Source organism: Epargyreus clarus, unplaced genomic scaffold (genome assembly GCF_041222505.1).
Source record: "Epargyreus clarus isolate Ecla_fem2 unplaced genomic scaffold, WU_Ecla_fem_2.2 ptg000026l, whole genome shotgun sequence".
In the NCBI taxonomy this organism is placed as follows: Eukaryota; Metazoa; Arthropoda; class Insecta; order Lepidoptera; family Hesperiidae; genus Epargyreus; species Epargyreus clarus.
Window position 1 is genome coordinate 62,151 of NW_027332233.1, and position 64,613 is coordinate 126,763.

Sequence of the window (64,613 nt, forward strand, 5' to 3'; positions counted from 1 at the left end):
ACCATTATTTAGTCTTTAACTTTGATATCATTCATTTCAAATATTCACGATATATTATTATTTTGATACTGCTTCATCAGTTGATAAAAGACGTACATTGGAAAGGCAACTATTTGTATAAAATAACATTGTAATAATTAAAAGAAGTACTAAGTAGTAATAAAATAATTTTATAATAGTATTTTGAGTCGCACAGATTCATTTAGTGGCCAACTATAGATCTATCTATCTATCAGTATAACAGTTATTGAACAGGTTGTTGAGCATTCCGAAATGGACTAATAAGATAAACGTCGTTATTCTGATGCGTAACTTTATCGAATCAATAGTTGTTGGAGATTTAACTATTGGACTTAGAATCCAGACATAAGTAAAGTGGGCAGCTAGATGTTGTCATTACTGTAGGTGTAGGAAACTTTTTTTAGTTTGATTTTTATTTATCTGTAGTTAAGATGGATTAGTGCAGATGCCTCGAGCAGTGTAATGTTCGCGGGTGTCTCTTGGTGATGCATATGGTTGGGTGTATGTATGTATGTATGTTGGGTGGATGTATTACATTGAGTGAATATTGCATTTTTAGAGTAAATTTGAGTTGAGCACTGGCCGAATGTTATCGTAAACAAGGTATAAAAACTGCGGTGATACATGACTAGAGTGATCCTATATGAACATCACCTAGTTTAAACCGTGTGTTTTATTATTTAACAATGGTCTAATGCATTCGCTTCAATACCTGTCGCGCATATGACATTTATGTAAAGAGTCCTTATGAACTATGCCTGCAACAGAAATCCGTGGTGAACACTGTTGGGGCAGATTTATAACCTAGGTAATACACAACTAGTGTGATTCTATATGAACATCACCTAGTTTAAGCCTTGGTTCGGATCAACAGTTCGGGCTTTTTACATGCGAGTCGGTATTGCAAGAAAATGCGTAGAGTTTAAGCCATGTTTTTGATAAACAGTTCGGGCCTCTTACGTGCGAGTCGGTATTACAAGAAAATGTGTAACTCTTCTGGACTTAGGCATTAAACAACTGGTTTTCTTTTGCAGCTCTTGCATCAGACCATACACGATCGAGGACGAACGTGTGAGCAGGACGGCCGAATGTTATCGTCGTTAATAAGAAGCTTGGATATTAACGATATCACATTTTTATAACGTTACATTAAAGTAATAAGTGACTCATTTGATACTACAGTTTAAAAACAGATGCGGGTAGGTGAAGTGGGGACGACACCTTGGCGGCGCTCGAATTAACAGAGAGCGACATTCTGGTCGGAGACTTCAGCAAGAGCAGTCGAATAACGGAGATACTTGTGTAGTTATAATACTTCTAATCACTAGTGTGAACTTACTTACGTATAATTGTTATATCGTTACTCTGTACCGTTTATGTGACTATATTATTACATGACTTCAAGACCTACAAGATGAGTTTGATTTCATAACAATTTATGGAATAAATAACACTGCACTTATGTAGAAGTAAGAAATGAAAATATCGATAATCCTCGTTGACGTCTGCATCTAGTGTACCTACTACCTGTTAAGTGCGACTTCTCATTGTGTATGATTTTTTTATAATAAGGTGTGTTAAGGAATTTATTTAACACCTTGCGAAGTGGTGGTAGAATCTATAGATGTTTAAAAAGAATTCTGTAAAGAATCTGTTTGAATAAAGCATTTTGATTATGATTTTAATGAAGCGACAGTTGGGCATCCATTAATCAATGAAGTCCAGATAATACATAAGTATTTTTTTCCCCTTCTTGTTCCGTTCAATATAACTTTATTATAAAACGAGCCTTATATAATTAACATCGTTGACTATGCGTTATGGTTAACGTATTTTTCTTTTTTGCTCTGATAAGAAGTAGGTAAGTACCAATCTATTCCTCGAATAGAAGCAGGTATTAGATTTTTGTATAGGTATATTTGGATGAGTGCTCGTGACACTAATTCGATTATTTTAAAGCCATATCTACGTGTACAAGACAAGTATAATTAAGCATTAGGCAGTTTTGCATAATTATTTTATGATTAGATAGGTAAGTATTTAAAGCATTTTTTAAAAACCAATAGAAGCAATGAAATTCTCGGGCCACCAGATGTAATGTAATATAGTCACTGGTATCTAAGAACACGACACCTCGTACAGCGCAATCATAAAGGAGAGTTCTATTTGCTACTTTATAAAGCCAGAGTACTGCAACCTTTATTCAAAGTAACACAGGTAGTAGCTGTCAACTATAGGATATTAAAAGAGGCTTAGCCAAAAAGTAGAGCACAGATTTCAGTGAATTTTTATGCTTAAGGAAAGCAAACATAGTATTGAAACGGCTTCATCGATTTTAAAATACAAAAAGTTAGGTAAACATCGCCCTGACACTATTTTATAATAGCGTGAAGTTAATTATGTAATTATACATTGTACGTATTTAATGAAGCTTAAAATCTTCATCACCATTAATCAAGTAGTTTATGCAGGATTACTGCAGGTTTACCCACCTGTCACTGTGAGCCGCGTTATCAATTGATCCGCCGTGTTAAGTTTTTATCATAATATTGGTTGAGGGCCTTTCAGTGAGTATTTTTTTCAAAGCAAACAAAAAATACTACGACATCATTTATGTAAGATAATACTGAAAATGAATGTATTAAATTCGTTTCGGCACTATTGAATGTTATCATTGCGGAGGTACTGCTGGCAATCTCATTAATTAAGGTGGCAATTTTTGAGTATCTACACTGATTATTTGGGTTATCATTATGTTTCGATCTTATTACTACTTATTACTCAAACACATTTGATTACATAAATTGAAATAAATTGGACCATCGTATAGTCTTGATTTGTCAACTGAATATCATTACTTAGCTAGAATTATGCTGCAGATAAAATTTTAAATTTGAAGAATGGTTACAAAATAACTGGGTCGAACACTAGGAAAATTTATATATTATTGCCGGTCTAGTTCCCATAGGAGCAGGCACGCACATTCCGATCTGTCCGGGCCAGTTGTGAAAATTATTGTAAATATGTACGTATTAGTTTTATAAATAAAGTTTACTTTAGAATCTTTACCTAATATGTATAATTTAGAGAAAAAAGCACACGCTTCACATTAGCTTATATTTATCTTAACTTAGAATCGTCATTGTTTATATAAAATGGAAAATACATTATTATTACATTTTAATAAGTTCATATGATTATAATGCCAATATTTATATAAAGTCAAATTAATCAATTATATAAAATTAATATTAATGTATGTAAATTGTATTTAATTAAGTAAGTACATGAATGTCAACATGAGGATAATCATTATTTAGGTTAAAGGTGAGATTTTGTTTCACGTAGATTGTAGGTAAAGCCATTCAAAAAATTCTTGCAGTGAATAGTAGCATTTACGTATTAATAGTTTCCTTAGTTCATTTTTAAATGTAATCGAGTTTTCATCTTGGATGTCTTTTGGAATTTTATTATATATTTTGTCGCACATAGAATAGGGTCCGGAACCATACATTGCTAGTCTAGATTGTGGTATTGCGAGTTTGTTCGGATTTCGTGAACTATATTTCTTTGTTTCATTGGAGTAGACAAATAGATTATTATGTTTTTTACAAAGTTGCATATTTCTATAATGTACATGGACGTTAAAGTTAATATGTTAAGATCTGTGAAATATTTTCTGCAGATTTCCGATTGTTTAATGTTGGCTAATATCCGTACGCATTTCTTCTGTAATGTGAATAATTTGTTAGTGTCTGTACTATTTCCCCAGAGTATCATCGACGGGTCCTACGTAAACTGGTGTAGGCAAGTGCATTTTCACAACTTTACAGTAGAGCGATTTGAATGTTCTAATGCGTGTAACTTTAACATTATTCACGTATAATGCCGTTTTTTTTTCAAAAGGATTCAATTATATCATTTTAAAATTTTAACTATGTACGTTGAATAATGTTTTTTATAAACGTTGTCGATAAACAAAAATAATTCAATCTACTTCGTAAGTACTCACTATTCATTACGACGGCGGTGGGTTCATCTTCACTGACCATGGTTCCAGTCCTGCAGCCTCGACACTTTCCGGGAGTCACACAAAATGTTTGCCGAATCGACACCTGTGCACCATTTGATAGATGTCTGGTGGTATGAGTTTATCTACAACGGCTTGGATAATCCTTGGCGCGTGTGTCGCGGCGCCGCAGTGCGCGGAGGCTCCGCGCTCGCCGATTTATAACGACGTTGTATTATCGTGAATTACAACCTGACGATGTTTGCGCGAGGTGCCGGAGGCTGCCGGCGGAGCGCTCTCTCCGCTTATCTGCATTGTATTTATTTACTCAATACAAGTCTAAAATTAGGAAGACCAGTGACGCTCGTTGAAACGCTAAAATTCCATTTGTTTAAACATGTCTACTAATTCTCACATCCATTCATATATGGTTTGTCGCCAATCAATAGGTAGGTACGCATGAGATCATCATATATAGGTACCTACATTACGAAATTTACGTGGTTTAAATGTATGATGTATGTAGTATGTACCTATCTACCCACAAAGTACAAGGAAAATAAAAATCTTCGAGCTCATAGTTTCAAGGTAAATCCTGGTTGATAACACGAGCACCACTGCACGGCACGCAGTAAAAAATATTAAGTAGTTACTAGCTACTGTGTCTAGAAGTTAAGCTCCTTTCAGACGATGTGAACAAATATCTTTAATCTTTAAGATAGCAGTAAAGTAGAACTAAGGTATCCCATGCTTGTCTTAAGAGGCTTCTGAAAAGGGAACTCACCGGGGTTGCTGGTAGCCAGCAGGGAACTCAAACCCCCTCGCCATCGACCCTGACAATAATGGTGATGGTAACCTGGTAATGGTGCATCTACACCTTGCTCCTCACGCTGTTGCCTCCTCGTGTTGCCGCTATTATTTCCGTCGTATCCACACGCTGCCCTAATCGCGTCGGTAGGGCTGCCACTATTTTTGAACAAATAGTATTTCTTACCAAAACGTTGCAAAAATGTAATAGGTACTTTAGGAATAAATATAGTAATAGGTTCACATTTAGTATTCAGTGCATAAGTTTAATGTAACTATGAGTACATACATTTTTCTGATAATTTTTAACAGAAATATCTACGCTAAGGTCGCTAAGAGGTACAGGTATACGATATTTCAGATGACTATATTTGGATTATCGATGATAGTAGTTTTTGGTATTTGATTAATTCTCTACAATATATGTATAGAAGAATTGACTAAAATATAATACAATATTATATTTTCGAAATTCCGGCAGGGCGAGAGCCCGACCACCCGACGTCCCTGCCCACTTTCCTCGCTTCACGATGAGTATGTGGACACGCGGTAAGTTTCCTTTTCCCTTGACACGAAAAATGGCATGTTCCTCCTTACATAACCGTTTTTTTGCAGTAATTATAAGTAGGTCGGTACATTATATACCTATAGGAAATTGATTGGCTAACGCTGTTTTGAAGTTTGACGTCCTAATTACACACCTTAATTATAAAGGTGTTAATATGACGTTCCTCAAATTACAGAGTTGAGGTCAAGGATTATTCAATTTTAATCAAGGGGTCTACTACCATGTCTTAAGACAATATTATTTTAATCATACATTGAAATTTTGTACCACGACCTCGTTAAAGTAAGATTGTTTTTATAATATTACATACGCAGTTTTGTATGATTTCGGTCGAAATTATTCATTCTTTTTTTGCAGGGAATTTATTTTTTAAGCAAAATATAACAATTTCAGATGTTGATGCAATATTGAAATAAAACTTTACTGAATTATGATGGTTTTTAAAAGATGGTGGTAGGCGCCGAGGTGGTGTGGAAATGTGTGTATATTATGTAGAACGTGATTCTTACAAGCGCAATGTCTATGAAATGGTTGGCCTTAGAGAAAAAATCAAAAGGACCGTTTTTATAGAGAAAATTGAGAACTGCAACTTTGGCTTAAAGTACTTTTTCGATAAAACTCATCGTTTTCTGGTAATATCCAAAAATTGTAAAATTTTGATCTTTAACCCCAAATAAGTGCATCGGCACACTTGAGGTCAATGGGTTCTGTTGGGATTTTATTTTTTAACTCCATCGGATTTTTTTTTTATTTCACTGGTCCAAATTAACCGGACTATTATGCGACACTACCTGATGACGATATAATGCAGGCCGACTTTTAAAAAATGAACTTGTTTGATTTCCGGCTAGATAAATATAATTGTAGTCGTATATAGTATTTTGACTAATATTTATACTTTTGGATTTCACCATTTTAAAATTTACTGATTCATTTGTTTCAAGTAAAATATAGTACAATATCCAATGACATTTTATACTAGACACGTTATACGCCCACTAACTTAAGAGAAAACTTGAGCGAAACTGCTTTGATAGCACACATGCACGTTTTTTAATTTACTTACCTTTAACTACATAGACAAATGTTCTATAAGGGACGGAGCTATTGTTTGACCAACTAGTGTTGGACCTTGCGTTTCAAGTGTACGCAAACGTAAATATTGACCATGGAATATAGTGACCAATGATTACTTCAGTCAAAACGGGACATCGATTTTTTTATGTCAAATACTTTTTACTTGAAAAAATTTAGTTAAAAATAATAAAAAACACGCTTTTATGATAAAATTAACTAAAAAGTAGAAAATAATTTTCAATCTAGGAATCATTTAAGGAACAGTAAATAGCATAATTGTGCAAAAAATGTGGGGCGCTTTATGAAAACTGATAAATGGAGCACCCCATGTTTTTTTTCACAATTATACTATTTACTGTTACTTAATTGACAATGGCAACGGTTCATTTCGGAGACAACGGCACGAAGTATCGAAAAAAGGGACTGTCCCGTAAAAACGGGACGTATGGTGGCTTTCCCATTGATCCGCATGCTTGTCAAAGACAAAGAAATAATGGAACAGAAGGTAAAAAATGTCCAAAACTGTCGATAATAGTTTTAGTATGTCGTTTACGTAGAAATGTTATAGTACAGTTTAACTAAATAAATTATTATTATATAAAAATATAATTTGAAAGAATGTATCTATACAGATGTATCGACTGGTTTAAAATATACGATTTAAAAATTGTTTATATTTATTATCATAGATTAGTAAATATTACTCATTCCTAACAAGAAAATGTACCCAGTTTTGAGAATTGAAATAGTTGCGTAAAAAAGTTTTGCCACGTCTCCGTGCTAAAATGTCTCTAAAATATTTGAAATAATTATTTATTTATTATGTAAATTACGCAGTATTAGTTATTTATTCGTAAATTTTCTCAAAAAATGTTTTTATTTGTCAAGAATTCAAAAAAGAACTTACTATTAAGCCGTTTGTGGCTTATTTCAATTTCAAGGCGGCGAAGTATCTTTACTAATCTATGTTTATTATTATCAGTTTTATTTCACACACGACCATTAATTGCAAAGTTGTGTAAATTTTATAAATGTACTAGCTGACCCAGCAAACATTGTGTTGCCATAAAAATAAAAAAAATGTTAAGGGTGAACAACCCTTATCACTTAAGAGATATGAAAAATAGATAGTAGCCAATTCTCAGACTTACTGAATATGCGTATAAATTTTGGTGAAAATCAGTAAAGCCGTTTCGCAGGAGTAGGTACAGAGTAACTAACATTGTGACATGATAATTTTATATATAAGATTCTAATTTTACCGTGTTTTTTTTGAGGATTAATTTCTAGCTATACAAAGATTGTTTATTAAATTATGTTTAGGTTAAGGAAGAAATACGACCTTAATGATTGAAATATTTATTCAATTAAAGAAATTTTAAAATACCGTATACTATCCTATATAAATTTTATGGTAATATTTTTTTATTATTTACCACAGGTATCGAAGGAAATTTAAAGATTAGGATACAGAATTTCCCATATCTCGATTTTATTTTATTAAAATAAACCATAAAATGTTATATTTTGACTAAAAACACACTAATATAAAAATTAAGCAGTGGGATCTTAAACTATAACATACGACATATGAACATCGTCAGATTCAATAAAATGTCACTTCTGTTCTGTTGATCTATGACCATGCATTTTGCGTCTTTATCACTTTCATTGACAAAAACATACTTTGTCTCTTTCTGGTTACTCACGTAATCATGGCGGATCGAACACGAAAAATAAACAAAATTTAATAATTTCTCTTCATTTACGTGTGATAGGTGATTCCATGAAGTTTGTTTCTTTTTCGAGCATAATTTTTGCATTTACGCATTGCACAAGAAGGCATTTTGAGGCTTTAAATTCAAAATAATGACGTTTAACGTGTTCAGTGACATTCGTGTGTATTACTACGCCGCGCGAGAGCGACTGGACTTGGCTGGAGTCGTTTTACACCACTTGCCGTATTTTGTATGTTTCAAGTTTTGCCCGCTTGTGGCGGATCTTTAGTTATAGATCAATGACAATATCCCTGTAATTTACAATGTAACTAGGCATAGTAATCTGGGATCGCTTAATCGAAGAATCGATTTTATGGTCCTAAATCGTCTATATTTTTACTCTTCTTTAAAGAATGAATAAATGTTACAGTGAATAGTACAGTGATTAAATTAGCATTAGATTTTTAGCGATAAATTGAAGGCCGATGTAATCAATTAGCGCAATTATTATAAAATTTTTATTCCATCGTCTCCATCTCGGACAGAGAAGTGAAGTTAATATTCGATCGACGACAGGTTACAGGATATCGGAAGCAGAAAGACACCGGACACGTTAAGAACAGATTTATTGGATTAAAAATACACGGAATCAATCAGAAATACACCAAAACGATAATATCGTTTCCGCTAGAGGCGCGGCAGGTGGTGCGCGGGCGCGGCGAGCGCGGCGTCGAGCGCGGCGCGGCGCGCGGCCAGGCGCGCGTGCAGGTAGCGCGCCACGCCCTCGCCCGCCCACGCCTGCGCGTAGAACGCCGCGCAGCGCTCCTCCTCGGGGTTGCCGCCCGCGCTGCCGCTGATCGTCTGCGGACACCGCGCCGGGTTACATGCGTGTGCGAGGAGAGACGGGACGGGCGGCTCCGAGCCGCCGGTCCGCTCGGAATATAGAAATGAGTCGCGTCGCAGCAGCCAGTTGTACACGTCGGTGGGACGAAGACGGCGCGGGACCCCCCGACCCCCGGCCGTTGCCCGCTCCCGCCCGCGGGTACATGGCTGCGTTTGTGTGCCCTTACTGTTGTTACGAGGTATATGTTTGTAATTGTGTTCGACCTCCCTGGCTCTCTAACTCCGCCTGCGCGCAACGATTTCAGAGCGGACTAGCAGTTTAGCGCGGAATATATGAGTGTGAAAGCGTATAACTCAGACGGCGGCAGAAAGAGGACTGGCGAAGTGACGCGGCGTGCGGGGAATGAGCGAACACAACTTGCAGCGCGGAAATTGAAGGTAAGGTCGCGAACGAACTGATCCATTAACAATAGTTTATTTTTATCTTGTATGTTCTATTTTACCTCCGTCAGCAAATTAACTGAATAATAACTTAAATCGTAATCATGCTAATAATCGCATTTGTAAACACGTATATAAGTGAATGTGCATATACGAGTAGATACGCAAATGAGTATGTACATACAACATTACATTCAACCGTAAATATCGACTTTTTTATTCGTCGTATTGTGTGTGTTACAATGTTCAGATTATATTATGTAATTGTGATTGAAAAAAAAATAAGCGTTAATGTGATCACTTTCTATACATAGTTGTCGCAATTTAATAAGTCATTTCAATACATACCATCCTAATGTCATTAATGTTTTTATGAACGTAGCAAAGTCAAATACTTCTAAATGTACAGTAACGATATAATTTATAAACAAGAACATTTACAAATTGTATTACACATTTTATTTTCTTTACAATGAGTCCAATGAAACCAATTTATCCTACATCAAAAAATATCATAGGGAGTCGTTGCAATATTATGTCAGTTGGGTAATTTGGAAGTTTACAACAATTTACAGCTACAGCTTGCGGCTTCAAACCATTCGGAAGAAACCTTAATCGATTAACTTTAGCGTGAAAAATAGTAAGAACCTTCGCGTATTAATTGTAAATAACCAAATAAATCAGTTTATTTAATGTAAATTTGAAGGTGGTAGAACCCTTTGTCGTTCGACTCCGGCGGCACCACCGCCACACCTATTTCTGTTATAACAGCAGTGTTAGGCGCTGCTGTGTTCCGGTTTGGTAATTTGGTGGTAAGGGAGACAGACTTTTCCGAGGCGTTCCAGCTTAGTCCTCAGGGGTAGCGGCGCATCTGTGGCCGACCTCAGGTAAGAATATCTAACCCTATCTGGGGTTGATTACAGATGTGCATGGACGGCAGTAGCCACATACCATCAGGTGGACTGCATGCTCGTCTGCTACACCTATATTATAAAAAAAATGCAAACACAGTCTCATCTGCTTAGTAACGTTTTTTTACAATGAATGTTTTGTTTTACGAAACAATTTTCGTGAAGATGAAACATCAAGTAAATACAGTTGAGTGTGTCGCATGACTCATGGTTTACTCTTCACTCGCAAGCAACCAGCAACTATGACACATGTCAATATGTGATTTACTTAGTGGTAATTGGTAATTTACACATTGTTTAATGAAATGTTGTACGATGTGTTCTTTCCTATATTGTTATATACTATTGTGTATGGGTGATCCAATTGTCACTACAATATAACGGTTATTAAAAATTGATGTAGTAATAATTTCTTAAACATGTCATCCTTACATTAACATAAGCTCTCAGCTGACAGTCAGTATAAGAATAATTTCAAATATAATTTATATGTGCTAATAAAACAATTATGTCAATACTTTTAAAATAATTCGCTTTCCGAAGACTGTCGGTTTTGTAGTCCATAAGTCTACCGTTTTAGACTTATGGACTACAAAAAATAGCGTTGGCTAAGCGCATATTGGTGAACTTCATTTGAAACCTATTTGGAACAACGTGAACAGCTGACTCCAAACCGAAATTTAATTATTAGATTTAATATTGTTTAATTGTCTATAGTTCATAAGAAAATAAAGACTCCATTGTAAGTAACGATGCGATCAGGTGATTATAAGTAATAAGGTTTAATATTGAATAATTGTGCGGGACGACGCGAACGGCTGACTCCAAATCGATCAGCTGGTAATAGTTATAAGGTTTAATATTGTTAATTGTGCGAACAGCTGATAGTTATAGGATATTAATAGTGTTTAATTGTTTTGTAGTTTGTAAGAAAATAAAGACAACAGAATAGGAATAATGATATAAATATAGATATAGTATAGTTTCACAGTTTACATTTTTAATAAATATTTTAATAGTTGATAGGGATAGTTAAAAGAATCACTTATAGTATCACTTATAGTACCCTCTAACAATTAGGCTTTACTGCTTTTTATAGTATTTTATTATACTATTGGTATTAATATAGAAGTATTTTAAACAAACCTTAAGATCTCTGGACTGGCTGATGATCCATTTCTGTAGGAACTGCTGAGGATCCTTGCTGAAACTCAGGAAGAATTCACGGTTCGTCTTCAACTGGTTAATAGTATCCACCTGCGAAATATATTTGAACATTATTTTTTTATTTATTACTAATTGTTTGCCACAGAGCACATAATATAATCTACGTTTACATTAGTTTTTACAATTATAAGTATTAACGAAATGTTATCTTTGAGTTAACAAGCTGGAATTCTATTTTTACTACCCCAAATATTAATTTTTAAGTATAAGATAAATCAAAATTTAAATTGCGAAAAATATTCACAAGAAAACGGGACAATATCAGAAAACGTCATATTGTTATATTATACATCCATACATGCAGGTAGAATCAAGGAAGTTCATAAAGTGAAGTCATTAGGATATTGGAAAATATGAAAAACAAACAGTTTCGTGTATTTTGCCATCAAGACCCTGGATCTCTTGCTGGTTGGCGGTGCTCAGCAGGAAGTTGTTCATCTGCGTCTTCAGCGTGTCGTCCACCTGAGAACATATACAAGTTATGAGTTACGGGTCACAGCTGGGGTAGACAATACAGATTCTCAAGGTGTACTGGAAATTATAATCTTCATAATTTGAAAGTTGGGACGAATCGATCAATGATCAATGAAATATTCATTTATCTATTTTATAGGACGCGGCGATGACGCGGTCGACGACGATGGGGTCGGGCCGCACTCACCTCCACGTCGATGTCGTAGCAGGCGGTCTGCTTGGCGTCGTGCGGCGGCTCCACGGCGATGACGTGGTTGATGACGATGGGGTCGGGCCGCACTCACCTCCACGTCGATGTCGTAGCAGGCGGTCTGCTTGGCGTCGTGCGGCGGCTCCACGGCGATGACGTGGTTGATGACGATGGGGTCGGGCCGCACTCACCTCCACGTCGATGTCGTAGCAGGCGGTCTGCTTGGCGTCGTGCGGCGGCTCCACGGCGATGACGTGGTTGATGACGATGGGGTCGGGCCGCACTCACCTCCACGTCGATGTCGTAGCAGGCGGTCTGCTTGGCGTCGTGCGGCGGCTCCACGGCGATGACGTGGTTGATGACGATGGGGTCGGGCCGCACTCACCTCCACGTCGATGTCGTAGCAGGCGGTCTGCTTGGCGTCGTGCGGCGGCTCCACGGCGATGACGTGGTTGATGACGATGGGGTCGGGCCGCACTCACCTCCACGTCGATGTCGTAGCAGGCGGTCTGCTTGGCGTCGTGCGGCGGCTCCACGGCGATGACGTGGTTGATGACGATGGGGTCGGGCCGCACTCACCTCCACGTCGATGTCGTAGCAGGCGGTCTGCTTGGCGTCGTGCGGCGGCTCCACGGCGATGACGTGGTTGATGACGATGGGGTCGGGCCGCACTCACCTCCACGTCGATGTCGTAGCAGGCGGTCTGCTTGGCGTCGTGCGGCGGCTCCACGGCGATGACGTGGTTGATGACGATGGGGTCGGGCCGCACTCACCTCCACGTCGATGTCGTAGCAGGCGGTCTGCTTGGCGTCGTGCGGCGGCTCCACGGCGATGACGTGGTTGATGACGATGGGGTCGGGCCGCACTCACCTCCACGTCGATGTCGTAGCAGGCGGTCTGCTTGGCGTCGTGCGGCGGCTCCACGGCGATGACGTGGTTGATGACGATGGGGTCGGGCGCGTGCAGCAGCGCGCCGAGCCGCGCCGGCACCTCGGCCAGCTTCAGCCGCGCGCAGCCGAAGATCTGCTCCAGGTACTTGTCGCACGTCACCCACTCGCGCTCGTGCGGGTCCTGCGGGCAGGGCGGGATGAGCTACATGAGTCCGTCTTCAGTGTACGAGTATCGTCAGTATTCGAGTATCACCGGTACTCGAGTATCACTTGTTAGTACTCGAGTATGCGAGTTCTATGACGTATACCTGCAGCTTGTGTGTCTTGACGTACTGCCAGAGCGCGTTGACGATGACGGGTCTCGCCTGCGTGTGCACGCCCAGCAGTCGCGCCAGGCGCGCGTCCAGCTTGAACTGCAGCGGCTGGTAGTCCAGCAGCAGCAGGATGGTGCAGCGCACGTTCTTGTAGCCCGGCCGCTTCACCTGGCATCCATAACATTGTTTGTAAACATTTTCTTTTCAACAAAATCATACCTTAATTAATCAACAATTATGCGTAAGAGGGCGGCGGCTATTTTACATCGCACATGTCGCACAGAGATTAACTTATGTTCTCAAGAATACATAGAATATAATTCATAGTAATATAACACTTACCTGAAAACCATCAGTCTCCTGTGTTGTTAGTGTGCGATGCCACTCTACCAAGTGGTTGTCGGGACCATACAGTTCCTTGTCCAGTTCTATTACTAATGATTTGAAGAATGATGAAAACTTGCGTTTAACCTGTAATTAAAACTTAGTTATAAAGATGATTATATCTCTGAGATATATCTGAGATAAATGTTAAGTTTCATTATATTTTGAAAATAATCAATTTAAACATTACCTTGTTTGGATCATTTTTGGAATCATCTAAAAGTCGTCCTTCAACTCTCAGTTCCCAAGATGCCACAGCATTGTCACCTTGTCCTGAAATACGTAAAATTGTGGTTCAGAGTTTCTTCACAGCATAAATAATTCAATTACGTATTTTCATCTTATACACATACCAGGATAGAAGGTGTTAGAGATGAAAATGCGCAGCTTGCGTTTCTGCTTCATCGGGCGCTTGAGCGCCTCCTGGATGTCGAGGCGCTTGCGCATGATGGTGGCGTCCAGCTTGCGCTCGAAGGCGAGCAGGTCCATGTAGGCCTGCGACTCGGGCACCAGGTCGCGCACCTTCTGCGGCAGCACCTTGTCGGCGAGCCGCCGCTTGCGCTTGCCGGCCGCCGCCGCGCCGCCGTACGCGTCGTAGTGCTGCGGCTTGTGCGGCGGCAGCGGCGCGCGGCCGTCGCCGGGCCGCTTGGCGGGCGCGGGCGGGGGGCGGGCCGCCCCGTACGGCGCCGGCGCCGCGCCCGCCGCCGCCGCGCCCGCCGCCGCGCCGTACGCCGCGGGCCGCGCGCCGCCCGCGCCCGCCGCCGCCGCGCCCGCGCCCGCGCCCGGCGGCGGCGTGAACCCGCTGCGCTGCTGGAACGTTCACGCCACACCATTGTAAGTGACATTGTCGTTGATCCTTATAAGCGACCCTATCAGATCGACGGGTCCTACGTAAACTGGTGCAAGTGCAAACCGGTACAGTAGAGCGATTTGAATGTTCTAATGCGTGTAACTTTAACATTATTCACGTATAATGCAGTTTTTTTTCAAAGGGATTCAATTATACCATTTTAATAATTTTGTACCATTGCCCTTATCAACATCGGCAGGATTAACGATTTTCGAGGCGAGATTATTCGAGCGCCTTAGAGAAAGTTCATCGCAAAGTTACTAAACTGCAAACAATTATTGCTTTTTAGTTTCAATGTGACTGTTACAGTGTGATTTTTAGTTTTGAAATTAATAATGTTATTTCCCTATAACTCAGATGTTCTGAAACATATAAACAAAGGGTGAAACGAAACCCTCCGCTGTCTGTTCGTGTGTCACAGGGCTTTATCTCTTAAATCGTAATAGATAGATACTTGAATTTTTTACAGAGGATGCATAATGGTGGTCGCTATATCAACAAAATTAATAAATAATTATAGTTCAAAAAACTAAAAAACACGCTTTCATGATAAAATCAACTAAAAAATAGAATAACCACCACAGATATATTTCAGAACATTTGATTTATAGGGAAATAACATTATTATTTTCTAAACTAAAAATCATGCTATAACAGTTACACCTTATTGAAACTAAAGAGCAATAATTATTTGCAATCTAGAAACTTCCGATGAACTTTGTCTAAGACGCTTGAACAATCTCCCCTCGAAAATCGTTAATCCGGATGTTGATAAGATAAAATTATTAAAATCGTGTATTGTCATTGGTTTTTGATAATTCTTCAAAATATTAAATTAAACTGAATGTTCAAAGTGGATAGAAATCGGGTTGAAAGATTCCATTACTGTTATGTACGTCGTACATACATACATACATGCAACCCAAGCTAATAAAAGCATGTTAAAAATATTAAACTGATATATATATATATTGAAAAGTTTAAAAAACCTACTTGGGTTTTTAAACTTTTCAATTAAATGTAGACTAAATAAAAAAATTCAAAATCCTGTGTATTACAACACACCTAGAGTTGCAGATTCACAATGAAATGTGTGTGATAGTGTCGGTCAGCAGTTTTATTGAGATCTAACACATTCATAAAAGATTGATTAATTTTGAAGCTTTGAGAAACAATTTTGATTTATTTGTTGAAAATGGGTAAAGTTGAAGCTGTGATAGGACATATAACTAGTCATATAGTCGTCACAATTTAATAGGCCCATTTTGACACATGCCATCGCTACGGCACTAAGCATGTTCCACACAAATCGATATGCAAAGGAACCAATTTTTACTATAAATCGATTACAACTCCATATCGTATTGTATAGATTATTTAATATTTTGTAAACAGAATATTTGTTTATTATTTTTCTAAATCATCTTAAGATTTAATAAAAAAGAGAAAAGAAAATAAATTATGTCATAATTTAAAAATTGAATTATGTCCAGAAGATTAAGTAAAGCATGTCCGTGCTATTGTTACCTGTATTTATTTTTTTCATTTTAACATTCACTAAGGAACAGATTCGCGATTATTTTATTGTTGTTATGATGAAAAAGGGACAAACAAATAATTATTGGTAATTCCAAGTTTCGATTATTCGAAAGTTAATTGATTATGGTTTCTGCGAATGGTTTGAAGCCGGAAGCTGTAGCCGTAAATTGTCGTAAACTGCTAATTTACCTGAATGATATAATTATGCAATGACGACCTATGATACTTTTTGATGTAGGAAGAATAGTTTCGGGATACATTTTAACTGAAATAAAATGTGTAATACAATTTATAAATTTTGCTAACTATTCTTGTAAATAAATTATTTTGTAATTATATGTTTAAAAGTATTTGACTTTCCAATTATGTGTTATATGTACATACAAAGTTAGTTCAAAATTTTTATGACATTAGGATGGCATGTGTAAAAACGGGCCTATTAAATTGTGATGACCATAGTAATTAAATTACACAGCATTTAAATCAGTTCTTTTATCGCCAATCACCTATCAATCATATTGCAAATTATTAGTTAACCAGAATTAGAGCCTCCTCAGTATGTTTACTAAACGTCATGTTTTATAATATTCCATTACATAGCATTATAAATGCTAAATAACCACTGCAATCCATTAGCGTTGGATAATCAATACAAATCTGAACTAAGTAGCACTACAGTTAGAGTTATGAAATTGAGCGACAGTGGTTACAACATGAGTGGGTCAGAAGATTGAAAGAATCTATACTATGAAATCCTATGATCTTAAGTCAGTTATGTTTCGGTCGGTACTAGGGTTTTTGACATTGGTAAGGGTAAGCAATGTAACGTGCACTGACCGGGAAGGTGGGTCCGGGGTAGGGCCGCGGCGGCAGCGGCGCGCCCGGCGGCGGCGCGGGCCCGGGGTACCGCTGCGGCGGCAGCGCGCCCGCGCCGCCCGGGCTCGGCCCGCTCGATGGGAATCGTTGTGCCATATTGTTCTTTACTAACACTTAACCTCACAATTACTCACAGCATAGCTTTATAGATTATGCTCTGCAATGTATCCCTTATTTAAAATACACGATAATAATAAATTAATAAAAACTTATTTGTTTCCAAAATTCGCATTTCACATTTACAATATAGCATCATCCATAAGTCAAAGTTGTCAAAATTGACATATGGAACGAACGACGCTATGACGTCATAGCGTGTCAAAAGTGGATGCGTTCATATTTTACAGAGTTGTCATATTATATGGAAATAAAAAGTAATATAATAAAATAATAAAGGTGTCAAGTAATGCTGTGTTCTTATTTGTAAGGTGTGATAAGGGGGTCAATTACGAAATTTCCCTAGGTAGAGAGTTTACGTCAAGAATTTACCTGAATTCACATAACGCTGACCAAAGAGTATAGTAACCTATATAGAAAAAGCTGACCATAAATGACCATAGACAATACAACATTGCGTTTTCCTCGTGGTGTTTTCTGATTATAAACTTATAAACGCTTAGATTAGAAAAGTTCGTTGCCCAATACAATTATTAATTGACATAAGTAGATGATAAGAGGAAATACAATCATCCCATATTAAAAAATCCTCCAAAATGGCGCTAGTGTAGCAAAGGTGTACGAAATTACGTTAGCTTAGCAGCGGTTTTAGATTGAGAAAGTGCGCCTGGCGCCGAATTGAAAACCTCTATTATATATTTGCTCATTTAAGTTATTTTTTTTTTAGTTAATTATATTTTTATTTAATTATTTCCATTAATTCAGACATAGCCCATATTTTTTTTTTATATATATTTGAGCCTAACGATAAAGCAGACGTGCTACCTGATGGAAAGTAGTCAACGTCGTAATATTTTGTTAGTAGTAAATGTAATAATAGAATTAGATTATAATAATTCTTTAAGCTTTTGTTTAAATATGAGAAAAACATATTTTTATTTATTGCATAATTAAAAATTAAATAATAATAATTATTACGGCAAATAGTTAAATAAATACAATAAAATGCATCATAACAAGGTGTATTATACGTCTTGGTGCTTTTTTCTTAAATTCACCCTAAGACTTCCGATACTTCTAAGCATAGGTTACTATACTCTTTGCTTCTAAGTGGCTGACTGACATAGTGATCTATCAACGCACAGACCAAACTACTGGACGGATTGGGCTGAAATTTGGCATGCAGGTAGATGTTATGACAGTGTTGCCTGAAATACAGCGATGTGAAATACTGCATAGTCATCGAAGCTATCGTAATGTTTATGAATGACCTTTAATTTGCAATTGCAATGTAAGTAAATAAGTGAACGACGCAATGTACACTAGATGGCGCTATTTGTAGATATTTAAAGTGTAAAAACTTGAAATAATTTTGTTATTTACCTCATGAAATTATGTACATTTAGATTTTATATAGAGTTTATTTAGTTGGTTTTCCGTTCAGGTTGACGCACGTGCCCTCGGCAAAGATCGTCGTCTATATTTAAAAAAAAAAGGTTTGTTCTTAATAATATTTTCGAATTCTCGATACCGATTACCGCTCCTGCACACTCATACTGCACTGTAGGTATAAGGATCTCCTTATACCTACTGTGCTTTCGTGTACTGTATAGATATAAAGTATTGTAACTCGGCCCTGTCCTTGAATTATATACCTACAGGGGCGCTGGGCGAGAGTTCACGTTAGGACTACGCGCCTACAATATTTTAATTATGTCTGACTTTCCTCTAGTTTTTTTTATTATAAATAATATATTTTAGGCTTTGCATAGTCGCTCCTTACTTGGCAATAGGTTGACTGACATTTTGTTTTAGGGGAAAATAATAAGAAAATTAACGAGTTATAATAAATAAGTTGCAAGTTGTTGTTAGTAGGTATGAAAAGTGTATTTTCAACGTTTCAAGTTCATGTTCAACGAGAATAGCTTTTGCTAAATTATCATTCGTGTGTCATTTTCCTTCGTCCTATCCATTTATTCATTTATGAATCCAGGTATTTTGCTAGTTAAAAATAGAAATACCAATCTTTAAAAAAAAGAAACAAATCATGATGGTACCTACTAGTACAGACCCTATCTAAAAACACTGTCTAAAAACGGTCATCACTGTTTTAACTTAAACACCTTTGAGTACTAATATATTTATTAAACAATCACATTACATTACAATGCAATACTTTATTTAAATATACAAATTAAATATCGTTCCTCAAACGGGCAGAGTAACAGCTTATGATCACAATAGGAAAAGAACACCAGTCAGGGAGGACCATCCCACTAAAAACTCCTTTAAGGCATTCGTCCAAGGGGAGGATGCGTCGTTCGGCTTTTATAGCGGTCTTCCATCCCTACTATCATCGATAATAAAAATGTTGCAAAAGTCCTCCGATAGATGGTAGTACTGTCGTCTACTCTTCTTTGCGCCAATGTTGCCTCTTTTAATCGGTAGATGGCGGTGAATTCAATCAAATTAATTTGATTGCCAACACGGCCATGCTGCACGGTGCCTGCCCCAGGCACCACACGAGTCTAAATAAAATGCTGAAACATAAATTTGGTTAATAACTTACACGTACATTATTTATTACTTATTGCAGCTACTACTTATTCTCGATGCAAGCATTATCAACCCGTATCTTACTCAAAATATTACACCGATAAGACCGCCTGCACTTCTCGGGTGTTATCCCCCTTGAGTGTTCCAGGTTCGTCTTATTCCTAAGGACCATTTGCCACAAAGTGCTTTTATCTCACTTTAGTGTACCAAATTCGTCCCATCCATGTTTAATAAGAGAAAGACTGTAAAGTGATCCTTGCAAGGAGAATGCATCACTAATAATGTATTACGTCTAAATCAGAAATTAGAATCGATAAAAACTGTAAATATCATATCTATCTATTTTGATAGATCTGTAGTGGGCTAATTATCCGTTTTGGCATTTTATTTTGACTCAACAAAATTTAACAGAAATGAGTTTTTTTACCTTGCCAACACGGTATCTCTATATAAAGCAGTTTATTCCCAATCATCAATTTTTATCCACGGTTTAATGTTTTCAGCCGCTGCTATCCCAGTATACATCCTATTACTTCTTTCACCTCCACGTAAATCCGAAACCTCATATCTATCATTCCCAAGAAGTTTAGTTATCTTAAACGGACCTTTATATACTGGCAATAGTTTTTTACTTCTTCCGTCATTGTTTTGACTCTGTATTTTAATTAAGACCAGATCTCCTTCACTATAAGTTTTTGCTTTCATTCGAGTCCTATCAAATCTTTCCTTTTGAGTTTTTGCATTGCTCTTTATATTTTCATCCACCCATTTTCTTAACGCGGTAACGTCCACCTGTATGTCGTTATCTACATTTGGGGATAACATATCACTATCAGCTCTTAATCTATAACCCAAGAAGACTTCGCTTGGAACCGCTTTTATAGTTTTATGAATAGTACTGTTTAAGCCTTGTTGCAGATTTTTCACACATCTATCCCATGAATTATCCTCTGTTTCTGCTCCCATTGTTCTCATAGATTCTAATATTGTTTTATTGAAGCGTTCGACTTGACCATTAGAACGTGGCATACCTGTAGCTACAGTGTGCAAGCGGATATTCTTGTTCGTACAGTATTCATTAAATTCACTAGACGTAAAACATGACCCAGCATCGGATATTATTCTTTTGGGGTTACCGAAAATTTTTGATACCTGCTCTAGCTCTTTTATGACACAGGAAGCATTTGTCGATCGAACCGCGGAAATAAAAACGAATTTAGTAAAAGCGTCTACTATAACTAGAAGATACTTATTTTTATTTAGAGTTTGAATAAATGGTCCTAAATGGTCAATATGAAGTGTATGAAACGGTTGCGCATATTTAGGCAGTGGATACAATTCACCCTCTTTACGCCCACCTTTATTTTTAAAATATACACAATTAAGGCAGTTTTTAATATATTTCTTTACAGTTTGTTGCATACGAGGAAACCATTATAGACTTTGAATACGTTCAACAGTTTTGTCTACAGAAAAATGACCCAGATCGTCATGGTTGCACTTTATGATTTGCCATACACATTTCTTTGGCACCACCCATCGACGACCTCGACTCGTTCTTCTGTAAACTTTATACCCAAGTAGTTCGTACTTATTGAAAATGTCCTTGTTTTGTTCGGCCTCGCCTGACTCTAAGATATTTTTAATTTTTATTAAATCAGAATCTTGCTGTTGCACAGAAAGTAACCAGTCTGCTTCAGTTATTGATAGAATTAATTCGGTTTCAGATTTTTCCCCAGATTGTATCGGGTTCCTACTTAATGCGTCTACATGTTGCATACGATTTCCTTCCCTATGAGCTATTGTAAATGAAAATTCTTGCGTTGATAGTACCCACCGAGCGATTCTAGGTATTATATCCTTTTTAGTTAAAGCAAACCGGACTGCATTGCAGTCTGTGACGATTTTGAATTCCAATCCTAACAAGTACAGTCTAAATTTTTGTAACGAACTAATTATAGCCAAAAGTTCTAGTTCAAACGAATGGTATTTTTTCTCATCATCAGTCGTTTGCCTACTATAAAAATGGACAGGTTTTTCACCTTCCTCAGTAACCTGCATAAGAATACCTGCTATTCCATCTCTAGATGCGTCCGTGTACAAAATAGTATCTTTATTAGGATCGAAAATTGACAAGACACTATCGGAAGTTAATTTGTCTTTTAAAATTTTAAATGCATGCATGTGAGTTGCTTCCCAACTCCATGGAGAGTCCTTCTTTAAGAGTTTTGTAAGAGGACTAGATAATAGTGCACAATCTTTGATAAATTTCCGAAAGTAGCTAATTAATCCAAGAAATTGTCTGAGTTGATGTACTGACTTAGGTACAGGAAAATTCTTAACAGCTTCTAACTTGGATTCATTTGGCATTACAGCATTTGACTTTACTTTATAACCTAAAAAATTAATTTCACTTTTAAAGAAATGACATTTTTTTAGATTTAGCGTTAGACCGTTATTCCTAAATATTTTTAATACCTCTTCAAGCAGTTCTAAATTTTCTTCTACTGTATGAGTAACTAAATACACGTCATCAAGATACAGAATCACTCTATCAAAACGCAGGTTTCCTAGCACTTTATTCATCATCTGTTGAAAACATGAAGGCGCATTAACAAGCCCAAATGGAAGTCTCAAAAATTCGTAGTGTCCATCCTCGGTGATAAATGCAGTTTTGTCGATTGATTCTGTATCCATACCTATCTGATAATAACCGCTTTTAAGGTCTAGGCTAGTAAAGCATTTATAACCTTGAAGTCTGTCTATGAGATCCTCGATGCGTGGCATTGGGTATTTATTCTTTATAGTGATTTTGTTTAATGATCTGTAATCAATACAAAGACGCTTTTCCCCGTTCTTTTTATTTACGAGCACTGCAGGACTAGCATAAGCAGATTTACTTTCTCGAATAATATTATTTTCAATCAGTTCATGTACTATATCTCTAATTGCTTTCCTATCGGCAACAGAAGCTCTATACGGCCTACACTGTACAGGTTGAGATGTTGTTAAACTTATATTCATTTCATGATTATTTACTTTCCCCAATTCATTAATGGTAGATGCTACGCAATTTTTATACTTCCTAAACAAACTTATTAGTTGACTAAAATGTGAATCTGTGTCAATATCTAGTTCATCAATGCTGTTACAAAAATCTATATATGAATCCGCATAATCAAACTTAAGTACATCACCTACACGAGAATATATTAAATCAGGACGCTCAGTTACATTGCGTCCTATCAAAATATCACATCCCACTAAATCATCTATTACGTACATATCGATATTTTGTAATATAATTGAGTCAATCTGTAAACTTACTGTGACCGAATGTGTTACCGTTTTTAAGTTTTGCTTCGAGAACCCTTGCAAACTAACCGGACTCTTTAGTAAGACACTTTTTAAACAATTATTGTCGACCAAGGACTCAGAAATTAAAGAACAACTGCTACCAGTGTCAATAAATGCATCGTGAGCAAAGTTATTTAAGGTTACCCTCTTTATAAATTTGTTCTTGCAGGTAGATGATGTAACAAATTTTATATCTTGATTTTCTGGTTTAACGTTACTTTTCTTTTGAAAACAAATAGATTCTAGGTGTCCTCTTTTACCGCAAAAATCGCATTTTATATCACATTGGTTTCGTTTATGGTTACCCCCGCATGCGAAACATTTTATGGGTTTTCGGTACTGAGTCTGTCCGTTATCTATAGCAACACTACTGGAGCTAGGCTGGTTATGCAACGTATTACCAATTGGTGTCGGTGAAATTTTAGTTTGATTTTGAATTACCGCTTTACTTTGATATTCACGTGTATTGTTATTGTTTGGTTTATTTCTAGGTTTATATATACGGCTGTGAAGAAAACTGGCCAAGTCATCGCACGTCGTAAAATAACACGCCTCTATAGATGTACTAATTGTGCTATCTCCTATGTTTCCTAATATTATTGAGATGATATCTTGATCTGAGAAATTTAGTGACAAAAGGTCTATTTTACTTTTTTGTTCGAAGTAGAACTCATAAAGAGACTGGTTTTCGATTGGTTTCTTCTCAATAATGTCTTTCAAAAGTTCAAACATATTACGCCGAATTTGGAAACTATTGGTTATTTTATTTTTAGATACATTCCAGTTCCAGGATGGCCACTGGTTGTCCGTGCGCAATAAAGAATCATACCACGTTTTAGCAGATCCTTTTAGCTTATTTAACGCTTGAAAGCGGATGATGTCGTCAGTCCAAGAAAACGTATTAGCATATGACTGTATAACCTTTAACCACGTATTGACGTTATCCTTCAGTGGATCAAACTCTGGTATCAGGTTGTTCAAAGTAACGGAACAGGTACTTACAGTCTTGGTATCAGCTTTACGTGATACCTTTTTACTTCTCCGTGCAGGAGGCGATGGGGTCCTTGCGCTCGATGAGGACGACGTGGAACTTGATGTCGAACGAGTACGCCTTGAATATCTGCGCTTGCTGCGTTTACCCATGTTGGCTTCAACTGATCCGGACCACTTCTGATTTTAACTTAAACACCTTTGAGTACTAATATATTTATTAAACAATCACATTACATTACAATGCAATACTTTATTTAAATATACAAATTAAATATCGTTCCTCAAACGGGCAGAGTAACAGCTTATGATCACAATAGGAAAAGAACACCAGTCAGGTGCGTCGTTCGGCTTTTATAGCGGTCTTCCATCCCTACTATCATCGATAATAAAAATGTTGCAAAAGTCCTCCGATAGATGGTAGTACTGTCGTCTACTCTTCTTTGCGCCAATGTTGCCTCTTTTAATCGGTAGATGGCGGTGAATTCAATCAAATTAATTTGATTGCCAACAACTGCGGCACATTCGCGCCTGTTCGCATACCGAGTGCATACTGAAATCAACTAGGTAGGTATAACTTGCGTTTCGTGCGTTTGTATGAATACTGTATAGATACTTATACTGTGACGAAAGCAAGAAGCCACAGTAGGTATTAAGGCCTATTTTTGTTTGAGTGAAAGTTCCATCAAAACCTGTTCTGCTGTAGTCCCGACGGACACATAAACAAATTTTATTTAGAAACTATTTGTTGTAGTACTTAGTATGGCTAATACGAGTATGTACCTAAGAGTAGGAGCTCTAACCGCCTGGCTAGCGACTCCGGGAAGAACGATGGTATGTGTGACCTCATACCGTCGTACGCTCCACACGGAGTGGCGAGCTTCATAAGCATCTGGACGGAGCCAGACGGGGCCACGCGCCAAGAGGACTCCGGTTGCGTTCCTTTGGAGATCCCGGAGTCCTCTACGCAGCGCTGAGGACGGTCACCGGGGCGGTTTTAGTGCGGTAAAAGTCCCACATAACCCGTCGTTGCTCCCACGGCGTCGGGTACCTTTTGAAGGTTTTCCCCTCGTCAACAAAAAAAAGCAGGTAATATGTACCTATAGTCTTGCTTCAACGAAATTTAGTCTGATTTAATTATTAGCGCTGTTTTGTAAAAAAATAGCGGATAAAGTTGTCGATTGTGAAATAAAATAGGTACCTATTGTATATTTGAAATCCTTTCTTAGTGTTTTAAAACCTATCTTACGTATGCACGTAAAAGGCACGTAAAAGGTTTCAGTAGTAGAAGGTATGCACCTTCTACTACTGAAATTATTTATAGATAATACACGTATCTAATATAATGTATTCCACAAGAAGTATAGTATGTACTTACATACATACATAAAATATTTATTTTAGCGAGTAATTAAGTAAATACGAACCTACCTACCTAAGGTACGACTACTGTGATGCAGCCTTTCCTATTTATCATGAATTTGGTCTTCTTCATGTAACGTAGTAAGTAGGTATGTCCATTCTCGACACAAGGAGGATGGGGTCATAGATTTAGTAATCGTTGTTTTCAATGCAATATAACTCCTATTTACATAACATACACTATTCACATACACTCGCAAGATGGCGCTTGACACGCATAAATAAATGATTAATGGTAGCATGAACAACATGTACAATAATTTATGAAATATAAATAAAGTTAGTTTTAAAATATGCAGCTACTTGGAAAATACTTATATAACTGTAACATTTTCTATGTTCCACTGCTGGAAACACGGTGTACACCAATCGGAGTGGCTTAGAGTGTAGGTATTCGCCCACACTGCTTGAATATTATGGATCATTGAAGAGCGGAGATACAGATATTCTCGCTTGATCTATAAGGGAAAAAAGGATGTGGTCAATTTTTGGATATGCGCGTTCAAGCATTTATATTTTATAATTATATAGTTTTATGTCTTTATTGTTATTCTTTCATGAGTAGGTGATAAACTGTCACTAATCGAGTTCGAGTAGCAGATAGGTAATTGCATGGCGGTGGTTGAGCGTCGCAGCGGCCGGAGCAGCGATAGGACGTTCTTGAGATAGCGCGCGGCGGTCAGGGGGCAACCCTTATCACTGGCGCCGTGCAGCGACCAGACATCCACCCTGCTACTATCATAATATAGTCACATTTGGCTCGATGTGTGTTAACATAATTTGGGGTCACTGTGTTATCTGGAGTCGTCTTCGTTATTTTCCGATCAGTGATTAGTATAAATATTTGATGTTCTATTTCTGAATGGCGACAAACGATAAGTTCGTGATGGACTGTTAAAACTCCGATAAGTAGGTACAAATCATTTGTTTATTTCATAGATGAGCATCAATGTCTATGTTCTGTACGTAGCTACTTTTTACAGTTTTAATATTTACGGTTGAAGCTGTAGCTATTGGATTTTTATAGATCGTTTTTTTAGTAATTTTCTAAGTAGGCATATATTTATAAAAATATAAACGCAATTACATCGGTAAATATGAGAGTAGATTTGAGTAGGTGCCTATCAAGTATATCTGCAGATATGGAAAGTGCTTGACATGAGCCGTAAAAGACATAAAACAAACAGTTTCCTACACGGCTACCCCACGTGTGCTAACGTATCATATGATCATATCATACTTATCGTAACTTATGATGGCGATTCGTAACACGACCGATAGACGCCGGCAGACACAGACCGTAGATATAAATGAAAGCATCGGAACTTATATGCTCTACAACGATGACTATGTCTGTCCATGTATACAAATGCATGTGACTGCCACGTTCAATGCCTGTATATGTTAATTGCCTTTTACACATAGGTGAAAACGTTTACATACTCTAGCAGCACAAAGTAAGCATTTTTTTCGAATAAAGGGAACAAATGTTAAAACATGCATAAGTAGGTATTTGCAGGACACCTGGTGGCCCTCAATTGAATTTTAAATCTTTCGGGTCCAATGCCGACGCTCGCGTAGATAGTGTGATCTATTTTGTATTGCTAAAATCTACGAAAATCTCTGTCGCTAGGGTCTCGCCACCGAGGCATCATGCCAGTTGGTAACGTAATCAATTCACAGAAATCCATCGATTTTATAAAGTGAATTTATGAATATCTTGCCACCGAAGTTGGGACTAGGTGAGTTTTTGTTTCGGTTTTGTATTGAAATTAGGAAATGAATAAACGATACAATGTCAAGATCGTATTCTAAATTCGAGTTCTAGTTTTCGAATGCCGTTTGCCTACCTATAAAATAGGTACATTATACGATTCCTCATACACAAGTTTCATGTTATTAAGCTTACATATAAACCTATGTAGACAGCTATTACCAGTATATTTAAATGTCACCAATGATGAGGGATCCCTGAATCTCGATTTAAAAAAAGGTAACATTCGCTCATGAAATATGAATTATTGATCTAAAGAATGTAGGAGAGTACCTACTGCTGGAAATCTGGGCTGATTGGTTGGCCAACTAGGAGAGAAATATGTTAGGTTGTAACAGGCGATTATGGTAAAGTAGAAAATGTTGCTTGATATTTATGTATAACTTTAGGGACCACCACTTGATGCTTTGTACTAGAGATGCAACGGATATCCGGTTGCTATCCGGTATCCGGCCTATCCGGCCATTATTTTACTATCCGGCCGAATACCGGATAGTTACACACTATCCGGCCGGATACCGAATAGTGATTCTGTTTGGTATTTAACTTTGAAAAATGGTTAGTATACAAGAAAACAACAACAAATTATCAATATTTGTTTATTACCTTTAACGTACAATTTAAACTTATCAAAAAGCCTCATTTAAAATAGTTAAGATTGTTAAGGAATCCTATGATCAGCATTAGTTGGATACTACAACCAATCGTAGCGTAGCGTATGTTAATTCTTAATCAAATAAAATAAGTGTTACCAAATAAATAAAAAGAGAGTTTAATATTCATAATTAACTAACGGCAAATTGTGGTGAATAAAAACGAGATTCTCTGCATTTTTGGGTAACAGACGATTCCTCCTATTTTCATAAACAAGTCCTGCCTCTGAAAAAAGTCTTTCGCTATAAACACTGCTACATGGTGAGGACAGATATATTTGGGCAAATTTTATCAATATTGGGAATTGATTGGCGTTTGCTGCCCACCATTCATAATGGTCACTCTGTCGATCAACTCGGACCATTTTTAAGTAAAAGTCAAGCTCGTTGGCTATAGCACTATTTGTCGTATCTTCGGTTTGACTATTATCTTGAGCGACTTCGTTAAAGCAACCCCGAAATGTTTCATGAACAACAGTTGCGCCATTGCCTGCCCTTCTTTTCATTGGAGGCGAATCACTTTCACTACTATTTGAATCCTCTTCGCTACATTTTTAGGCCCTCCAGAAGCAGCTTTTGTCTAGCTTTTTCTGTTTGTATTATCCCAAAAAAACTGGTTTTGAATCTGGGATCCAATAAAGTAGCCAGGAAATATTTTGGATCTTCATCAAGATGTTGAAAACGTTGCTCTATTTCAGTTTTCAGAGACATCAATACATGCAACAAATTCGGCACTTTCCGCGCAGTTTCTTCTTTTTGAAGGTACCTCATGAATGTAGCCACGTGTGGTATGACTTTGGAAATGCATGACAAACCTGAGCTGGTAATTTTCGTTATTTCCTCGAAAGGTTTAAGAAGGCTGATACATTGCTCCATTAAATTCCACTGATGAGGAGTCAAGTTACTAAGTTTATCGTGGTCGGCAATATATAAAGAAACAGCCCGTTTCTGTTCTAATAAACGCTCCTGTAAATAGTAGGTGGAGTTCCAACGTGTACTGACATCTTGCACCAACTGATGTTCCGGTAAATTCAGCTCCTTTTGAATGGCCTTCAGTTTTTCTTGCGCTAGTCCTGAGTGATTGAAATGGGTTACAATACGCCTAGAAGCAGCTAACATCTCCATTAAATCAGGCTGACATTTAAGTGATTCAGTGATGACTCTTTGGAGCGAGTGATTAAAGCAGCGAGCAGAATCATATTCAGCCACCCGAACTCCTTTTACCATATTAGCCCCACTATCGTGCACAACAATGTGTATTTTATTCAGAGGAATGTTCCAGCGCGCGGCAATAACGTGCAGTTCGTTCGCTATATTCTCCCCGGTATGAGACCCTGAAAAGGGTTTGATTGCCAATACGCCATGTTCCAGTTTGAAATCAGGAGATATCCAGTGGGCTGTAAAACTTAAAAAGCTTTCATTATTGTGGTCGCAAGTCCATATATCTGACGTAACAGACACCACGGCAGCTTTTGAAATATTTTCCATATTTTTTTTATTGATTCGGTCATAAATGTCGGGTATTAATGTACGACTGGGGATCTTGTACCGAGGAACTGCTTTATGCATAAGCCTGTTGAAATCAACTCTGTCCACCATTGATAGTGGTTCATTATCTAACGCAATCATTTCACCAATTAAATAATGATATTCCTTAGATTTTGAGTCATTGATACCCCAATACTGTTTTCTTTCTACTGTCTCTGCCAAAGTTAATTGTTTATGTGAAGCCGACTGAGCGGGAGCGCTCGTACTTGCAAATGAACTCGTAGAAGGAAAAGTTCTGCTTCCGCCGCATGAAGTTGAAGATGGACCACCGTAAATTTCGGAGAATTTGTCGGGATGCTTGCTTTGCAAATGGTTTTTCATAGAGGAAGTCCCTGCCTTCTTCCCTTCGCCACCACGAGATAATTTTAATTTGCAAATTAAACACACTACGTACTTTGCATCGTCTTTTTCTATTTCAAAATAGTTCCACAACGGAGATCGTTTATTTGCCATTATTTTAAACAAATAAAATAAACACAGAATGAAGTACGAGTTCACAATTACGTATATACACTACTATACACATTAAACACAAAAAAAAACTTATCTATTCAGCAAAATAGGCGGGAGCACGTGTACTGCATACGAAATAGTTCCGTACACTGAACTAATAAAACTCGTTTCTTGCCTCGGTCCGCGCGAACGTAACAGGTTGAAACCTGCACGAAGCGCCCGCCGCCGAACTAAACTGTAGGTATCGTTTGGCCGGCCGAATATTCGGCGGCCGGATACCGGATATTCGGCCGGTGACCAGGCCGAATATCCGGTATCCGGTATCCGGCCAAACAACTATCCGTTGCATCTCTACTTTGTACTGTACAGCTATATTATTTTCCCTTGAGGTCGATTTTCTGAGAATGACAGCGATCCGACCACGAACACTTTATACGTAACTTGTCGTCCATTGCACTTTACATCCGTGATGCACATTAGGTATAGGAGGAACCCACTTCATTCGTTCGTTACGTATTTTAAACTTTAATTTAAGTAGAAAATCTTTATGTCACGCTATTTTAAATAATGATTAAATAATTATATTAATTATGGTGTATAGGACATTAAGATACTACAGTAGGCAAATTGTTGAAAGTAAACAATTCTAGTAAACAACTCATTGAACCTTTTGGTTATTCTCATAATATTATGTTCCATTGATTCTTTATGTAATTTAGACGGTATATCAATTTTAACGATTTTTATTTCAGACTGATTTTATCAATATCTGGCTATATTTAATAGTAGTTTGAAGGTGGTAGAACCCTTTGTGGTTCGACTCTGGCGGCACCACCGCCACACCTATTTCTGCCTTATAACAGCAGTGTTAAGCGCTGCCGTGTTCTGGTTTGAAGGGTATGGTAAGGGGGACATACTTTTCCGAGGCGTTCCAGCTTAGTTCGTAGCCGACATCCGGTACGAATATGTGATCCTATCTGGAATCGATTACAGATGTCCATGGGCGGCAGTAGCCACTTACCGTCAGGTGGACTGCATGCTCGTCTGCTACTCCATATTATAAAAAAACGTATTTACATACAGCTCTATTCTACGACTAAGGTATGATCCCTGGTATGTTATGGATGGAAGCGCGCATTGGTTCACCTACAAGGTATATGGCATTAGGTACTTAGGTTCCATGAGGACCGAGGCCAATTTAATACGATTTCAGTCCTATTTATTTTGTGCTAAAAATTTATAATTAAATACTATTACAAAATTATGGTGCACTCGTCTTTCTAAATTTACCAATTGCTTCAACCGTATATTTTATATTTAATTTTGTTTGACCGCGTGAAGCAAGAACAAACGTTTACATTTGGAACAGAGGCTCGTCTTCGGCCTTCGTTTTATGATAATGTATGCATAACCTCGGCGACACAAGTCGATCCACTGTCACACGATTGTATTGTAACGAGTGACAAACTTGTTGGGCGGTATCCACGAGCGCGGCTGATTATAATACCTAATACCTTATTCACTTATAAAAAACCCATTAGCACCGCGAACCAGTTGATAGAGAATGAAAAAACCTATAAAATGTTTATGCGTTCCGGTAACGTCCAAGCTAGTTCGGCTCGACACATTCACACGTTCATTCATTTGCTATGCAACGACGTCGATAAAATGTAATCGTTTTTGTTACTATCATATGTAAAATTATGTAAAGTTTTCTGCGTGTTCATTACACAATTAGTGGAACATTATTTTGTACGAAGCATATAATATATAGCCTCTTTAATTGAGTTTCTAAATTCCCTATAGGCTGGCGATTGAACCCGGTACCCCTACATGTCAAATCGGTGCTACAACTGCTTCGCTACAAGTGTCATCGAATAAATATTAAAAAAATATTTAATAAACACTGCATGAAGTACCTCTAATAATGGTAATATAGAGGTAGTATTATAACCAGAAAGGCTAGGTCACTATTCATGTATAATTAACCCAATTTATCAAAATCTATTAAGGTTGACACAAAAACATCATTATTCGCTTGACACAGTGCTGGCGGTGAACAAATAGTTAGAATATGAGTAGCTTAACCTGAGGGCGCGGCGGGGTGAGGGTGAGCGAGGGCGGGCGGCGGGCGAGGAGAGCGAGGGTGAGCCGCGCCCCACCTGTGGCGCGCGACCTGTGGCACGCCCTTCGGGTAGCTCGTGTGGACGATTGTGCAGCGATAAGTGGATGGGCTCTATCGTTGACATTATGTTATAACAATAAAACACAATATCTGTACGTGGAAGTGGCTTACTACACTATCTTGTTGTCTAAATATTAAGAGTATACTATGTTATCATGTAGAGTTTTATGTAGCGTTTACAGAAGCCTTAGCCACCTAAGAGGCTTGCGTTAGAAATAATAGGTAGTGTCAAACCAGGTGACGGCTACGGAATCGTGTGCGGGAAATATACGAGTAAATGCCATTTCATGTAATAAACTTCATTAATCCAACAAAAGGTTTTATGGTTTCATGTCACCAAAATATGTTTATTTGCGTATGCTAATCTAATTATAACGCTAGATGCGAGCTAATTTGTTAGAGTGGTTCGTTAAAGGGCGAGTGGCGCCCTCGCCGCGCACGCAACCTTCCCTGTCATATGTCATAATGATCAGGTGCTGTAGGCAATTAGAAATGGCCAAGAATTGGTTATTGTACTTCAATACTCTATAACTAGGATTAATCATTATTCTAATGAGGTAGTAGAATAGTTTAGCGATCAGAACTTTATGTAATGTATCTCTATAAAATATTTACATATAAAATCGGTGAAAAAGTAGAAGGAACACGATGCCTTAATTCCACTTAATACGAGTAGATGCGAAACTTCAAGGTAGCCGACAGCGCCATAGCGCATTTGTGATCGACACGAGACCGATTGATATAACATAAAAAGTCACATCTTGAAACCATTTGATGATTGGCGAAAAAAATGGGTGATTTATTCTTTAAATACAATAAAATGGTTCTAAACATCGCTGGAAGTAAGATCGATGGCGGCGATGGAGTCGCGGGCCGCCGCCCACGGGCGCGGGCGTGGGCGGCTGTCAACCACCTCTCACCGGCTAATTCAAAACTAATTGGAGCATAATTCTTATACAATATTTATTGTGTTTATGTCTTCTCTAATATTATTGCATTATAAATGACTTGTGTCGATACATTTATCAAATAGCTATCACTGACTGAATTCGCCTTATTTATACTTGTAATGAGAAAATGTACAGTTCGTATGGAGACAAAATATTGCGATAGCAAATTGACTTACACACAAAATTTGAAATTTAATTTTATATTTTTCTTGGCTTGAGTCAAAAACTAATATTAGGCATGCATGAAAATATAATAAAATCTATCCTACCCGTTTACCTGTAAATTAAAAATGTACAATTATGCAAACTTTTGTGACAGTTACGGATAACCACATTATCTTAGACCTTAAATCGAAATGTCCAATAAAATCTTTTGGTCTGATTAGCGTTATGACTTTTATACGTCGTAAAAGTTTATAGCGGGACTGGCTCGAGCTGTTGTTTCGTTTGGACGACCGTTTACATTTTTCTTATAAGGTTTATTTCTGTAAATAAGTTTTTATTTGACATTTATCGTATTGCGGTGCAAATATGTGTATAAGTATATTTAACTCATGGCGAGCTACATACCTACGTGCCTATGTCTACACTAGCGCTAGTGTTCCAGGATTCATCTCTTGTGTACTCCCGGTCTGGTAGTAGTCACGTTGTCAGTCACGTGACGTGAGGGGTATTGTTTTCGTTATTAGTTCGTTACACTTTTGCTGTCTTTGTGTCAGTGGTAAACGATTATGTAGTCTACCTGATTGTAAGTGAGGTGGCTAGTGCTACCCATGCTGGTATGTAACTTGCTGCTTCTTCAGCTACACGCTTTTTGGTATTGTAATAGCAGAATTATTTCTGCTACCACAATACGTATACAATTATATGTATAATATGTTTGACAAGACATGTCATAAAATAACTTAAGTTAATGATTAATTATTACACATACATTAAACATGTTCTGTCCGTGATAATGCTACAGACAAACCACGCAAATTAATTGGTTGTTGCAATAGATCTTGGAGATACTTAGAGAAAAGGCGTGGGGTGCTCCATTTATCAGGTTCGAAAAGCGCCCCACACTTTTTCCACAATTATACTATTTAGGTACTGTTACTTAATTGATTCTTAGATTGAAAATTATTTTCTACTTTTTAGTTGATTTTATCATAAAAGCGTGTTTTTTAGTTTTTTGAACTACTTATAATTATTTATTGATTTTTAGTATTTGTTGTTATAGCGACCACCATTATGCATCGTTTGTAAAAAAATCAAGTGTCTATCTATTACGATATAAGAGATAAAGCCCAATGACACACGAACAGACCGCAGAGGGTTTCGTTTTAACTTTTGAGTACGGAACCCAAAAAATCATTTTACAAGAGGGCATTATACTCGTAGATATGTTTCAGTTATAGGGAAACATTTGGAATAGGGAAACATTTGAGTTATAGGGAAATAACATTATTATTTTCTAAACTAAAAATCACGCTATAACAGTTACGCCTATTGTAACTAAAAAGCAATAATTATTTGCAATCTAAACTTGCGATGAACTTTGCTGAAGGTGCTTGAAAAATCTCGCCTCGAAAATTGTTAATCCTGAGGATGTTGATAAGGACAATGGTACAAAATTATTAAAATCGTGTATTGTCATCGGTTTTTGATAATTCTTCAAAATTTTGAATTAAACTGAACGTTCAAAGTGGATAGAAATCGGGCTCAAAGAGTCCGTTACTGTTACGTACATACATACATACAAACGTACAACCCAAGCTAATGAAAGCGTGTTAAAAATCAAATTTATATTTTCAGTAGACAATTAAATAGAGGGCCGATAAATTAATTAAGTTAATATCGTAAATTTAAATGTGGATCCCAGGTCGGTGTCGGTGGCGTGCGTGGGCGCTGCGGCCACGTGGTCGGGCGGCCGATGTTCCGGCCACATGTGACATACTTGTACAGCAAATAGTCATTAACGCCTGCACATGGACTCGTATCGGACAGAAATACTCGCACGAGGAGCCTCCGCGCCTCGCGCCTCCGCCGCGTTCAGCGTGCACTTGACGAGTGTCACTTCTAAATACATATTCACTTAATTCCAAATTCTACTTTACAACTCTAGCGTATGACTGATTTTCCTATATCAGTAGGTACAATTATTTCCAAGTCATCGACGGCCTCGGTCGGGTTATCGGGCGACCCCTTATCATTCGCGCGCACACATTTATAATGTGTGAGCATATCACACTGAAATGGAGCTCTCGAACACATCGTTACTGGTCTAAAATGGATTTGATCAGTTGGAAATATTTATGGTATAAATTAGTTTCTTTTATAATAATTATTTTATCAAACTGATAGGTAAAGAGTGGGTGGCATTGTTTAGCTTTGCCTTATGAGCAGTTTAAACAGCCACAAGTAAGCCACTAACCAAAGGCCTAGCATCCGCATTTGGTACAGCAGCGTGGTCGACCTCGAACTTGTGGATAATAGACCGATGGTCTATTATCCACAAGTTCGAGGTCGACCACGCTGCTGTACCAAATGCCTACAGTACCTACTCAGCCGATGGACGTGTTATGTTAATGGACAATGTAAGATATGTAATTATAAGTAAGAAAATAAAATTAATATTTAGGGAGTTTATTTTACCCAAACGTATACCATTTCTTATACCCAATAATTGATTTCATCATAATATTTATTTATTTTTTATTTATTTATTTATTTATTTATTTATCGTTACATCTATCATTACAGGTATTCTTAACCTAAAGCGATAGAGTAGCCTAATTGTAGCGTTACATATAAGATATTAAATATACTGACACTTTTGCGAATTCACTCCAGTGACAACAAAAGACGTCACTTCTATTGTGGACCTCATTAAAAATTAGAAAGCTCTGGTGAGGGGAGCCTTGGCCAGTAGCTAGGTCCTAGCTGCCGGAGGCGCCAACAGCGGCGGGCGATGCCGTCGCCACACAAACCGATTTGGCACGCAAATATGTAAAGACTGCAACACTAACGGGTTGTAAGTCGCACCTCTAAGTAACCACTAACGTAAATTCACGACGCACCCTCAGTTCGTTGTATCCCACCATACCTAACACGAATAGCGTGGGATACATCAAAGGATAAAACGGATATACGCCATATAATTTCATGTACAGGTGCCTTGTAAATTTATTCTGTACACGCTCCAACATTACCGCATACTTTTATTTATTTATTTTATTTATTATTTATTATTTATGCACACACACAATATAGATACAAGAGGAAAAAAACATATAAAGAAATCGTATGTACAAAGGCACTGCTTATTTCTGTAAGAAATTTCTTCCAGCAGACCTGTGAGTGGATAGAGGTGAGTGGATAGACTTTTCTTCATATGGGGACCATATGACAGCACTGTGTTCCAGGTTACTCCTCACCAGTTCGTTATATAGAACCTTAACAGCGGTAATATTGTTAAAACCTCGCGATTGCCTTAGAACAAAACCCAAGTTCCGATATTATGAAACATGCGTTTATTTAGTAACCAACTTCTCAAAGGAAATAGGTTATTTATTAATTAAATAATGAATAGCGTATAGGTACCTATATTATTAAATTATCATATTTGTTTTATATGTTTTCTAATAAAGCCACTTTTATATTCATCGGTGTAATAGTAGTGTTGCAGCATCCTTCGGAATTTATTATCCGGGATGTTTTCTTGTAAGTTGTAGTGTAACATCTGCGACCGCTTCATCAGCTTCATGTGGCCCGCGATTAGTGTCATCAGATACCATTCAAGAGAATAATTATGGGCTCGTTCCGTTGCTCCATGAACGATAAAAAACCATCGTTGAACTGGTGACAATGTAAGCTTACTAAAGTTTTGAAGATAATAGGTATGTCATAACTACGTTTTCATGCGGTTTTTTAATGGAGTGGACTTGTTGACTAAGTAACTACATATCATCAACGATAAAGAGAAATGTCAAGATGCTCCTCAAAAAGCTCTTTAGAAATCGAGGTTTTCAAGATTATTTGTTATGAAATGTCTAAGTTTAATGTAATCAATCTAACATATATCAATCTTAAAAAATGTAACTCTATGTAATTAGTGAAGATGTATATTTATTATTTAAAATATCCTTTATTTTTAAGTTGAATATATTTGTTTGAATATTTCATTTTCAGGATCACAACAAGTATAGTACTACATAGTGGCCTGGCTGGCTGGCTGGCTGGCTGGCTGGCTGGCTGGCTGGCGGGCGGGCGCCAGGCGTGTCGCCGCGAGACAGGTGGTGGCGACTTGGCGAGGCGATGTCTATCGCAACGTGTCCACTCGATCTTTGCGCATTCTAATACGAGATGATTTTACTGTGTTCAAGTTTATATTCCTTATAAATCTGTGCCATGTTCTATTTTAACATTTTTCTAGCAAGAAAATGTAAAAAAACCCACTAATGAAAACTGTAATAGGTACTTTCATTCCGAAATTACACAAATGCAAATTTTTGGATAACAAAAACGAAATCGACGGTACCTCTCGTTAGAAAGCTAAATATCTTATTATATTTAAATCTTCGCAATTGGTTAATATTTCCGGATATCCACTTATTTTGCCCAAGGAATTAATTTGGCCATTTATCGTCGTAACGCAGCCTTCTTGGGACTTTCCCACGAGGTAGCGATTGGGACACTTCATTTTATGTTGCCTTTTAATTTATCTTCGACTAGTTTTATTTTTTATGTCTGATTTATTTAAATTTTTAGTAATTAGTAAAACTCCATCTTATAGGTAGTACAACAAAAATATAAAAAAATTGACCGCATTTCATTGGTAAATCATTAATTAATAGTTCGAACCTACTCGAATCAAATCAAATAGTTTATTTGTTAATAGATATAGGTACAACATGGTGGTTTACATACTCGTACTACTGACAGTTTCATTATATCTAGTCATGTTATTATGATATAGAAATATTCTAATAATATTCTCGTAATCCTATATAAAATATTACAACAACAATTTTGTTATTTACTAGTAAGTATTAGGTATGAGATATTTCTAAAGATTTTACCTATAAAATTCTGGACATGTCGTGTGTATATTAGAGTTAGCACTAATGTAATTAGAAGCGGGTAAACTACACTGTCAGCGAGGTAGGCGCGTGTGAGGCGCACTGCGTTCACGTTGTGCTCAAATATTTCCCATTAAATAAAGTAATAACGGTTTCAATTAGCGGAAGTAATGCAAACTTAATTAAAAAGGGTGACAGTGGAAATCTAGAACGTCTTCTATCATGTAATACGTTTAAGGAATAATATTATGAGCTCCAGTGCCTACAAATACTAATGTTATTACATGGTTGGAAAAGAATGGGTGTTGAAGAGATGCCGATATTTTTTTTGAATTCCGTGCAGTCCGTTATTAACTTTTGCGGGCGGGACTCTTAATTCTCGCCCCAGATTCACCTCGGAAATGTTAGTAAAAGTAGGTGGAATTTACGACAGCGAGGCAACTTTTCATCCCAAGAAACCAGATTTTAGATGATTTAATTGCAAATTGGTTGTTCGACGCAGCTCTCATATACAGGGAAAGAGAGCGCAAGGGCAATAATCATTAATCAGCGACATGTTGTGTTACGTTTGATTTGCATAATGCGACGATGACTGGGAAGGCTTTATCTATGAGCGAATAAGCTACCGGCGGTAACGGCCACCGTACATTCCTCGTAGAAACAGTTTCGGGTTACGAATATAAACGCACAGCTGTTAGCTGCCCGCTCGCGTTACAAAACTTCCACACCGATCGCGCTTTCATCTCAATATGATTTATGTAAGAAAAAATGCATCGTTTAACATTTCCAATTAAAGGAGGTAGAAATAAACATTCTTGTTGTTTTTGTGTCATATCCACGACGGCTAATTATAATGTATTAAACTAGTTTTTTAGGCGAGACTTAAATCCGGATAAATATTTCGTCGTAGATGCTTAACAATAAGGTCGCAGGAAGTCATTAAATTAGTTATTTAAATAAAAGAAATGCTACTCGTAATTTATGGAATTGATTATCGAATCGAGAAGCGGTTACTACGAAGTGTAATTGTTAGTTAGACGGGTGGTGTTTGCGCGCGGCTCGCGGCGAAGGCTCTAATGACGCGGGATTGCCGCCAAGTGGTCCCGCAAACACGCGGGGTTCAGCGCGGGTTCGATGGCATTTTGCCGGCCGTAAACAAAAGCGTACACTGCCGCTGGCAACGCGACTGCGGCTCAGCGCTCCCGGATGCTGATCACTTTCAGCCAACTCACTTTGAATTTATGAACGATTTAAGATTCAATTAAACGCGGTGAAGTGCGTGTCGGCCCACGCGTAATGTAGAGTCCCGTGATCGGGATCAACATTAATTTAATCGGCAGCATAAATAAGTTTCTACTTTGTAGTACTTCTCAACGATCCTGTTACTATTTAATTACAATTGATTTGAATAAAACATAACCTAATCATTTATTAAAACTATATACATCATTCTTGAAAACCTACACATAGCATTTTTTATCCGTCACTTGAATAGACGGAGCAAATATGTTTACATTTTTCTTAAGCTATGGAACCCTAAGAATGATAGGTTTGATTATAAATGTGATTTAAAGAATAATTTGAGAGTACGATGATATAAAGCAATGCAACAATCTCATGGCTTCGTTTTGTCTATTGAGAATTGAGGGCATTGTCCTTTTCAGGTGGACTGTTCTCCCTCGAATATTAATTACAAAAAAAAATTCGTTTCCGGTGAGCCATTCCCGGCCGCACACCCTCCTTGGACAAGAAATATTACCTATTAGTGTATTTAGTGTTAGCAATATTAGAAATGATTTCAGGTTTCGTGAATGAGCAGGGCGCGGTGCGAGTGGGGGCGGGCGGGCGCGGCCGAATAATTGTCACAATAAACAGTCGGTAATGGAGTGGAGCCGCGCCCGACGAGTTAATTAGCGGAGTGACTGCCCTCTTCCTCCCCCTCCTCGTACACCCCGGGACCACTCCCGAGGCACCCCTGATGCCCTTTGTGGTTTTGGCAACTTTTAATATCCTAGATTTGAACAAAATTTTTTGTTGGTCATAATTAAAATAAAAGTTATTCAACGTCTATTTACATTGCATAACCAGTATTATCGTAGGATTGTCACACTTCTGGCTTACTCCGTTAAAAAGGTGTTAAAAAGGATTTATCAGTTTCACATGTGATAATTGAATGTGTTGATTTAATATGTAGAGTCAATAACTCTGTGCGCTCGGTCATTTGTTTCATTTTTTTATCCAGGCAAAACCGAGGTGCAGCTCTGTATAGTTTGCTAACGTGTCAATTTGTCATTGTAATGGAGAGTATAAACAAATTACAAGGGTAGTGGGCCGCCATTAAGATATGGCGTTACTAAAACAATTAGGAGGAAAAAGGTTCGTTCGCGTGCTATATTGAAGGTAAAAGATTTTATCCTAAAATTTTGTTAAACATTTCTTTCTCACCTCTGAATTATAACACGCTTTGTTGCGATGAAGATAATACGGACCGCTTATCGGTAGAGAAGTTGTCTGAAGAAGAAGATGTCTGAAGTTATAAACTGTTATGCCCGACATCCGCGTGTCCTGGCTGGAATACTACAAAGATATCGATACTGTTCTTCTTTTGATATCATCATTATTTAGTTTTGACTTTAGTAAGTTCTAAAAGAAGTCAGCTTAAAAATAAGGTACAATTATCATATAATATAAATGGAAACTTTGCTGATTTTTGTTATGTCTATGTGAAAATTGCTGTGTGTATTTAAAATTGTATGTTTCCCATATAAAAATAAAATAAAAATAAACTGAAACGGACTGACATAAACAATATAATTATTACCATTGAGTTGAACGGTTATCAGTTATGAGAATTATTTGGTCCCCGACCACGATCTAATTGTCATGACGATAATTAGATAATAAATCATAATCACTATCGGGCGTTATCTTATCGCGTTCGGCAGTTCAGCTGTTCAATGGGACAATGCTATCAACATTACACGCTTTGGGGTTTTAAAAACCCTTTAAACGAAAATAGATGTAGAATATTCATAGTTATTACAATGACAATTCTATAAGGCAGTTAGGTACCTTCGTTGACAGATAAGTAAATATGATAAAATATGTTCGTTTTGTGACAAATTAAGTAGTAGTAGTAGCATTAACAAAACTTAGTAATTAGCAATATACTAAGACTTATGAATATTTTATTTCAATTAGTGCATCTTAATTTTTGTAACTACCTATAGTAATGTAATACTCATTTATTGTTAGGAGTAATTTTGTCATCAGTTGCCAGGTAAGACGTGAAGACTATAAGACAGCAAGGCGGCAAGGTGGCGAGCCGGCAAGAGCTAGCGGTGCGCGCTGAATTCAGTGCAACCGCTTTCACCGGCCGCTCTGGAAACAGGTGCGTACGCGCAGGGCTGCTGCAACCCTACCTTCATTACCTACTTGTTACTGTCTTATCTTGTGATCATTTGACCACAACTCAGCTGACCATATCTCAAACTTGCTATTCGTATACTCGTATCAAATATAAAACATTAATCATTACCCTGAATTTTATGCTACCTAACAGTTTCCAGTTACCGTATTGGAAGGGTAGGGAAGAGAAGTTAAATATTTGCACATGTTAGGTAAGTACATATATTACATATTAATATAATAATTATACAGTTTACTGTGGACGGTAGTTAAACACTTTGTGGTTCGATTCCAGCGGTATCGCCGGTACACCTATTCTGCCTAATTTCAATCAAGGGTTGAATAAAGATTTCCATGGGCGGCAGTAGCCATTTATCATCAGGTGGATTGAATTGTCGTTTGCTACTTGTTTCTCTACATTGTAAAAAAATATAATGTATCTGACTGAAAAAATAGAGTGTGAGTGTAGTTAGCGAGCCCTGCGCACGTAGTACTGTTACGCGGTCGCAGGACGAGCGCCGCGCCCTCGATACATCCGCCAGTAATTACCCTCCCGACAAGCGTTTCTCTTATTAACCTGCTGTAAATCCGTTCCGATCGCATATTAACTTGTTTTCATGCAGCTCTTCTGACATATTGGTTATTATTTATTTACCTATAAAGTGTCGGAGTTATTTTTGTGGCTTGACTAGAATTTCGTGTCTTATGGTACCTAACCTATGCTCTACTTTGGAGGGTACAATAACTTATGAAGTCGTAGTATTATATTTATATCTATTCATAAATCGTAATCATGGTGCTGCAGGTGTTTTTAAAAAGGAAAATTTTTCTGAAACATGTTCATTGACTCTAAAGTTAAGACTAATATTATCAACTCATTATAACTTATTTCCTTCATCACATGTAATAAAGTTCTATGAAATGAAAACCTTGTTGGTTTTCGTGTTGATTAAGTAAAAAGTAGTGTGCGTCCTTGTGTCGTGACTTTCACAGTTGAAGGTCGGCTAGCGCCGCTGACCGCGGCGGGCAGGTGGCCGCTCGGAACCCGTTTGCTCGCGCACCTCGGCACCAGAGCGAGCACTGCTACATCACCAGCGCCGCACCCGCCCGCACCCACCGCCCTGGGGGTGAACGTGCTGACAATACGGTTGTTCGGTCCACTGCGTGCTCATGAAAACTGTTAAGGCATATTCATAGTAGGTATAGTTTTGTACAATAAATATTCTCATTTTTGGTGCATCAAGTAAATCACATGGAAATGACGCTATTAAATATAAAGTTTTGTTCAAGGGCGGCATCCGTTAGATTGTTTTTTTTTTTTTTGCAGACAGCCTGTGGGTAAAGATAGAAAACAGGAATAGTTATAAAAAGTAATACAGAAGTAGAATAGTTATAATTAAGAATAGGCGGGCTTACGTTAATTCTTTCCAAAAAAGGCAACAAAATTGGGAAATTACAAACATGTACGAGCAGGTATACAAAGTTAAAGTCGAGGCGGAAACAGAGAGTGTGTTTGATTTAACCTTTTCGTTTGTACTTGATCGAAAATATAATCCAAAATATCGAATATGTCATTATAATTCATTGTGGTATAGGTGATATTAGTCGGTAAATAGGACCATTTTTTTTAATGAAATATTGCGTATTTTATTTCATCTTTTTTATGTATCTATGAACGTTAAACTGCTAATAGAACTCGGCCGTATGACTTTTGTGAGATACATGTCATTAAAATTCTCACATAAAAGTAAAAGCCTTCTATTCAAACGATCGGATGTAAAATACATTTACCATTTGTGTACTAAATTCAATGAAAACCGCCTAGTAACAAACGTAGCTATGAAGGAACGTAAGATATGCCAAACGGCCCCGGAGCCTCCGAGTGCTCAATGGCTGGACCGGTTCCAGTGCTATTTATGAGACAGATCATTTTCTCCACACAACCTGCCCGAGTGTCAAAGAATTTTCTATACTGGCCGCTGTTCGCTGGTAAAACCACTGGCTATCTTTATATTATCTAAGGATGAACAAATTAAGGTGAATGAACCTTATATTGTTAAATCACTAAAACCAATACTACGGTACGTACACCAAACTATACTTGTAGATGTAAAGTTTGGTAAATCAATACACATTTATTTAACTTAACGTTATCAAGATTTAAGTTTAGATATATAGATTTAATGAATTAAAACTTCCAAGCAGAGGTACAGCACAATAAACAATTCAATAAAATAATTGGCATTGTCTCTTGAAACGTAAATTGAAATTAAAATAATTTGGAGAGCGCTCCATTTGGGCAACTATAATAAGCGGCTGCAAAAAGTAGCAGATACAATCATTAAGCCCGCGATCGGCGATCGGCGCTCGTTTGCTGAGGGGACTGGTTATCTTATTACGGTTATGTGCTCTTGTATTTTTTCCCTGCAGTAACTGTGAATTCCACTTGTCTCGGCGCACAAAAACTGTAGGCATGTCCCACTGCTCACACTCTTCAATATTTGCTTAGTACTTAGAGCTTGAATATGTTTAGAATGCTCATACGGCCATAGCTATGATAAACTGCTTAAGTATTGATAACATTTTCAGCTATTGATATTTTTTTCTTTCATGTCATTACTATTTTTATTGTCTTTTCAGCAATTAATTTTTATATAATAAAAACCTTAGTATCAATAAGACGATTACATTAGGTAGACTATTACAGTGTTTCAAAGTTAATATCTACCTGAAGATTTGCATTAAATACAGACCAATATATTATTAACAATTAACAAACTTACTTATTAAATTACTTACTACAAATGTAAGTAATTCACACCACTTGATCGAAAACAGCTCAACAACTTACAAACATGATTTGATTTGAATCCAGACAGATACTCCAAACACAAATCAAACAGTATTACTACCAGCCTCTATCTTGTTCGTTCTCTTAGTGGCAAGTAATTGTTGTATAATATGGCAAGTGCGTTGCGCAGATTCGATAATTGTGGTTGCGAAACTTGGGCCGATTTGGGCGCGCATTATTCACACTTTACGGTCTATTTGCGCACGCTGTTAACGGATTTAATTTCGGCTTGCAGTTTATTATAGCCGTTCGTTGAAACATGGGCCGATCAATAATTAAATTATTATAATCGAAGAAATTGTTTTATAGTTCTATTAATAGTGTTTGTAGTTGTATGTATGTTATGTCTACTAAATTACAGTTAAAACTAATTTTAAAGCTCTATGTTTATGTAATGTTTCCTTTCTTTATTTAAGAGTTTGAAATAAGTAAAAAGTTATTTGTAAAGTAAATTGGCATCAAAATTACTTTTAACATACTGTTTTTTACATTTAATACATTGCGGTATGATTGTTACTAAGGAGTTGTTGTTGTAGGAGCTGTCAGCTTATCATACAATATTTTTATTTAAGTACTAATAATATTATAATAGCTTGTACGTAAATTATACATCGACTTAGACAAAACAAAGAGAAAGATATAAGTTGAATGATCTTAACTAAGTAGTAGGAACTTTGATTTATTTTTCTTTGTTTCTGAATTGAAGGCATGAATGACATACTGACATTTGCTCAAACCAAAGTTTTTAATTAAGTCCAATGACCATGCAAAACATCAGATACGTTAAGCGAAGTGTTTTTATAATGTTTACTGCTTTTTTTACTTAATATAAAGAGTAAAACCATGTACGAGTAAGTAGTCCTCAATGGTGGTAATTGGCAATATTACTGCAATTCATCAACATCTGTAAAATCAATTCCTAATAGGATTAAAATTTTATCTGGTATGGCCTTGCTATATTTGAGGACAAAGTTCAAACATTACCTGTCTCTACATAACCATAGCAACATAGCTGGTCACAGCAACGTTTGACACTGCTATCAAAAGGCCGATGCGGTGCGACTATGGTGCCTCCTTAAACGAATCACGTCTGGTTCTTCCAATTTTGAGCTGCAATGTGGAGAGTCTTGCACCTGTTGTCCTGGAGACACTGATGTTTTGAATAAGGATTCTGTCTGGTATTGTACGTGTTATGTATTTGTTTTTGTAGTGTTTTCGTGGCTCGCAGCTGTCCAGCCTTCTCACCGAGGTTGTGTTTCTATTGCGTAGTTTCGGCCGCGGCCCGCGCCCGCGCCGCCGCCCGGAAGACGCGCAGTCTCTCACGGCATATTAAAACACGTTTGCTATTCGTCATAAACCGTTAATTCCTCCGCAGCGCATATCATTCTAACTTCCTATGTTATTTTAAAATTGAATTTGCATATTGTTTTTCTACAGCACGTTATTTTATAACAAAATTCTGCCATCGCAAGCTTTAACGGCACTACAAATATTCATTACGTGTACGCGTAACTTGGTTTTAATCCTTGTGAGATTTATTTATTCAAGTGTCGGTGGCACAGTTGCTGTTTATAAGTACCAATTGTTGTTACTTTTACTTACTTACTTTTTGTTGGTAGATAGTAATTTTACTACCAACAAAAAGTAAGTGAGCTTTATCTGATTAGTAGATATATTAAATATTTATTAAGGTAGGTAGTAGATATTGCTTACTATGTACTTGAAATCGTTCTGACGCGTTCAAAGTGCTTATCTAACGTAATATTACGATATGAAGTAGGTAGGTATTACATTTTTATGCAATAACAATTTTGATCTGTCATCGTATCTATTCGGCATTTGTACACAATTCATGTCATATTAAGTTATATTATGTTTATTTTGTGAACTATTTTTGTATACGTACTCACAACGGGTGGTTTACTTTATGTAACCATAAAAAAGTAGTTATTACCTGCTTGCCCTTACGCTGACTGGCGCTGCATCAGCTCGCCTGTCAGTTTGTACAGATTTCGTGCAGATACTGCCTGCCTCGATAATGTCTTTACATTACGTTGCAGTTTCGATATCCTCTCGATATGGTGAGAGGAAGCGATACGTTTCTATATTTTATGGCCCCTCAAATGGCAATCCCAGTCACCTGAGTAGAAACTAGTATCTGAACGCCCACTTCGACTCGCCCGTAAAACTTCTCGTCTAGAGAATTTTCTAATACGTAGGTCAAATTTATATCAGGCATTACAATGTAGTCTTAAGGGTTAGCGACGCATAATATTTAATTTGAGGTAGGGTTCTTGTGTTACTTGGGCTTAGATACAAGGTTTATGAACATTATCATACCCAGAAGAGGAGTTTGTGGTTCGATTTCGAAAGCTTTCCAAGTATTATTACATGTACAAGTAGTATTATTACATACATATGTATTTCGGAGGTTAATTACAGATGTCAATAGGTGGCAGCCACTTACGACCACGTGTACTGCATGCTCGTTTGCTTCTTTAATATTAAAGAAACAATAAACCGTTACGTCACGCGGATCTTAAAAATTCAAAAAAACTATAATCATGTGCATTCAGTATTGTTTGATTAATTTAGTCGGAGTGCAGATAGGCGTACGCGAGGATAACTGTAAGGTTGGTAGCGCAGGCGTTTGTTCGTACATAATCACAATTTCCGCATAGTTACACCTGATCCAACAAACCGGCTCGTGGCGGAGTGCGGCGGAGTGCGGCGGAGTGCGGCGCGCAGCGAGCTCTCACTGCCCTCTACACTTGTTGCTTGCGCCTCGCACCTTACTCGGATAACATGTACCGCAATGTATGGAAACGCTGCGTCATGTTGCACAAAAACAATATGCGCAACGTGTCACAGACCAAATACTAGATACCTACGATGAATACTACGACCGAGCGCGTCTCTCTGATGGCACAATGATGTTAGGAGTTTTGATTAGTTCTAACGGTGTTGCGAGATGATTTTGAATAAAATTAATGACATGGTTTCCAATAAACGGTCCGATGAAGTTTGATTTCAGTAGGTTATTAGATTACGTAACCAATATGCCTTTTGTACTACTGAATTGCTCAATATTACGAATATAACGTAATTCAACTTAAATATTAACTTATTAAGCAGCATTTACAAAGTACCGAGCGGCAAGCTACTGCGTAGAGCAGAAAATTATGTGACGATGCTGCAGTTAAACTGTTACGAGTTATGCCGTAATAAAATTTGCAGAATATTACAAAATTGCGTGGCACAACATGCTCGAGTGCTGAATCGGAAGAGACCTCGACTCCAACTGCGCATCACGCTTCCTGCTCCATCAAGCCGCGGCCGGTATGGATATTAACGTCTATTTGCATAAATGCACATTGGTTTTTCTTGTTCGTTTTTCGTATGTCTTGAATAGGTACATACTCGTAGGAGTGTTCAAACAACTGACATGTGTCTGACAATAAGTGGGTACACTGCAGCTTATGAACGGAGATTGATTTTTATGGTGATTGATGAAGTAGTATATACCTATGGTGTGCATTTAATTAACAGTTTTTAATATCATCATTAACAACTGTTTAGTTAAATAACGTATTACACATATTTTACATCGTTCTCGAATTCATCCAGCAAGAAAAATTGTGATGTCATTTTGCCAATAAGAATGCTTATTTTGTACCTACTCAACGTTTATAAAACCCTTTAGACTGTATTGGGATCGTTTTTGAGCGACATATTTGTTCCAAAGCTTTTAATTTAGCCGTGATAACGGTCAGCCAACATAGCCGGTACCCGGCGTGATCGGGGTCGACAGTCGGTGCTTGCGCGGCGGCCGCCGACCGTCGACCCACTAACAACTCGTTTTGGGGCCTGTACAGATTTTCTTTTGGTTATTTGGTAACGATGAAATGTCGAGTCAGAAGTGCCGGTAATGAAGGACATGACATTATTAAAGCATTTTTTAAATTGTAGAAAATTCTGTTGAGTTCCACCTTCACATCATTTTCAATGTGGTATGCGTTTTATGTGCTCCGTCTTAGTGGCATGCATGGACATTCTGGATACATCGACAGTCCCTAAAAGTAACAATAACGACTTTGACAATTGTCTGATTTCCGGGGCGACTGTGATCTTAATTTGTTACAGTCCAATCTGCAGCCCTATATGATACTTTAAAATTAGGTCTACTACAAGCTGCACAATCACTCCTTCCCTAATACAGATACCTATATCATGTCACTGTTATAATTTAAAGAAAATACATGGTAAATAAATAGTAGGTAAATAGTAAGTATAAAATATAAGAATCTTATCTTACAAAACCAAGCTGAGTAACGAAATATTTGGCTAAATTTGTCTAGAAGTCTGGCAGTGAGTAGGTATCAGTGTCAATGATTCAACAAAAGCGGTGTTCGGACGCGGAGGTGAAATAATTTTGAATGTTAATGAGAGGAGCGGAATAACAACCGACAGCGTTTTCCAATCTCGCCGCTACGTTATGGGTGCTAAGGAAAGTGTCTCTCTCATAACTGTCGTGGAAGATACTAATAAAGATTAGGTGGTCTCCAAACGATCGGTAAAAACTTAAAATTGACGGAGAAAGGTTTACGGATTAACTTTGGTTGTTTAAGTAAAGGTTGCTTTTTTTGACAAGATTTGTTAAAAAATGAACCTTGTGTTGATTAAACTGTTTATTATTTATGTAAATCGTTTCAAATGGATATTCATATGACTTTACTCATTTACGCTATTTACCTACTCATATTTTTGGTCACATACATAAAAAAATTGGCAGACATTTTAAAGGAAAACGAATATTGAATATGTAATAGGAAATAACATGCTACTTATTATGCAGGTCGAGAGGGCAAAGTTCTGGAACAAATTGTTATTGTCACTTTGCCACCAGAGTCTGCGTTAAAATGTGCCTCGTTAATTTGTTAATAACGTGCCTCGCCAGACAATATAAATTCAGTAGGATCTAAGAATCACGGCGATCTCAATAAAATAATTAAATCCACAAATTAAGCTTTGTTAGGATATATGTAATTAGCGTTTTGTAATTGTAAACGTGTGTTTATATGATACCGCCTGTGAGGTCTCTACTTCTCTTTGCAAGTCCACTCTGTCAAACGAAAAAAACATAAATTCTGCGACGTGAATTGTGGGAGATACAAAATAGTAGTAGCAGTAGCCAGATTGTTTTTCCAGAGCGCGTGGGCCTCCGGTAAGTCTTAACTTTCCAAAGGTTGTTGAAACATGTGACTTTGTATGTTGTCTAGCTTGCAATATTGTAGCGCTCAGCGCATGAGAGCAAAGCGCGTGTCAAGAGAGCGCAGAACGAGCGCACAATAACTCAAACATCATAGATCTTTCACAGATGAGAGACTGACCGATAGTTTGGGTATTGTCTGTTCAATGGTTTTTGCAGCAATGTCCTTCCCCGGCCACAGAGCCAGCTCCCACAAGTGCACAGCGCAAATGTCAGAGCAGCGAATGCCGAAGCAATCAACCGAACGTGCAACAATTCCACCGATGCGCTTGCGCGGTCGCAACGTATGATGTATGCAATAATTACGATAATTTTATTAGTAAAGTAATAACCACTTTTTTCTATCCTTTTATGGATTATTGCTATATAATATAAGAAGCACTGTACCGAGTCCGTCAAATACCAGATTTTGCGACTGATTTATGTATCTTTGACGTAGAAAATTAGCGTTTTTCCAGTGGACGTAGAAGAAACGTAGAAGACGCCGCCAGCGATTATTAAATTGACATACGTTATTTTGTTTTTACTTATATTCATGAGTAGTTAAGCGTTGTTACCATAATTATTAATAATAATGTTTAATATTACGGAATAACTTCACGGATAAACTTTACGGCGTACGGCTTACGGCTTTAAAGCGTATTTATATAAAAAAGTAAATACGGTGCAGTTTACTTCGGAATTGGGGGCCTTGGATCGCCATTGTGAATAAGGTAATATTGATTATTTAATTTCTTATTTAATTAGTTAAAGTCGAAGTAATGTTAAGGTTATCAGACTTTAAGCATTTAATGTCTGTAAAGAAGAAGGGGCGTTTTCTTGTGAGTATACCATCGCGGCTGGTGACCGGTTCCTCCTCAGCGCTGACCCGGAAACCGCGCGTGCGCAGGTGCACCGGCGCCGATATGGAAGCTTGTTCGCGACCGACTCTCCTGAGCACTACGTAAGTACAGGACGCCCAATCAGTATACTTACTCATAAGCACTTGAACAGCAAGCATCCAATCGAATGAACTAAGTGACGATTAATCGAGGTCGCTTAAGGTAAGCTTTGCTTTACTTATTTTTTTGGCGTTTTTCACCAATAGGTGTATATTTATTTAATTATTTAAGGAATACAGTTATGGCGTAGGTACCTGTAACACATTTCTCAAACCAAGTACAGTGCTTTTGCGACTTGTAAATGTGACTGTGTTAAAATTAACAAAATATTTTTACTTGTTAGGTTAGGTTATATACCTACATAGGTTACGTTATCATAAATAAAAAATATCACTGGACACACATAAAAAATACGCGACGAATAGATAATTCCCCTTTAGGAACCTGGTTAAAAATACGCAACAATGTAAATATAATTTACCTTGAAAATACTTTTGATATATTAGTATTAACGTAATTAGTTTTAAGCAATTTAATTTACTAAAAGAATTAAAATTTCAAGACAAATTATAAACGTATAATAATTATGTATAAAAAATCTATAACATTTTCGTTATAAAGCAGGTGGACGTCAAAATCGTGCAAGAAAATCTTGGACTATGTTATGTCCACACATTAATGTGATATAATTATGACGATGATCATTAAATCTTCTCGATAAATATACAATGTGGAAAATAAAAGAATATGAAACGCAACAAGTTCATTAGAAATATCATCACGTGTGCGCTATCGAAGGTTGTGTTCACACGCGGCGGTCGACAGCTCTACACGCGTTGTAATTACTCGCTACATGTGTCCGGCGCTTTCGTTCCTATGCATAGTGTTGTGCATTGGGAATTGCAAAGAGTACGTAGTATTATAGATTGTTTGCTACTAATATCTTCGAATTTGTCACATCCGGACTATAACGATTCAGAAATAATTGATGTGATCAAGTTGAGGTGAGGTGTTAATAGCCTGATGACGGCCCTGATTCGATAGGCCTTTTTTCTTGGAATCAATTTACTAATTAAAATTGACTGAATATAAATAAATAACAAAAAAATATTTATAATAATAAAACAAAGCTAATTTTATATATAATTATGCACTATTTTTCTGGTACATGGTAGTGTAGTACCTAAATACCTACATAGTTAATTAACTGCAAAAATCAATATTACCTACATCGTATTTCGTTGGTTCGTTGGAACAACGTGGGCTACCGTTTTTCGTTCAATTAGCCGATAGCATCCTGTTGGGATTACGGATCGGGCGCGGTGCGCGGGCGCAGGTTATCGGGACGAATATTAATCGATCTAAACGATTGCGAACCGCCCGCTCCGACGCCGCTCAACCGTCTTATACTTTTATTTATGACACACTAAATTAAAATAAAAGTCAAAATATGAAGCTAAAATAACCAGTTATTGGAGGATTTGTTATATTCCATACTATCATTAATTTTGTTAAGTATTTGGTACGCAAGATAAGGAGTATTAATTTGATTTGTCTCAATTTGGCATTCCTATCTATTGGGGGCAGTAGTTCTCGAACCAAATATAATTTAATCTTATCGATTGTGTGTTGTACAGTCGATACGTCAAGTGCAAAATAATACAGTTTAGCTTAGTCATTAGTGCATTGTATTATTTTTTGATCAAATCAAAATTATTGTGCATTTCTAATATGAAATGGCTTTTGTACTAAGCAAACGTACTAAATTTGTGATTTGATTAGGAGATTATTTATTTATATAATAAATATCAGGAGTCCAATGTAGATTCAGTGAGCGCGTGAGGTTATCGGGATGAATATGAATCGATCTAAACGATCGGGCGTCCGTACTACACGCTTATTTATTTCCTCGTAAATCACAATTACTGTCGCTTCCAAATGTAAAGCCAAAAAAGAGATTTTGTGCTTTATGATGATAAATTTTCTCTGTGAGATGATTGATTTTCATTGCGCACTTTGCACATCAGGGTATTCAGATATCAGATGCATAAGTGGGCTAAAATTTTGGTTACGTTTCTTACAATAAAGTGTATCTAAAATGTGGTATTCAAGTTTTTAATAAGATACATTCTCGGAAAATATGGTGTGTAAAGGTAGAATTCGAAAAAGCAGCAAATTCATAATTATTATGTCGATATTATCATAATTGTTCATGTCAGTGTCTATAAAAAGTTTTAGAGGATGTAAATAAATATAATATGTTTATTGTGTGTGAGTTCATAAACGTGTGAAATGTTTGCGTAACCTTGGACTTGGCAGGAATGCCGCCGCGGGTAAACAACATACCGATGGACATGCCAACATTGTGAAATATTATTTTTCTTCATCTCAGCGCGAACATTAAGTATTAATATTATAATTATTAAGATAGTAAAAGTATTTTCGGACTATTCGATTTGATAGTTTATCAACACACCTATGTGTCATTGTTTGCCTGTTATCATAAGACATAAGACATTTTCTTACTAGCAAGCTTACAATACATCAGAAGCTAGTTAACTATACATTCTCATATTTCAATTTTTGGTAGACGATATTTGGATATATTTATTAAATAAAAATAAATAAATAAAGCTTTTATTGATTCCTTATTTTTTACTAAACATGTCATCTTAGTCCATTTAGATGTAAAAAAAAAACAAATATTAATTTAATATACTTTATTTCATTTAAAACCTAATTAATTATAATATTTATTAATAATTATGATATTAGTATTTTTAATCTATGTCTATGAATACATTTATTTACTTATTTGAATTATAATATAGGTCTTAAGGCCCGCCTAGGGCGATAAAAGCCTCCTCCATTCGTTGTCATTCTACTCTATCCCTAGCGAGTCTGCTCCAAGTTATTTTTCTTCTTACGTTTTTATTTAGATAGATTGATTACCTATTAGTTAATACACCTGTTTAACGCATAGAGGGAGTTTAAATTTTTCTTCGGTCAAATTACAGTGGATTTTGGAAATAGGCGTGTATGAAATAGAAAATCTTTTATGGAATTAGGGAATAATTAATTGGCGAATGAATAAACTTTGTGTTTTAAGAACTAAAGTTGCAGTAAGTACCGTCATATTATTACATTGTTTATATCATGAGACACAAGTAGGTAAATTAGGCAAACATATCTGGGTTATTATCGGAATCGGTAAAAGTACAAACAATATCAATTGCATTGAAGGCTTACACAACATTTAGTTAGTAATTTTTCACTGAACCCATTGTTCTGTGAGATTAGGCATTATCTTGATACGCGTGGCTCCCGCGCTACGCGGCGCCGCGCCCGCCCGCGCCCGCCCGCGCCCTGCGCCGCTGATTTATTGTCTCGTGCGGTTGTACCAACTACCAGCGCTAGCCACAGTAGCCACCTGTCCCCGCTTTACATGTTGTGCTTTATATTTTGTTGCAATAGAAATTAATTAGCACTTTATTATATTGCGATGGACAACTTGCAGCCTAAGAGTACTAGAAAAGGGCGTGTAAAGTCTGCCAATTCGCACTTGTTCAGAACGCTTGAATATAGTCTAATCTAGGCCCCTCTCACTCAGACCCGTACTCAGTTAGGAGACCCGTACTCAGGTGACAACGTTGTTTTTGTAGTGCACTGTGCACAACATGTTCTTATTAAAACGATATATTCTTATTTAAATTAAGCGAACACTGCCACAGTGACTGACTAACAAAGTACAACTTAAACCTTAAAATTCTGGGAAACGCATTCCCTTCAATTCAATTTATGCCCTGAACTGACCTAACCGAATTAATAAATAATAATAATACAAATTATAAAATTTTGAACCGAGTTTATTTTTAAGGACTTCTAAAAAGGAGATTCTGTATTTGATAGGTACTTGTTTTAGTATCTATATATAGAGATTGATTATAATGATTATCCGATTAAGATAATTTAAACGGTATTTTGTTGGGCTGCACCATATTTCTTATGACATCAATTTAACGGTTATCATTATATTTTAATTTGTAATGTATGATCGTTTATCCGTCACAACGGCGGCATGTGACACTCTATCTTACAAATGACACAGAGTCTGCTACAGATATTAATTGATTTCGGCGTTTTATTTTGTAAGATAAGCGGTCTGTAGCGGCTATTTCACCTTAAGCGCATTTTACAAAGTTTTTATATAATCGTTGTTTAGCAACTTGTAAAGATATAAATGTATATCTTTTAAAGTTTAAAAACATAGTGCACGAATAATCTCCGAATAAACGGATGTGACAGACGGGAGGATCTAAATATAGTTTGATTACCAACTGAATCTCAAAAATGTTAACAATTCGTAGTTTTTTGATATCAGTTTTTTTTAATTTAAAATGAAGTAGCAAAGGACAATGTAGTACAAATGATGGTAAGTGGTCGCTGTGGCTCATGAACATGTGCAACCAACTTCATATAAGTATAAGAGGAAAGGGTTACCGATCATAGACCTCATAAACGTCGCCACTCTCCAGGATTGTACTGGTCACCATAAATCAAGGTAACCTCAATAGCACATTAATTTCTACAGACAGCTGTGAGTACATAGTAATAAGTAGTATTGAAATAGTCGCAAGTGGTGCCGGCAGCGATGCCTGCCGTGGCCTATCAGTCGTTTCATTACCTTAATTATGGGTGGCGGGCGCCGAGCTGACCGCCTCGGGCCATTTTGTGACACGTTTTGTTAAATACTTACCTTAGTATCGACTAGTCCCATAATGTCGACACTAGTTTGTCATCTACATGCATCTATATGCAGATTATATTATCATCGTCGACCTCGACTGCTTTGATAGCAGTGATGGTATAAAGATCACCTTTCCATGCCAGCTTGAGATCCAGAAATTCTAAATAAAGTTCTTGAAGTTACGTAAGCAGTGGCACATGTAGCACCGTGTTCTGTAGTGGAACTGTAAATGATTAAATGTGTTACGATTTTACTATCTATTATTAAGACCATTAACTTTGTAATGTACTCAAAACCTGTATTGTATCAACGAGGAGTGGCATAAATAGAAGTAGAGCTGTTGTAAGAGTTTTGCTTAAAATGGATGTTCGGTCTTACCTGTTGTTTTATCAGGCTTTTCTGTACTCATCGTTAAGACTTGCGACACCTTTGCGTCCAGTTTAATATAAGCTTTGTTTATAGTTTTGTTCAATTTTCCTGAGTCATTATATTAAGTGATATTATGTCCCCAGCGGCAGACTTTACCCTGATTTATAAGCTGCTTCAAGACCGCAGCTACCGCCGGCTACCGCGCCGCCGCGGGCGCTTCGAAAACATTCCGACATCCGACGACAACCATGGAAAATGAAACTGCTATGAAACTATGAACTGCTAGAATTTCCGCCAGTTACCCTCAAAATATTAAAGTATTCTCTGTTTAATGAAATATACAATTTCTAAGTATGTTATTTTCGTGTGCTCTCTGTTATTTTTGTGGGCTCTTGCTTAGAACGCAATTATAAGTAGGTACTATTAAAACATCATTAGGATAGGTTACAGTCCACGATGGTGAGCAAGTTCGGGTTAAAATCTTGTTATAGCAATACAAGCTAAGAGGTGCTTAGACTTGGAACCTCGAAACTACAATCAAAATCATGTAGTCGTATGGGCAAGTATAGGCCACTTACCCTATTCGGACATACGGGTATACTACGGAAAACATGTCAATGGGTTTGTGTCAGCAGGACTGTAAAATATCGACTAATAAACTAAGTACTTATATAGGGCAATGTACAGATGTTTTCAGATATTGTGTGATGCATCCTAAAGTAACTTGCCTTACTTGAGTATTCAAACTTGATACGAATTATGGACTCTACTCTGATCGCTGTTCAGATAAGATCTCTTTTCGCTGTCCAACCTTAATCATATCCTACATAAGTATATTTTACATAATTCTTTACTTGGCTTTATTTTATGTCTTTACGCAGGAATCCTACATATTATTAGGGTTACAGGTAGTCTGTTACTCTCTTTGCAAAGGTATCTGTTCTTTTGCAAAGGTAAAAACGAGTTTTTCGTATATTTTCATTACATGAAAATAAGACAATTGTTAGTACCTAAGTAGCAGACATATCTAAATCTAAACAGACCTAGTATATTTTTGGTACCTGTATGATGTTTTGTTTAAAGGTGATAGAACACTTTATCCTACGATTGCTGAGGTGTTACGGCCAAACTTATCTATCTGCCTAATAATAGTAGCTGTGGTCTGGATACCAATGAGTGAGTGAGTGGCTAGTGACTTAACATCAGGTACTCTATTTGCTCGTTTACTGTTGCCAATACATAAAAAATTAAGCCTAAGAAAATAACTTCACAAAAAATCAATATGTATGTAGAAAAATCTTATGCACATACTCGTAGGTTCGCAGTTAAGCTTTGTCAGCGAGTGTCCGCTCACTCCGCAACACTTTTATTTCAGTAATGACTTTACATCAGCTTTACATCCTACTGAGCCGTTTGTATGCACGTCGATGGTCGCATGTCTCTATTAAATTCTCGGTGCACGCCGACGGCCCCATCGTGTTTGCGTTTTAAATGACCTGCCGTGCATCTCCATGTCTGAGAACACATCGTAATCGAGTTTATAGACATACGAAGCTTGCAGATTTTATTCTTAGGCGCTCTGAGATGAGGTATAAAGAATACAATTTGAAAATTTGGAAACGATACCATCTAGCTTTCAGGACACTTAATAATGTACTGTAAATATTTTAGAATGCTTTTAATATAAAGATATAAAATTGCGAAAAACGAATTTTTGTAATTAGTTCAGTATTTTCAACATATAAAGTTGTTAATAATTCATTACCTGTTAACGCCAGCACAGCAGCGCAGCTAATCTGGTAAAAAACTGTTAGTGGGTTCACACCCAAGTGATAAAATCACACCACCGCGCTCACCGTGCACATTCCGACACGTGCTCAGTTTTCACTCTTAACTGGAACACATTATAATGGATTCAGACTACTAGGTTTAATGATAAAACAGGTTTGCATATATTAATCTTATTTATTCAACTATAAATAGCTATAGTTAACGTACAAAAGAATAAAATTAATACAATTCAAAATATTGTGTAACTACTGTGAATTACCAGGGATCCATAATAATATAAAGTAGAGATGCAACGGATATCCGGTTGCTATCCGGTATCCGGCCTATCCGGCCATTATTTTACTATCCGGCCGAATACCGGATAGTTACACACTATCCGGCCGGATACCGAATAGTGATTCTGTTTGGTATTTAACTTTGAAAAATGGTTAGTATACAAGAAAACAACAACAAATTATCAATATTTGTTTATTACCTTTAACGTACAATTTAAACTTATCAAAAAGCCTCATTTAAAATAGTTAAGATTGTTAAGGAATCCTATGATCAGCATTAGTTGGATACTACAACCAATCGTAGCGTAGCGTATGTTAATTCTTAATCAAATAAAATAAGTGTTACCAAATAAATAAAAAGAGAGTTTAATATTCATAATTAACTAACGGCAAATTGTGGTGAATAAAAACGAGATTCTCTGCATTTTTGGGTAACAGACGATTCCTCCTATTTTCATAAACAAGTCCTGCCTCTGAAAAAAGTCTTTCGCTATAAACACTGCTACATGGTGAGGACAGATATATTTGGGCAAATTTTATCAATATTGGGAATTGATTGGCGTTTGCTGCCCACCATTCATAATGGTCACTCTGTCGATCAACTCGGACCATTTTTAAGTAAAAGTCAAGCTCGTTGGCTATAGCACTATTTGTCGTATCTTCGGTTTGACTATTATCTTGAGCGACTTCGTTAAAGCAACCCCGAAATGTTTCATGAACAACAGTTGCGCCATTGCCTGCCCTTCTTTTCATTGGAGGCGAATCACTTTCACTACTATTTGAATCCTCTTCGCTACATTTTTAGGCCCTCCAGAAGCAGCTTTTGTCTAGCTTTTTCTGTTTGTATTATCCCAAAAAAACTGGTTTTGAATCTGGGATCCAATAAAGTAGCCAGGAAATATTTTGGATCTTCATCAAGATGTTGAAAACGTTGCTCTATTTCAGTTTTCAGAGACATCAATACATGCAACAAATTCGGCACTTTCCGCGCAGTTTCTTCTTTTTGAAGGTACCTCATGAATGTAGCCACGTGTGGTATGACTTTGGAAATGCATGACAAACCTGAGCTGGTAATTTTCGTTATTTCCTCGAAAGGTTTAAGAAGGCTGATACATTGCTCCATTAAATTCCACTGATGAGGAGTCAAGTTACTAAGTTTATCGTGGTCGGCAATATATAAAGAAACAGCCCGTTTCTGTTCTAATAAACGCTCCTGTAAATAGTAGGTGGAGTTCCAACGTGTACTGACATCTTGCACCAACTGATGTTCCGGTAAATTCAGCTCCTTTTGAATGGCCTTCAGTTTTTCTTGCGCTAGTCCTGAGTGATTGAAATGGGTTACAATACGCCTAGAAGCAGCTAACATCTCCATTAAATCAGGCTGACATTTAAGTGATTCAGTGATGACTCTTTGGAGCGAGTGATTAAAGCAGCGAGCAGAATCATATTCAGCCACCCGAACTCCTTTTACCATATTAGCCCCACTATCGTGCACAACAATGTGTATTTTATTCAGAGGAATGTTCCAGCGCGCGGCAATAACGTGCAGTTCGTTCGCTATATTCTCCCCGGTATGAGACCCTGAAAAGGGTTTGATTGCCAATACGCCATGTTCCAGTTTGAAATCAGGAGATATCCAGTGGGCTGTAAAACTTAAAAAGCTTTCATTATTGTGGTCGCAAGTCCATATATCTGACGTAACAGACACCACGGCAGCTTTTGAAATATTTTCCATATTTTTTTTATTGATTCGGTCATAAATGTCGGGTATTAATGTACGACTGGGGATCTTGTACCGAGGAACTGCTTTATGCATAAGCCTGTTGAAATCAACTCTGTCCACCATTGATAGTGGTTCATTATCTAACGCAATCATTTCACCAATTAAATAATGATATTCCTTAGATTTTGAGTCATTGATACCCCAATACTGTTTTCTTTCTACTGTCTCTGCCAAAGTTAATTGTTTATGTGAAGCCGACTGAGCGGGAGCGCTCGTACTTGCAAATGAACTCGTAGAAGGAAAAGTTCTGCTTCCGCCGCATGAAGTTGAAGATGGACCACCGTAAATTTCGGAGAATTTGTCGGGATGCTTGCTTTGCAAATGGTTTTTCATAGAGGAAGTCCCTGCCTTCTTCCCTTCGCCACCACGAGATAATTTTAATTTGCAAATTAAACACACTACGTACTTTGCATCGTCTTTTTCTATTTCAAAATAGTTCCACAACGGAGATCGTTTATTTGCCATTATTTTAAACAAATAAAATAAACACAGAATGAAGTACGAGTTCACAATTACGTATATACACTACTATACACATTAAACACAAAAAAAAACTTATCTATTCAGCAAAATAGGCGGGAGCACGTGTACTGCATACGAAATAGTTCCGTACACTGAACTAATAAAACTCGTTTCTTGCCTCGGTCCGCGCGAACGTAACAGGTTGAAACCTGCACGAAGCGCCCGCCGCCGAACTAAACTGTAGGTATCGTTTGGCCGGCCGAATATTCGGCGGCCGGATACCGGATATTCGGCCGGTGACCAGGCCGAATATCCGGTATCCGGTATCCGGCCAAACAACTATCCGTTGCATCTCTAATATAAAGTAAATGAACATCTAAGCAGTGACAGGCTAGTGGTTTTGAAAAGACCGGTCTCCAAATTTCTCTCAATAGTGTAGGGTAACAGTGTGAGGAAACCTCGTATAGATAGCAAAATTCCTTAGTTCTTGTTAAAGTTAACGATTCTCCGTTAAATTCCGTGTTAATTCAGAGATACTACAAACTTCACGGGTTTCTACGCTGATTTCATAAAATATGATAATTAAACGTAGTGTTTTCTTTGAACTTTTTTTATATTTATACCTAACGATAAGGCAGATAGGCTAAATACGAGTAGTGGAAAGCAGTCACCATCGCCTACGGACTATGGAACACTTTTATGTACCAAATAATTCACATTATATATTACACGAAATAAATAAATTACGAAGTGTTTCGAATACAAAAACCACTTTGAAAAATACTATAATAAGTAGAATATTGTGTGCTCATGTCATTGATCATGAAGGTAAGGTCTGAATTCATACAGATAGGGCCCAGCCGCTCGCAGGGCGCTGCCGCGGCCTGTTCGCTTGGTTTTATATTGTCTTATATGTTCCAACCTAACCTAACCAATTCAATTAGAAAAACCTAATCTATCTTAATACTAAAGTTGCCTCTCTATATTTCCAGTCGCTCACTTAGTAATGTAGTCGCACAAGTTATTAAAACAGTATGTCATTATCAGTCGCTAAGTTATTTTTTATTCGACATTATTATAATGTATACTATTATGAAATTCATAAAAACCACACAAATTATATTTGTTTACCAATTTAAGACTCTCTTTATTTATTGTACGACTGATAATTATAATTCCAATAATAACAACTTAGTGGTCTCCCATGGCGTTGCCTCCGGGTTTTGATACAAAGCAACGTATCACGCACTCCCAACTGTCCTAATGTAACTTGTTGTGTAGAACTTGTCGGAAGGGATTGTTAGCTTGTTTGTATGTTTCTATTGAAATGACTGGTTGTTCTGGAGCCTGCGTGGGCCTGTGCCGCTCCGCTTGAGCCTTCGTTTCCTCGAATGTGTCATCACAGAATATACTTTTTCGTAATTTTCGTTTTTTGTGTCTCTTAAAAACTATGTGAACATCATGAGATGGATGATATAAAAAGTAAATTTATTGACTAGAAGTATGGATTTCACGAAGAATAATATTTATTATTTTGTTTATCCTTGTATTATTTATCAATTACCTATAACATTGAGTACATTAAAGTTGATATTATAACCATGAAGGTTTAAGATTAAGACTAATTGTGTAAAAACATACGAATTTATGATAATGAAAATAGGTATTATAGTATTGCTCTTTCAAGGGGAAAATAAGTTGTTTTCAAGGCGCTTACGATTGGAGCACCTGTGGACAGTGGAGCATTACGTAATTATACTAAATGCGGGAGGCTGCGGCGCGGCGTCGCTTAAAACGAGAAATTAACGAACGAGATCCGAGAGCCGGTAACGGTACCGCCGCTGGGAACCCGAGCGCCGCACCGCCGCACCACCGCGACCGCCATGCTGCCACAGCTCGCATCAAAACGATACGATTTGAGCACACGTTATGTACGTCGAGATCGTATCGAGAGCTGACGAATTAATGTGCAGTTGCATATCTAAGTTGTATTTGATACAACGTGACATAGACAGAGGTACAGAAGTGTGATACCTTGGCCTAATATTTGATTTTTTTATCATCTACATCTTAAACATATCTTATTATAAATTATTATACACTGATATATTAGTAGTGTATACTCAAATAATTAACCTTCTAATAAATATGTAATTATGATTTGTGTCAATAAGTCAAATTACTGTTTTTTTTTCTTTGAAATCATCCTAGATACAATAGGTTCTCCTGGTCTATACAGCAGTATGCGAATTAGCTAATTTAGCTTGGTGCAGTAACTGAATAACATTTATAACCGACTGACGTTTTATCTGAGATCAGTCACAGTTATTTTCCTGTTTCTGAGGACTAAATTGCAATACCTTATGTGCTAGTATATACTGAGATATGTAGATGACACATGCCATAGGAATAGTATGCTGGTGCGTCACACGAGATTACGATAATGTCTTGATGTTGATCCGCATCTTCACGTCACTAATCCAGTAGTCAGCTACATCAGTTATCCCAGTTTGTCCTCTAACAACCGTAGAACCAGTAATTTAATGAACGTATGCGCAGCCCTGATTGAGTTAATCTTATGTACTTTGTAAATATGTAGATCGGTAATAGGTGTATGCATGCGCGAGCTGGCCGGGGCTCTCGGCAGATTGACAACATTGACGTTCAGCTCACACGGCGCGCGCGGCGGCGCGGAGCGTCCGTCGGCCGTGTTTATGTAGATGAAGGATACATTATAAAGTTGATCGCGCCCACGGCGGGGTCGCCGACCGGACGCGACACTCGCCACTAGTGTTGCCACTCTCATTTACATAAAAACGGGATTAGCAGTTGAAAAATAGCTACAACTACTGAATCGGGACATGAAAAATAAACTGCAAGTATTTTTAATCGAATTTTTATTTGATCCATTACAGTCATGTGATGACATTGCTAATGTTAGGCGATTGTATAAGCGGGGCACTCGCTCGCTCGGAGTGACGGGTGTTATTATAACAAGCGGACGGTTGGGACATCCCGGCACAGTCGGCCGGTCTGGTGGCACTACTGCCACCGCGCACCTATGCTTGCCAGAATCAAACCGGAATTCACTTCAAATTCAATATTCGTTCTTAACGATGGCAACATGAGACTATACCTTTTAAAGCATGGTATTTTTATTAGTGACATCTCGTTATGATAAAATTGATGATTAAAATATGATTTATGTGTTGACGGCAATGGGGATAGTTTTTGTCACTCTTCTATATTTAACATTCAAGTATACTCATTAAAGAGATGAATTTGATTTTAATATGAAATTCTTCTATTCAATGTTCACCACTATCACCTTATAATCTAAATAAATAGTTCGCGTGGCAGCGCTTGGGTTCAGTTTATACACATCTCCAACTGTATTAAATAATACCTCTGTATATGTATAATTGCGCCAAAGCATTTTTACATAATATTGGTTTAATCGGTGGTAGAGTTCTATCTGGATCGCTAACTGTGTTACCACCACTAAACCTACATTGTACCATAGGAGAAATTCTTATTTAAGTTACAGTTTTTAATTTTATGTGCACATAGGTATGTTCCTAATTCAATGGCACTAACATGATACTACATAACACTATTCGTAATAGTAGAAGTTGTTTGATCGTGAATTTAAAGCCAAGATAAAATAGATTGATTTCAATTAAGTACCTATTTAAGAGCAGCAATGCATCTGTATAATTTCATGGCTAGTAAACAAACAGCAAGCTAACGGATATTTCCTATGGCATAAAAATAGAATACCTACAAACCATAGTACCTACATATATGTGTCATTGTCCCAGTATGCACAAACCCATACACGGTAAGTAGTCCATACTACACCGTGTACCTACTGTGTAGTGAACCGAATTATTTTCGCAGTTGTACTCGATTGCGGCAGCAGACCGCACTACATCTGCTACATCATTTTAATTTCTCTCTGTATTCTCATAGAGCACCACCATCATTGCTCTTAGTATAGCTTATTACTTAATTACACTTATCAGGGAATTATTTGTATTGAAATAAAAGAACGTTTTAACGGTTAGCTATGTTTTTATTGTATCTAGATAAAAATGAGAACAAAAGTAACAATAAAATTATGTTAGATACCTATTTCATTTTCACTTTAAAAAACGCAAAGCAACTTACAGACTCGCAATCAATTGATTATTAATTCATAAAATCTCAAAGTATAAACAAACCCATTCAAAAACAAGAAATTAACAGACAGGGTGATATAGAAAACCAAATTTATATCAGTGTGTTATTGATATCGAAGTTACAGTAATCTTTTGTAAATAAGTGGGTACCTGTGTCCATTCCATTAGCTGTGGCGGCGCTAGAAAGTATTTGAGTCGTATTGGAAGTGGTCCGTCGGGTTTAGGAAGGATTTAGATTAGAATGATAGGTGACGGCGGCGCGTCGCATGTCGCGAGCGGCTCCCCGGGCGACGCGGCGAACGGCTGCGGCCTGCGAATCATAGCGTCCACGATCTTTGTGTATCATCGTCGAAAATGTTTGTGGTTTCGCACTAATACGACCATTT

The 64,613-nt window shown here is 37.2% G+C and overlaps 3 protein-coding genes and 1 long non-coding RNA gene across 4 annotated transcripts; 1 reads left to right on the top strand and 3 right to left on the bottom strand.

The window, feature by feature from the left end:
• Window positions 1-8,809: 8,809 nt before the first annotated feature.
• Bap60 (Brahma-associated protein 60) lies at window positions 8,810-17,442 on the bottom strand. Its single transcript, XM_073087290.1, has 9 exons — window positions 17,101-17,442; window positions 14,228-14,684; window positions 14,065-14,147; window positions 13,833-13,961; window positions 13,485-13,658; window positions 13,157-13,357; window positions 11,989-12,084; window positions 11,542-11,652; window positions 8,810-9,061 (listed from the first exon to the last, which is right to left on the bottom strand). The coding sequence occupies exons 1-9, from the start codon at window positions 17,233-17,235 to the stop codon at window positions 8,888-8,890; spliced, it is 1,560 nt and encodes a 519-aa protein (XP_072943391.1). The 5' UTR covers window positions 17,236-17,442; the 3' UTR covers window positions 8,810-8,887.
• Window positions 17,443-24,202: 6,760 nt separating this feature from the next.
• LOC140753014 (zinc finger BED domain-containing protein 4-like) lies at window positions 24,203-29,637 on the bottom strand. The gene is made up of 2 exons (XM_073087364.1): window positions 29,011-29,637; window positions 24,203-24,298 (listed from the first exon to the last, which is right to left on the bottom strand). Exons 1-2 carry the CDS (start codon window positions 29,635-29,637, stop codon window positions 24,203-24,205), a joined length of 723 nt encoding a protein of 240 aa, XP_072943465.1.
• A 21,076-nt stretch (window positions 29,638-50,713) lies between these two features.
• On the top strand, window positions 50,714-56,102 carry LOC140753602 (uncharacterized). Its single transcript, XR_012103590.1, has 2 exons — window positions 50,714-50,781; window positions 55,879-56,102. It is a non-coding gene; the product is annotated as an uncharacterized LOC140753602 (long non-coding RNA).
• A 2,492-nt stretch (window positions 56,103-58,594) lies between these two features.
• On the bottom strand, window positions 58,595-60,049 carry LOC140753015 (zinc finger BED domain-containing protein 4-like). Its single transcript, XM_073087365.1, has one exon. The coding sequence runs from the start codon at window positions 60,047-60,049 to the stop codon at window positions 58,595-58,597; it is 1,455 nt and encodes a 484-aa protein (XP_072943466.1).
• Between the last annotated feature and the right edge of the window lie 4,564 nt (window positions 60,050-64,613).

Bases quoted from the DNA above. Each gene is read 5' to 3' on its own strand.
- Bap60 (XM_073087290.1), bottom strand. From the start codon at position 17,235: ATGGCACAACGATTCCCATCGAGCGGGCCGAGCCCGGGCGGCGCGGGC. The intron at 13,659-13,832 runs GTAAGTGTTATA...TATGGATGCCAG, and splicing joins AGGAGACTGATGGTTTTCAG to GTGAAGCGGCCGGGCTACAA. The intron at 11,653-11,988 runs GTTTGTTTTTCA...TATATTTCGCAG, and splicing joins ATGGCAAAATACACGAAACT to GTGGATACTATTAACCAGTT.
- LOC140753015 (XM_073087365.1), bottom strand. From the start codon at position 60,049: ATGGCAAATAAACGATCTCCGTTGTGGAACTATTTTGAAATAGAAAAA.
- LOC140753014 (XM_073087364.1), bottom strand. From the start codon at position 29,637: ATGATTGCGTTAGATAATGAACCACTATCAATGGTGGACAGAGTTGAT. The intron at 24,299-29,010 runs GTCAGTACACGT...GGGTAAACGCAG, and splicing joins AACATCAGTTGGTGCAAGAT to CAAGCGCAGATATTCAAGGC.